Below are 72,089 nucleotides of genomic sequence, written 5' to 3'. Positions count from 1 at the left end.
AGTCACTACAAAAAAGCACAATTACATGCAAATATTTTTGATGAATATAGATGTAAAAATCCTCAACAAAATATTATCAAACTGAATCCAACAATATATAAAAAGTCTCATACAACATGATGAAGTTGGATTCATTCTACAGTTACAGGGATGTTTCAACAAATGCAAAATCAATGTGATACACCGCAATAACAAAAGGAAAGACAAAACAATGTGATAATTTCAATAGATGCAGAAAAAGCATTTAAGAAAATTCAACATCCATTCATGACAAAAATTCTTATCAAAGTGGGTTTGGAGGGAACATATCTCCACAGAATAAAAGCAATGTATGACAAACCCACAGCCAAAATAATACTCAATAATACTCAAGAGTGAAAAGCTTAAAGCCTTCCCACTAAATTATGGAACAATCTCATCACATCTATTCAGCATAGTATTGGAAGTCCTAGCCACTGTAATCAGACAAGAAATATAAATAAAAGGCATCCAAATTGGAAAGGAAGAGGTAAAACTGCCACTCTATGCAGATGACAATACTCTATAGAAAACCCTGAAGACTTCACACAAAAACTATTCGAACTTATAAATGAATTCAACGAGATATCAGGATAAAAGATCAATATACAAAAAAATCTATTGAATTTCTTTATACTAAAATGAATTATCAGAAAGTGAAAAGAAAAAATTATGTTAAAATTACAACAAAAAATACCTAGGAATAAATCTTACCAAGGAGGTGAAAGACCAATATATACTGAAAACTGTAAATATTCATAAAGAAAGTTTAGATGATTCAAAGAAATGAGAGATATCCCAATGTTCTTGGATTGGAATAATTAATATTGTTAAAATGGCCATACTAGGAGTTCTCATCATGGCTCAGTGGTTAACAAATCTGACTAGGAACTATGAGGTTGCAGGTTCGATCCCTGGCCTCACTCAGTGGGTTAAGGATCCAGCATTGCCATGAGCTGTGGTGTAGGTTGCAGATGTGGCTTGGATCCCAAGTTGCTGTGGCTCTGGTGTAGGCTGGTGGCTTCAGTTCCAATTGGAACCCTAGCCTGGGAAGCTCCATGTGCCACGGGTGCTGCCCTAAAAATACAAAAAAAAAAAAAAATGGCCATACTACTCAAAACAATCTATAGATTTAATATAATCCCAATCAAATAACCCATGACATTTTTCAGAGAACTAGAACAAATAATATGAAAATTGGGTCCACAAAAGACCCAAATTGCCAAAGTAATTCTGATGAAAAAGAACAAAGCAGGATATATAATTTCAGACAACACTACAAAGCTATAGTAATCTAAACAGCATGGTATTGGCACAAAAACAGACATGTAAATCAATGGAACAGAATAGAGAGCTCAGAAATACAGTCACACAGCTCTGGCCAATTAATCTTTGACAAAGTAGGCAAAAATATAAAATGGAAAAAAGACAGTTTCTTCAATAAGTAATTCCAGGAAATCTGGACAGCTGAACATAATAAATCAGCAAAGTTAGAACACTCTGTCACACCATATGCATAAATAAATTCAAAATGGTTTAAATATCTCAATATGAGACATAAAACCATAAAACTCTGAGAAGAGGACCTAAGCAAAACATTCTCTGATATAAATCATAGCAATATTTTCTTAGATCAGCCTAATACAAAAGAAATAAAAGCAAAAATAGCCAAAAGTGACCTAATCAAAATTAAAAGCTTTTTCACATCAAAGAAAACCATCAACAAAACAAACATGAAATAAGAAATGGGAGAAGATATTTGCAACTGACAAGGGGTTAATTTCCAAAATATATAAATAGTTCATACAACTCAATATCAAAAAAAAAATCAAAAAGTGGGCAGAAGACCTAAATAGACATTTCTCCAAAGAAGAACATACAGATGGCCAATAGGCACATGAAAATATGCTCAACATTGCTAATTATCAGAGGAATGCAAATCAAAACTACAATGGGGTATCAGCTCATACTGGTCAGAATAGCCATCATTAAGAAGTCTACAAATAATAAACGCTGAAGAGGATGTGGTGAAAAGGGGACATTCTTACACTGTTGGTACACTGTTGGTAGGAATGTAAATTGGTTTAATCACTATGGAAAATAGCATAGAGATTCCTTAAAAAACTAAAAATAGAGCTACCACTCTTGGGTATACAGAAAAAACAAAAACTCTAATTTGAAAAGACACATTCACCCCAGTGTTCACAGTAGCACTGTTTACAGTAGCTAAGACTTGGAAACAATCATAGTGTTCATCAAAAGACAACTGACTTAAGAAACTGTGGTATGTGTATAAAATGGAATATTAATCATAAAAAAAGAATGAAATAATGTCATTCCATGGATGGGCCTACAGAATATTACACTCTGTGAAGTAAGTCAGACAAAGTCAAATTCTATCTGATATGACTTATGTATGGAATCAAAAATTAATACAAATGAATATATATACAAAACAGAAACAGGCTAACAGACAAAGAAATCAAACTTATGGTTACCAAAGGAAAGAGGAAGGGAAGGAGAAACTAGGCATATGGGATTAACATTTATAAAACACTACACATTAAGTAGGTAAGCAACAAGATTTTACTCTATAGCTCAGGTAATTACATTCATTGTCTTGTACTAACTTAGAATATAATATGAAAAAAATAATTGAATCGTTTTACTGTATACCTGAAATTAAAGCAATGTTAAAGATTATACATAAATTTTAAAAAGAAAAAACTATTGCTTTATCTTTTGCACTATTAAATTACTTAACCTGTCTTCCTATCTACTATTTATTTTTCTACTTTTGAATTCAGTTATTCACTTTCATTTTGTTAACATCTTCCTTCACCGAAGATTAGATTTACTTTTTTATTGTCTTTCAACTTTCTTGAATTACAAATTATTTTTAATCCCCTCATATGTTTAGACATTTTAATTTGATTTCAATACAGGTTTTTGCCTATAGCAAATGTTTTAGCATGTAACATTCTCATTCCCCATGAACCTCCCTCCATCAACATTCTTAAATATTTTTAGATTTTAGCTTTTCTCTTAGAACAACTTTATGTAAGGATAGAATTTTATATGTTATTATCAATGTTTTCAAGCAACTGGGTGTTCTGCACCTTCATTTAAATTTATTTCTAGTTTTATTGCTTTGTGGTGCAAAATCTGATTCATGATGTTTGTACTCTGGGGAATTCACTGAGATTTGTTTTGTGATCTATTTGTTAAAATAATGTGGTGTCATATTAGTTTTCTTTTGCTGTGTAACAAATTATCACAAATTCAGCAGCTTAAAACATCGATTTGTTATCTCACAGTACCCATGTCTCACGATCTAAGCAGAGTGTGGCTTAGCTAATTCTCTAGTCTCACATGGCTGAAATCAAGGTGTTAGGCTAGGCTCTTAGAGACCCCTAGAAGAGTCTGCTTCCAGGTTTATTTAGATTGTTGGCAGGATTTCAGTTTCATGTTGTTGTAGAACAGAGGTCCTCATTTCCTTGTTGACTGTCAGCCTTGTCATATGGCCCTCTCCATCTCTAAACCTGGAAATAATGCTATTACTTCCTTCTAATACTTCAAATCTTTATAAATTCTGCATTTTCCTGGATCTTCTACCACATTTATCTGACTCCAGCCAGAGAATGCTCTGTACTTTTAAGAGCTCATATGACTAGACTGGGCCCACATGAAGAACCCAAGATAATCTTCCTATCTCGAGATACATCTCTTAGTTTCATCTACAGTCTTTTTCGCCAAGTAATATACCATACAACCAGGTTCCAAGAATTATAGTCATCTTTGGGGGTCATTCTTTCCACCTCAGGTGCTTACATTAAAAAACCAAAGAACCTCTTGGTTGTAGAATACAAAACTGTATATACATATATATAATTATATCAAATTTATTGTCAGAACATATATCCTTATTTGTTATCTACTTGCTCTCTTATGGGCTGAGATTAATTGGCAGAAGTGGTTTTACTTCCATTTTGCTTCACATTTCCAGCAGCTTATAATTGTAATCAGCTTAGAGCCTTTGCAAGATTTCAGGCACCATTCTAAGTGCTTTGCATGTAAGTACCCACCCAATCTTTATACCACCTCACTTTACAGATGAGAAATCAATGAACACAGAGGTTAAATAAATTGTTTAAGGTCATAAAGCTAATTGGTAGCAGAACTAGGATTTAAATCCAGTATCTCTAATTTCATAGTCCATGCTCTTATAAGCACAGCCTTATGCTCTAACGATTCTGCCTGTGTTTTATATATTTCATATTATATTATCTTTTGATTAAAGTTTCATGAAGATATTAATCATCACTGTGGAATATAATTCTTCATTTTGAAGGATGATTTTTCCCATGCTTAATGTTTGAAATCAACTTGGCTTGACATAAGAGTATAACCATTGTTTTTGCACTAAGAACCAATGTAGTCCATTCATACAATTAACATTAATTTAGTTACTACTATGAGTTCTGTTTGAATGGTTAAATAAATGAACTGAAATAGATCCTGACCTTAAAGAAGTGACAAGATGATAAAATCATACACATACTTTTGTCATAAGGTAGAAAATAATATGCAAAATAAGGAAATGTCATGGCAATAAGAGAAAGATTGCTTCTGGCTGTGAAAATCAAGGATGACTCCATGAAGGAGGCAGCATTTTAGTTGGTCTTTATAAAGAGGGAGGACTCATATATCATGAGAATAAATAAGGGCATTTAAAGTGGAGAGAAGAGCAAATGAATAAAGGAAGAGCAGCACAGGGAATTTCTGAAAAAAAATGTGAATAGTTCAGTTCTGCTGAAGCACAGAATTTGTCAAGGGGGATACTCATAAGCTGAAAACCTAGATTCAAGCCTCCTTGTGGTGAGCCATAAATAAAAGTCCATATCAAGAGTATGGACTTCACTCTACAAGCCACTGAGAGACGACGTCAATATCTAAGCAATGAAGTAGCATGATCAGATGATTAATCAGATGATTAATTATATATAGTACAGACTAGATATAAGGAGATCTTTTATTTAGGAGAAAATTGATATCCTTAAGGGAATGAGAGTCATAACTGGTGTAGCAGTAGTACAGTTGGAAATAAAGATAAGTAAGAAATATTCCAGAAAGGCAACCATAGGATTTGGCCACTGATAATGTGTTAGAACCCAAATGCAGGGAAGATTGAGTATGACTGAGGCTTTAATCCTGAATGACTGGGAAGACACTGGTACCATTAAACAATAACAGAAATTTTCTGGGAGGGAAAAATATGGGCTCCATCATTATCTGATCTTGTTCCCTAGTTTTTTATCATTGTTTGAGCAATATTCATATTAATTGTTACTCTTTACTGAGTGCTTATTTACAAACATCATTCACAACCTTATTTGGTCTTCACAACAACTCTGTGAGGAAGGAAAGTTTGTCACCAGTGTGGGGCTACTGACGTGAGCCTCTTCCCACCAAGAACTAAGAAATGGGGAAAATAAAATTGACCTCTGATAGATAAACTCCTAATGGATGAGAGAGAATTTACACAGTCTCCTAAAGGGACAGAAGACTCCCAAGACATCAAGAGTTTATAAATTGTTGGGATATGTTAATATATCTAATGGATGACTGTCAAAAGAATTTAGTTGGTGGGAAGCATAAAAAACACTTAGTAATAGAGGGAAATATTACCTTTCTAGGGAAGAAGGAATTTTAGTCATTGAAATATGAAAATTCTCATCCAATTGAAAAGGATATTCCTGTGTTAAAATGATTTTTTTTTTTGTCTTTTGTCTTTAGGGCCACACCTGAGGCATATGGAGGTTCCCAGGCTAAGGGTCTAATCAGAGCTATAGCTGCTGGCCTATGCCACAGCCACAGCAATGCCAGATCCAAACCTTGTCTGTGACCTACACCACAGCTCACGGCAACACTGGATCCTTAACCCACTGAGGCGAGGGATTGAACCTGCATCCTCATGGATACCAGTCAGATTCATTTCCGCTGTGCCATGACAGGAACTCCTAAAATGATTTTTTTTTTGGCTGCACTCATGGCATGTGGGAGTTCCTGTGGAATGAACCCATGCCATAGCAGCAACCCAAGCTGTTGATGTGACAACGCTGTATCCTTAATCTGCTGCCACAAGGAACTCTCAAAATGAATATTTTAATCTATTCCATCTTGATACATTGAACATTCTGATTTCAGTTCAATTTTCTTATCATTCCATGCTAAACTAACCAAGCAACTTTATGAATATGACTTGATTTTAATTAATATCTAATGGTTACTTTTTCTGTCCTATAGCTCTAGCTTTTGGTAAAGCACATTCTCTACGTTACCTCAGGGATGAGCATGTAATACAGGTTTGACCAACAAAAGCCATGTTCAGAACTTCGGCTAGACTCTTGGAAAAGAGGTTATCTTTTTCTGGAATCATTGACTGCATGGAAAATATGTGGCCACCTGTGCTTGAGAATGAAACCAACTGAGATGGAGAGAGAAAGACTGAGTGCTGAGGATATTATTTGAGGCCTTAGATTCACCTCCTAAACTTTTAATTCATGTTGTCATATATTCTCCATCTTAGACAATAATATTACAAAATATAGATCTGTACTTACATCTATTGATCCCTAGGTAATTATTCTGACCTTGTAGGTGAGAAAACTAAAATGAAGACTTATCTATATATTTTACAAAACTTCTTAAAAGAGGTTATCCATTGTGTATTATTACCAATAATCCTTTATGTAAGGATCCAGGCAGTGAATTCTTTGTAAAATTTTAATTTTAGAGAGAAAAAGTTTCCTTCTCAAGATAAACTTTAGTTTCATTTCATACAATAAATTTTTTTTAATAATGGAATATAACCCAATTAATTTCAATTTCCCCCTTGACTCTCAAGATACTCAGAACCAAATTCAAATTGTGGTAGTAACTCATTCAGGAGTTCTGAAACATATCTGTCAATGTCATTTCTTCTGATAGTTTCTGTGCTTTCTTTTTTAAATTTTTTTTTTGTCGCCATTTCTTGGGCCACTCCCGTGGCACATGGAGGTTCCCAGGCTGGGGGTCTAATCGGAGCTGTAGCCGCAAGCCTACGCCAGAGCCACAGCAACGCGGGATTCGAGCCGCGTCTGCAACCTACACCACAGCTCATGGCAACACCGGCTCCTTAACCGACTGAGCAAGGCCAGGGATCAAACCTGCAACCTCATGGGTTCCTAGTCGGATTCACTAACCACTGCAACACGACGGGAACTCCTCTTTTTTAAAAATTTAATTGCCCTATTTTAAAGATATTGTAATATTGCAAACCTCCCAAAGTCAGTGAAACGAGATATATTTATCAAAAAAGAACTCCAAGTTCTTTTTATCTCTGAGATTTTCAATAATGGATTGTAGGAGTTCCTGCTGTGACACAATGGGATCATCAGCATCTCTGAAGCTCTGGAACACAGGTTTGATCCCCAGCCCTGCACAGTGGGTTAAGGATCCAGCATTGCTGCTGCTGCTACTGTGTAGGTTGCAACTGTGACTCGGATATGATCCCTGGCCTGGGAACTTCATATGCCATGGGGCAACCAAAAAAGAAAAAAAAAAAGAGTTTTGCAAATGCATAGAGAATCTCATTTTGACCCATACTTCCTTTGGCTAAGAAAGAACCACAGAATACTACATGTTAGAAGTCATCTGCTCTATATAAATCCTTTATTTTGCCTATAAAGATTAAAATGCTTGCTCAAAGCTAGATAGCCAGTTACTGAGTAGATCAGAGAGTAGCACCTGGATTATCTGAATCCCAATCTCCAATCCACTATTTTGTTTACCTACTCTATCATGTCCAAAATCAAAAGAAGTTTATACTCAATACCATTCAGGAAACCTATTTTTCTTATCTTGGGTTCCTATCAGTAAATACCACTCCCCCTAGCAATGAAGTTCTATTCTATGTCCTTTCCAAATTCCTATGGCTTGCTTCATGTCTTATATAAATATATTCTAAACAAAAATTCAATAGTTTAGGCCATCATATTGTATAGTCTCTTTAAATAATTGGGTTCTTTCTTTTGGTTTATGTATATCCTTTCAAACCTATGGAGAAAATTTAGTCATGTTTTTTCAGCTGCCCTTCTTTTTCTATTGCAAACCCACAGTGAATTACGCAGAGAATCTTGTCAGTTATATTAGTATGTCCCTCCCTCAGAGAACTCTGACTACTGCTCAGCATAATGAGGAGTGGGGTGTCTGGTTCTTGAGAGTTAATTGGAGCTGGCTGGCCTAAATTTTGAAGCTTTATTTCTTGACCTTTTCTTAAATGAACACACATCTCAAGCCTAGAGAGGATAGGCAGGGGGTGGGGGAGGGGAGTGCAATAATCTGCCGCTGAGCAGGTGGCTGCTCTTGGAGAGTAATTCCACTATTCCTTCAGCAGATACAGGACTTCTAAGGCTTAGCTTCATATTTTATCCTTGCTGCATTTCATAATCTTAAGTCAAAATAATAGGCCTTACATTTTTTTTCATCAATTTTTATTTCCATTATAACTAACTGATACTGCTCAATTACTCTTTGACAGCAAAATGAAGCAGATATACATGTATATACATACTTTTTAAATTTATTTTTTACCCCAATAATTTTTTTCTACTGAACAGCATGGTGACCCAGATATACATACATGTATACATTCTTTTTCTCCTATTATCATGGTCCATCATAAGAGACTAGACATAGTTCCCAGTGCTACACAGCAGCATCTCATTCCTAATACATTCCAAAGGCAATAGTCTGCATGTATTAACCCCAGCTCCCAATCCATCCCGCTCCTTTGCCCTCCCTCTTGGCAACCACAAGTCTATTCTCCAAGTCATGATTTTCTTTTCTGTGGAAAGTTTCATTTGTGCCATATATTAGATTCCATATATGTGATAGCATATGGTATTTGTCTTTCTCTTTCTTACTTCACTCAGTATGAGAGTCTCTAGTTCCATCCATCTTGCTGTAAATGGCACTATTTTGTTCTTTTTTATGGCTGAGTAGTATTCCACTGTGTATATATACCACATCTTCCTAATCCAGTCATCTCTCAATGGACATTTGGGTTGTTTCCATGTCTAGAAATGGAAAGCTATTCCATGCTCCTGGGTTGGAAAAATTAATACGGTAAAAATGGCCATACTACCCAAAACAATCTACAGAGTCAATGCAATCTCTATCAAGCTACCCATGACATTTTTCACAGAACTAGAACAAACCATCCAAAAATTTATATGGAACCACAAAAGACCCAGAATTGCCAAAGCAATCCTGAGGAACAAAAACCAAGCAGGAGGCAGAACTCTCCCAGACTTCAGGCAATACTACAGAGCCGCATTAAACAAGACAGTGTTGTACTGGTACCAAAACAGACAGACAGACCAATGGAACAGAGTAGAGAACCCAGAAATAAACTCAGTCACCTAGGGTCAATTAATCTTCAACAAAGGAGGCAAGAATATAAAATGGGAGAAAGAGTCTATTCAGCAAGCATTGCTGGGAAACCTGGACAGCTGCATGTAAATCAATGAAACTAGGACACACCCTCACACCATGCACAAAAATAAACTCAAAATGGCCTAAAGACATAAATATAAGACAAGACACCTTCAAACTCCTGGAAGAAAACATAGGCAAAACATTCTCTGACATCAACCTTACAAATGTTTTCTTAGGTCAGTCTCCTAAAGCAACAGAAATAAAAGCAAAAATAAAGCAATGGGACCTCATCAAACTGACAAGTTTTTGCACAGCAAAGGAAAACAAAAAGACAACTTACAGAATGGGAGAAAATAGTTTCAAATGATACAACGGACAAGGGCTTGATCTCTAGAATATACAAACAACGTATACAACTCAACAGCAAAAAAGCCAACAACTCAATGGAAGAATGGGCAAAGGACCTGAATAGACATTTCTCCAAGGAAGATGTACAGGTGGCCAACAAGTACATGAAACAATGTTCAACATCCCTGATTATTAGAGAAATGCAAATAAAACTACCATGAGATACCACCTCACACCAGTCAGAATGCCATACTTAATTAATAATATTAATAAGCCCACAAATAACAAGTGCTGGAGGGGGTGTGGAGAAAAGGGAACCCTCCTGCACTGTTGGTGGGAATGTAAGCTGGTATAACCACTATGGAGAACAGTATGGAGGTAACGTCAAAAACTATACATTGAACTACCATATGACTCATCAATCCCACTCTTGGGCATATATCCGGACAAAACTTTCCTTGAAAAAGACCCATGCACCCTCATGTTCATTGCAGCACTATTCACAATAGCCAAGACATGGAAACAACCCAAATGTCTATTGAGAGGCTCTACGTTTTGATAATAAAGAAACTGAAGTCCAGAGCTCATATGGAAAAAGGCAACAGGCAGAAAAAGGCAAAAGGGTTTTGAGGCCATGTCCTTTTGTCCTCTTCTTCTAGCTATGCTAGTTTGGCCATTACCAAGAGCTGAAAGGCATGCTCAACCTTCAGTAATACAGTAAACACTTATTTCCAAGCTCTTTATTCCCCCTTTCAGCAACCCTCACTCTGATCTCAGCCTTCCTTTCATAGCAGTGTTTATTGAGCACTTATTGTAGAGGCACTTTCATATACCATTTCATTAATTCTTTCATTAACTTTAGTAAGCACGTTCAACTTCCTTCTCAAAGATAGAAACTGGTTCTTTTCAGAGAGAATAGGTAAAATGGCTTAGAATTGCATTGTAAATGGCAGTTTTAGTGTACAAATCCCCACGTAGTCTGAACTTAAGTCCTTCGTACCATTTTACCTTTCTTTGTATCATGTTACCTCTCTTAACTGCTTTAACAAATTAGCCCATGTTAGGATTTCAGTGTCACTATCCAAAAGAAAAATGGTAGAAAAAGAAGGAATGGCTAAAGTTGAATTTTAAGTTACTGCAATACTCTGTTGGAATACACTGCATACTTTGGAAGAGGGGTTATTCTTCCCCTCTTTTGATTATATATCCATTACTGTGTTTATGCATAAGAAAGGGGCATCTTGGTAAGGTTCATCAAAAGAGAGCTATGAATACATTGCTGAGATTTCTGCCCTTATTCAATCTTGAATAATAAAATATACTGTGAATGACAGTTGAGCATTTCAAGCATATCTGTCCCAGGTCTTCCTTTCATCTTTTAAAATTAAGACACACATGCATGCATGCATGCACACATACACCCCATGACCACATATACTTTGCAGGTCTATTAATTATGAAGAAATCAGACACTGGGTCTTAATGCTATGACAAAGGCAATTCAGATGCCTGGCTCTAATAGCTGTGTCAAAATGAGTTCAAGGTTGTGGAAGGGAAAGGCAAGTGTGTGCTGCATATGCTGCCAGGAAAATACCAATCTACTGACATGTTGATAGTTTCTCCCTGCTCCCAGGCCTCCAGATCCACTTTCAACTGCCTGCTTAATTGATTCTTAATATCTTCATATGCATTCCAATACATTCTGAACCTAACCAACCAGTTTCACATTTGCAATTTGAAAAAGAGACATTACAGACTTGAATACATCACACACTCACACAGAAGGTATGAGTAAGTGTTTTCATTCCATTGTCTTGTAATGGTGGTTATTTTACATTAAGTCATAAATACTTGTCAGATAATCACGGAAATGGACATTTCCTTGAGAGTAAGACTTTCACTTTTTAAATCTGTAGGTCTTCAGAACAGAGCAAGGTATCTGGAACATAATAGGAGCTCAATTAATATTGGCAGGAAGATAATATGTTGGGATAATATCAGAAAACACGAGGAGTGAAATCTTGCCTGTGGAGTAGTTTGTCTCTCAATATAAAATCATGGTTTATAACATGAGATTTAGAATTCTGTAGCAGATACCTCTGATGCCCCATGCCACAACCTCTTGGACACCTCTGATTTCATCTGTTATTGCAGTGGACAGGTCCAGGGGAGTTCAGAAAACTTCCTGCTGGCAGCTGTTCCACCTCAAGCCTATATAGCTTGAGGTCTGCTTTTTACCCCAAGGCCTTCTCTCATGCCTCCTGGCCTTCCAATAAATACAACCAAGAAGTGCAACTGAATTAATAGTCTCAGGGACAACCTTCAGCCATTGGTGGATGGCAGTCAGTGAATAAATCTTTCAGTATGTTTCCAGGTGAATTATTCTGGGAGGTATATTATATACTTCCAGGAGGTCTCAGTAAAACTGAGCCCTTGCTAGCTATCCCAGTAGTGAATTTAAAAATACACTCTGGTATCAGTTTTTCCTTCTTTCCTGACTTTGTCTCCCTACTCTTTCACTTTGCTTTCTGAGATCACATCCCAAATAAACTACCTTGAGTCGAGTCTTTGTCACAGGCTCTGCTTTAAGGGGAACCTAAATTAAGACAAGTTCATACAGATTACAGCTAAAATTATGGTTCTGCCACTTATTTGCTGTATGGCTTTGGACAACTTACTAAACTTCTCTAAGTTTCCTTAATTGTTAATGGGCATAATAATAGAATCTAACTCAGACTAGTTGTTGAAAAATATTAAATACAATAATGTATGTAAAATGCCTAGCACAGGGCCTAGCCTATCACAAAGGATCAACAAAATGACTATTATAAATACCACTATACATGTGAGTAAGTTGTTCATATATAGATTGAATCTGTAACAGTCTCATAGTACTCACATGACCAACTGCTAGCTTGCCTCACCTGGTTGATACTCCCATTCCCCCACATTCCTCCAACACTGCCTCCCAGAGGGTGCCTAGCAGAAAAGATAATTTGGCACATCTTTAAGTGTTTCTCATAAATCTGACAAGGGTGCCTAATGACATAGTCAACAGCATAGCATGACATATTAAAATCTGACTGGAAGTCAGCTACCATGCTGATTACGGCAGCATGCATGAGGGGAATCAGATTGGATAAGAAGATTGGACAGTAGCAATTTCCAACAACAAACTAATCAGGAAGGCTCCCCAAGTGTTAAGACTGGTGTTTCTAGCCTAACGAGCAGTGACTCATAATGAGCAACTCTTTCATTCAGATGCATTGTCACTGAACGTGCAAGCTCCAGGCATCAAAAATCTCAAGAGTGAACCCTTGCCACATTCTCTTGTCATAGGAGATATTTTAGTCATTCTGCAATGTGAGCTTAAAATAAATAAACAAATAAATAAAAGAGGTTCTGTGTTCTCCTCATAAGCTACTTACTCAAATTTTGATCCAGGACATCAGCAATACAAGAAAAAGAAAAAAAATCAACTCATTTTAACAGAGTTCTGTGTTCTAGAAAAGAACACAAAACTTTAAAATCAGAAAGATTTGGCAAAGTGGATAACACAGCATTTGAACAATTTACAGAATACCACAGGTATTCACAGGAACAGCAGCTTTTCAGTCTGTTGTATGTAGAACCAACAACAAGTGGGACCAGATGTAGATTAAGGCAGTGCAATCCAATTATCTTCACATGATGGCGCACATAAAAATGCTCACATTTGTATGGGGGAGGGTTAATGAATGAGATTAATCTTTTTTCCTCCTCTTATCCATAAAATACCTCATTAAAAAAATCAAGCCAAAGCTAAACAATGAAATAAAAATCCACTAAATCCTCGAACATATTGCTCTTTTCTAAATATACTTGCTTCAAGTTTACAAAAGCAATCCTTCCATTTTCCCATTTATGCTTGACCAGAATACAAGCATACTTAAAACACACTCATAGGAATCCTTTTCATTGGAAATTTTTACTCCATTTTCAAATAGGCACATACAGGGGTGAAAAGGAGGTTTTCCTCCAATCTCAGAAAGAGGAGGTCAGCTTCAATGTATGTGGTAGGCAGAATAATGGCCTTCCAAAGATGGCCAGGCCCCAATCCCCAGAACCTGCGAATATGTTAAATCACATGGCAAAGAAGAATTAAGGTAACAGATGGAATTAAGGTTACTAATCAGCCACTAACCTTAAAATAAAGAGATCATCCTGGATTATGTATGTGGACCCAATCTAATTATAAGGGTCCTTAAATGTGAAGGAGGAAGGCAAAACAGTATCAGAGTTGTACAACATCAAAAAGACTTGACCAGCCATTTCTGACTTTGAAAAAGAAAGGGGCCATGGAATTAAGGAATGTAGGAAGCTTTAAGAAGCTGGTAAAGAGAAGAACAGATACTTCTAAAAAGGAGTTAGACCTGTTCACAACTTGATTTTAGCCCAGTGAAAGCCATCTCAGACTTCCAACCTTCAGAACTCTAAGATAATACATTTGTGCTGTGTTAAGCCACTCAGTTTGTGGTAATTTGTTACAGTAACAATAGAAAACTAACATAATACACTTCACCAAAAAAGGTACAGGCACAAAATAATTAACTCTTTAAGACTAAATAAAGGAGATGTATCTTGTGGTTACTTTTTAGTTATTGCTAAGCAATGATTAACATGTTTCCAAATAGAGGTCCTCCAAGGGCTTTATAATAACACTTATATAGTGCAATCAGAGAGGTTTGAAAGACCCTCTTACACAAAAATATTTAACAGCATGTCACACTTTTTAATATTACCTATATGAAGTCTTTCAAGAAGGCCTGTACTCAAACACACAAACAGGTCATCTCAGGAAACAGAGATTAAGTTTGTGCTTTTCAAATTCTAGATGTTAGGATAACCACACATTCCAAAAAAAACGCACAAATACAAACATATGCGTCTTTCTGGAGTGTCCATTTTAAGATTAGGAAGCAGGTAAGAGTATTATTCTCTACTAAAACACACTTAAAACAGATTTTAAAATAGATTTTTACACAAGTTTTACAATAAAACAAGAAATATTTCACATGTAAAATTGTTTTTTATTTTTAATCAAAGCTCCAACTGACTCTCTGGTATGTGAGTTCACTTTTCTTTTCCTGTAGACAACTTTGAGAAGTACTGCATTAAATCATCATCTGCTATTTTCAATTTTTCTCACGTGTGTATACTGAATGTTGCCAGAGAGACTGAAACTTCCTCAAGGGTAGAGATTGTGTCTTCTATTTCTTTTGTATTTCCACTAGAGTTCCTTATGTGAAAGCTGCAGGTCAAAGTTGCTTTTTGAACTATTAATTCTTCTCAATGGGTCCAGCCTTTTAAGGTGAGACCTACTCCTGGTGTATAAATGACAAGTCACAAATAGACTCAACCATGTTTACTTCATATAAATAGTGAAACAGACATACTGCAAGACTGCACAGATATTTACACACTATCACTGCATTCTGCAAACATGCTTCTAGTAGATCTTAGCTAGCCCACTGCATTGATGTAAAGTGGAACAGGAAAGCATACATCATAACAGGATGTTCCACAAGGCTGTATGACAGGTTCCCAAAGAACAGGAAATATTTTTCTTTGCCTCTCCTTTTGCCTCATGTCTCTCCTCATCTCAGACTGGTCTCAAAATTCAAAGGGAAAGCAAAAATAACCAGGAAGTGTTTGAAAGAGTACTGGAGCCCTCTAATTTGTTGAGGATGGAAGGTTTTCTATTTATTATCACATTGCAATTTTCATATCCTATACCTTACCCCTGCATTTTTACTGAATGCTGCTGACACGGCCTCTCAGCAGAATGAAACTTAATTATTTTCCCTGCTACCTAGTCAGAAAAGCTTCCCTCTTCCAAGGTTTACAACATGAAGCCATAACAAACACCTGGTAGAAAAGTAATACATCAGTCAATCAATCTGCTGTTCTGCCAACATGGTGCATAAACAATTATGCATATGTATAGGGATGTATATATATGTATGTAGATATAGAGACACATACATCTATATATAAACTATATAATTATTATATACTAAATGTTTGATTCGATAGGCATCATCTAAGTATAGCTTTAAACCCTATTTTGGTAGGCCACAGTTGTTAGCTCTCAAAAAATTTGTGAAATACGCAATTTGTCCTACTTCCCATCAATTTTTTGGTGCTTCGCTGACTAGTTGTGCCCTGTGTATCTAGCTCCTGATCTTCCCTACTGTCTTTCTTCTTATCCCCTATGTCTTCTCATTCCTTCTCATCTCCTAGCCTGTTCTTTCATTTGGAAATAGGGTTCTCTAACAAGCAAACTCTGAGATTAGCATGCAGGAAATATAGACTACTTTGAATTAATGCCCTTCTGTGGGTGGAAGGGAATGGAAGGAAGCAGGATTAGACAGAGAAAAGTTGAGTTGTCCTACAGTGCCAGCAAAGATCTCAGCAAATCCCACCAAGATGGGCTTTCGGAGTCAGCCCAGAGTGGTGGGGCACAAGGCTTTATACCCTTAGTAAGATCAGTCCTTAAGAGCTGCCCTTTGAGTGAGGCATTTTTTTCCCCTCCTCCTAGCAGCTAAGAAAATAAGTCCTTCATCACTGAGTGGGTTCTAAGAGGCATAGCACATTGTCCACCACATTCTCCAAGGGACCGACCACATCACTGAAAAATTTAATTAAAATAGATTCCTGCTAAATAGATAAAAATATAAGTTTCCTTGAGATAACCCTTAAGGAAGGGTCATTTTTGATCCCATAGCAAACCAGCAGAAGAAATGATTTTCAAGTCCTTTAAAATTATTACATAAAAGCAAATGATCACTTTTTTAACACTGATAGGCCAACACTCAAGGTGAGTGAGTTGCTGGATGGAAGGAGCATGAACTCTGGAACCAGATGAATTTGGATGAGAATTTTTACACTAATTTCTTTAACTTAAGCAAGTAATTTCTCTGAGATTTAGCTTTCTCAGGTTTAAAATCTGGCAAATAATAAGCACCTACTTTTTAATGTTCTTAGGATAACTAAATGAGATGATCCAGGTAGAATACTTAGTACAGGGCTTGGCTGATAAGAAGTATGGCAATGTAGTGAAGAGGTTACCAGATCTAGCTTTGGAGTTATAACAACTAAGGGGTACCTTCTAGCTTTTCTTCTTACTATCTGTGTAACTGTGGGCAAGTTACTGAACCTATGTAAGCCTGAGCCTAACTCAATTTATTATGGTAGGTATTATTATTATTTCCATTTTACCTCAATAAACCTAGGAGGGGAGATGAAAAAGGGTAAAAACAGTTATTTCCAAAGTCATTTGTCATTAACATTTCTTTATACTGCACCTATCAGCCCTATGTCTAGCTCTTGAAATTAGTAGAGAGTGATTTAATCCTTCTACTCTTTGACCACCGTCTTATCAGTACTTGGCCAGCCATATCACACTAATCTTTCTTATTGAACTTACTTTCAATTAAAACCCTTTAACCACTCATCCACTCAGCTATTCATCCATCCACATTTCCCCTCCTTCCTTCCTTCTTTCCATCAATCAACTAATTCCTTTATTTACAAAACTTCTTCATATGTACCAGCCATGAACTAGGTAGGTGTTCTCAATAATGCAGGGGGAAAAAAAGAGCAGGTCTGTGACTATGCAGTTAATATTCTAATCAGGGGAAGAAAGACAATAAACAAATAAACGGTCAATAAATTTTGCAAAAATTTTTATAGAGCAGAAGAGCTAGCTGCTAATGAGAATAAAGGGAGAAAGCTCATTAGGTAAAGTTTTCAGGGAAGAATTACTGAAGAGTTGACATTTAGCTAAATCTTTTTTTCATATATGTTCGAACGAAGGATAAATTATTTGAAAACCCAGAAAATCACCAATTAGCAACATTTTTTCATGAAAACCATAAGGTAAATGGGAGAAAAAATTGATTATAAAAAACAAAGATTTACAGAAAGAAGGCATTATTCAAAAAAAAATTTCCCACTGGAAAGTCAAGAATTCCTCCTGCTGTTCTAAGGAAATTAGAATCACTAAGTATAGTTAAGCTCTTAAGGAAAAGAGTAAGCCAGAACGGCAATCAAGTTCTGGAGACAGTGGACACAGGGAAAGAGATTTATATTGTATGATGGTGGAATTTACATTTGATTTTTATTAGCTACAAATGTTCTACAGATCCTATCACAACAAGATACTAACCATAAGTAGCCTAGTGAAGATCAGGCTGTCACATTTCCTAGGTCTCTAGCATATCAATCAACCAAGGGGTTTTCTCTTAAATCAGTGATAATAGGTATATTTATTTGTGGACTTATTAGTGATGGCCATTCTGACTGGTGTCAGGTGGTATCTCATGGTAGTTTTATTTGCATTTCTCTAATAATCAGGGATGTTGAACATTTTTTCCTGTGTTTGCTGGCCATCTGTACATCTTCCTTGGAGAAATGTCTATTCAGGTCTTTTGCCCATTTTTCAATTGGGTTGTTGGCTTTTTTGCTGTCGAGTTGTATACGTTGTTTGTATATTCTAGAGATCAAGCCCTTGTCCGTTGCATCATTGGAGACTATTTTCTCCCATTCTGTAAGTTGTCTTTCTGGTTTCTTTTTGGTTTCCTTTGCTGTGCAAAAGTTTGTCAGTTTGATGAGGTCCCATTGCTTTATTTTTGCTTTTATTTCTGTTGCTTTAGGAGACTGACCTAAGAAAACATTTGTAAGGTTGATGTCAGAGAATGTTTTGCCTATGTTTTCTTCCAGGAGTTTGAAGGTGTCTTGTCTTATATTTATGTCTTTAGGCCATTTTGAGTTTATTTTTGTGCATGGTGTGAGGGTGTGTCCTAGTTTCATTGATTTACATGCAGCTGTCCAGGTTTCCCAGCAATGCTTGCTGAATAGACTCTTTCTCCCATTTTATATTCTTGCCTCCTTTGTTGAAGATTAATTGACCCTAGGTGACTGAGTTTATTTCTGGGTTCTCTACTCTGTTCCATTGGTCTGTCTGTCTGTTTTGGTACCAGTACAACACTGTCTTGTTTAATGCGGCTCTGTAGTATTGCCTGAAGTCTGGGAGAGTTCTGCCTCCTGCTTGGTTTTTGTTCCTCAGGATTGCTTTGGCAATTCTGGGTCTTTTGTGGTTCCATATAAATTTTTGGATGGTTTGTTCTAGTTCTGTGAAAAATTTCATGGGTAACTTGATAGGGATTGCATCAGATCTGTAGATTACTTTGGGTAGTATGGCTGTTATGACAATAGTAATTCTTCCAACACAGGAGCATGGAATATCTTTCCATTTCTTTGAATCCTCTTTAATTTCCTTGATTAATGTTTTATAGTTCTCAGTCATGAAATAAGTTAATATGTATTCTTTATCATTCTTAACAATGTTGCAAAAATTACTTAAGGGAAATTTTATCATCTCCATTTCACAGATAAGAAAACAAATTCATAAAGATTAGAATTGCTTTAAATATATGGGTGGATGGAGGATAGAAGGAAGGAAGGGAGGGAGGAAGGAAAGGAAGAAGACAGATTCATTCCTCAAGACCATATAGTGAAAAGTTGAAGAGCTTCAACACAGCTCTAAAATTATAAATGTCAGTGCTTAAATCCCAGGAAAAGAGGTCCATTAGATCTCTTTCAGTGGTTCCATATTGTGTAAGGGAGTGAACTACAGTAGATCCCATGATGTAATGCCCATATTCCCCCACCACCACTACAAAAACTAATACATTTATGATCCCAGTTGTTGAAAGTTGTATCACCTATGCCTTCTTGAGGACTGCCCTTACCTGAAGAGAATCATTTCACCCAAGGTTGCATCCCTTTCCCAGGGCAACTTGTATCTAGTGCATACGTATTGTTGGTATAAAAGTCTGGCCCTTTCCCCAATAGGAGACAACTAAGAAGGGCATTTCAACCTCCAGAGATCCCTATATAATTAGCTTAAGGCTTTGCTGCAAAATGGATGCATTTATCAGAAATTCTGGATTACAGGTACTAAAATTAAAAAAAAAACATACTTCTGTGTGCTTGATTGGTTAACTAAGTTTTGGTCTACACTAAATAAAGATGCCATAAATTTCTTGCTTTAATAAAAAAGAAATACAAATTCTTAAGGAATTAAGAGCATTGGAATGGAATTGTCATGTGTAACATACTAAACTGCCCTTTAACTTGGTCCTACAAAAAGGTCCAGAAGACTGTTTCTTCATATGACATTAAGAAATCCACTGATGAAGGTACAACCAGTGTCTTTGAAAAGTGTGATGACAGGTATCCTACCTTGGTTGAGATAAAGGAGGAAGATTCTGTCACTAGCATGGTTTCTAATTTCAGTGGAATAGTGGTATCTCAAAGTGGCAGATGCCAAATAGCAAAAGTCAGAGACAATACAGACAGGGTTAATGTAATAGACAAGGCTACCCCTCAATCATATTGAAATGACCCTTAAGGATCTTTGATAGATAGGAGAAAACTGATTATTGAGTACCTTGGACTGAAACAAGTACGAGGTCAACTAATGTCTTTTTTAACTTATAAAACTGAAAACAACCTAAATCTGGTTAAAAGATTCTAACTTGAACTATTAAAGTAATGAATCACTGTCACTCAACTAGGCTGCAAACCTAAAGCTGGTCAACACATTCACTATCTCTGAATGAAAGGGAGGCAGGAAATCCTTGAGGAAAGATCCTGTAATAAAATCACAAGGACTTAAGTCATTATCAATGAGCCTGTGACTTGAAGAAAAGAGATTACTCATATATTTCAGGTATTAGTGGATACCAGACAAAATATAAAGCTAATATCTCAGTACATCTTATAGTTCTCTGGTCAAAGAGGGATTTACATGGTCAATTGACATATGGAGCTTTGGAGCTCAGCAGATCTCGAAATTGTCTCCTGGATACTACTGTAGTTACCAATACGCAGTTAGAATAGACAGTGAGTAAATACCAACACTGGCCCCCTGACTCAGAGGGAGATGGGTAGGTCATAAGAAATTCCTAGACTCACCCCTCCTACTAAAATTTAAAAAAAAAAAACTGCTTAGGGGAATAAAAGTAACTGAAGGCACCATCAAATGTTTGAAATATGTACATCCTTTCCTATCTTTGTTTAAATTAGCTGTTTGGCCTGCACATAAGACAAAGTTGTCTTGGAGCAGAGCAACAAATTATTTTAAGCCTAATCAGGTGGTGACTCCAACTGCAGCTGCAGTTTAGATGAGTCAATTTTCTGGAACAAATCGATATAATCTCTAGCACCTAGTATAACAACCATGGCTCTGGAAAATACATCCCAATAAATAGAGAACAAAAAAATAGGTTAGCTTTTACCTGGTAGGTATAGTACTAAACATTCACCATCTTACCTCAGGGGTACATTAACTTTCCAGATTTGTGCTATAATTGAGTCCACAGGGACCTCGATCATTTCATCATGCCACAGGACATCATGCTTGTGATACTAATGATAACAGTATAATAAAAGGATAGGTGAGCAGGAAGTAACAGCACTTATCTTAGATACCTTAGTCATACAGATGCTTATCAGAGTGTAGGATAAATCCCATGAAAATCCAGGAGCCCAAACATTGATAAAGTTTACCAGGGGTAGTGGCCTGGGGAATGATATGATACTCCTTCCAAAATTAAAGACAAGTCCCTTCACCTTAATCCTCTAAACTTTAAGACACACAGTACTTGATGAGACTCTTTATATAAATCACATTGGGGTATACTCCAACCCACATATCAAGTAGGCAAAAGGCTTTATTTAAAGATCAAAAAAATATCCAAGGCTCTTCAGATAGTCCAGACTACAATGTTATGCAAGAAACCTTGCCACTTGGTTACTATGCCCCAGCCCATACCATTTTTGAAGTGTATTGGACTGTATGAAATTTTGTACAAAACTCACACAGATCCCTGATAAGAGGCCCACAGCAGACACTCCTAGAGTTTTAAAGCAAAACTACTGACTCCTGTGATAAATATATATTCCCCTTAATGAAAACCATTTTTGACTTATTGGTGGGCTCTCCTAGAGACTGAATGCCCGCTGACGAAAAACATTCTGGACTCCTCAGTCATCACAAATTACATGTGCCAAGGAGAATACCATTATCAAGTGAAAGTGGTAATGAGGGACTATGCTTGGAGATACATGCAAGTTGCATGAGCAGAAGTATGATTCTTAAAATACCAGTGTGCCTACTTCCATCGCACTGTCATCACTTCTACCTACACCTGCAGACTCAATGGAGAATTCCTTATGAGAAGGAACAAAAAACAAGCCTCAATTAAAGGTGACTCTGTAAAATATGCTGGCACCTTCCTAGAGTGCCAACAATTCAGTCCCATTCAATGGTGGACCTGAAGAACAGTAAAGAAAGGAATTCTTTCCCATGGTCAGAACTTTAGTAGTAATACAATTTTCAACTCTTCTCATAAGGAGAGATGATCTCAGAGATGGATCTGCACTAATTAATGGACAGTAGATAAGCATGTGGTTATATTGTCTGGGACTTGGCCATATTGTCAGGGATTATAGAATTAGGGACAGAAATCTGGAGATGTAAGCTGGCATTTTATAACTGGCCAATAGTGTGACTGTATCTATGTCCTTTTTGAATAATCACTAAAAGTCATATCTTTACTGAAAAAGTTGTCAGTAATCCAGTGGACAAGATGTCAAGTCACGCAGATGACAGTCTGTTTTCCTAGTCTCCACAATGTTTATTCAATGATCTCAGGGATGAAATGTTCATATTAGCAAAAATGATGATTCTCTATAGTCTCACCTTGCCAAGCTGAGTTACCAACTAATCTTATTCAGTTATTATTTATCTCTTGCTGCTTAACAATCCACAGCAAAACCCAGTGGCTAAAAATAAAGTTAGTTACCTCACAAATTTTCCATTTGGGTAGAGGCTTCCTCTCTGTTTTAAGTAGTATCAGCTGAGGCAGCTCAAAATGGGCCTTGGTAGATCCAATTCCAATATGCCATCTTCATGGCTGGCAACTGAAGCTGATTATTGCATGGGAGCTCTGCCATGGCTGAAGTTTGGGAGCTTCAGTTTCTATGTGGGCCTCTCCATGCCCTGTTTGGCTTCCTCATAGCATGGTTACTGGATTTCAAAAGTGAGCACCCGAGGAAAAAGCCCTCTTTGTGACCCAGCCCTGAAATATGCATAGTTTCATTTCTGCCTACTCTATTGGTGATCAGCCAAAAAAGTCCACCCAGGATCAGAGGAAGGGTACAGAGACTCAATTTCTTGATGGCGAAGACGCAAGTCATTTTCTATTCTGAACTGGATTGTTTCTTCATTTTCTTTGTTCTCATTTCCTGAAACTATTAGACATTGGGACTTTTGGATGAACTTCTATATGCTTCTAAAATGTTTCTCTTTTCTATTTCTTTGCCTTAGAATAAAATGAAACATAAGACATGCATGATGCCTGTCCTCATGGAGTTTATGTGTGGTTGCCATAAAGAAAAAAGATACCATACAGTGATATTTACACCATAACTTTATCACCTCTTCTGTTTATACTATGTGTGTTTGGAGAAACTATAGTAAAAATAAACACCTCCAAATGCCCAGGGGAGGGGGGTGGCGTGGAGAAAGCAGAAAAAGAGAATAAATTAAACAGCATGATATATAATTCAAAAAAGTGGTGTTAGAGAAAGCCTGAGGATCTGATAATTAAGGGGAGACCTGAAGAATAGGAGTCAGCCAGGCAAGAAGGATGGGGACATGTGCCAAAAGCATTTGGTGTGCTCCAGGCACTGTGCAGGCAATCTGGCTGGACTGTAGACAACAAAGAGAGTAGACCAAGTTGAGGTTGAAAACTTTCAGCAGGAGCTAGATTATTCTGGGCCTTGAACACTGTGGTAAAGAGTTTGAATTTTATTCTAAGTGTAATTGGAGGCCTTAGATTTTTCAAAACTTACTCAGGCTTCTGTCACAGAATAGTTTGGAAAAGCAAGATTTCAGAGAAAAAATAAAGGTGGCTTGGATGATAAAATACAAAAAAAAAAAAAAAAAAGAAGAAGAAGAATCTAAACTTCGGGGATATGGCCATAGATACACTCAGAGAAAAAGTCAGATCATTAACATTTTAAAATTTATTATTATGCAAGAAAAGAGAAAAGAAACAAGTGTTAACCAAAAAAAAAAAAAATCAAAATAAACCTAAGTAGAGAAGATAGAAAAATATAGTCTAATTAGAAAATATCCTGGAGTTCCCGTCATGGTGCAGTGGTTAACGAATCCGACTAGGAACCATGAGGTTGCGGGTTCGGTCCCTGCCCTTGCTCAGTGGGTTAACCATCCAGCGTTGCCTTGAGCTGTGGTGTAAGTTGCAGACGCGGCTCGGATCCCGCATTGCTGTGGCTCTGGCGTAGGCCGGTGGCTACAGCTCCGATTCAACCCCTAGCCTGGGAACCTCCATATGCCGCGAGAGCGGCCCAAGAAAATGGCAAAAAGACAAAAAAAAAAAAAAAAAAGAAAGAAAACATCCTGAAAAAATGTCTAAGAATTGGTCTTTCTGGAAAACAACAAATGACAAATAAGTATAAGCAATATTTTCATTTTAATTTTCATATCAATTGCTCGATTGGCCATGAGAATAGTTTTGTCAATTTATACTCTTTATCAAAGTTCATCAGCTTTGTTTTCTCCATAGTTTATCAGCCTTGTTAGTGCCAATATAATTTTTTTTGCTATAACGATGAATGGAAAATTACATCTTGGTTCTTTTGATATGCATTTATATAATAGAAATAGTAAACATCTTTTTCTAATTTTATTGGCCCTTTGATTTTCTTCTTTCATTAGACGACTATCTGTACACTTTGTTTTGGGGTATGTTTGACTTTGTCTTATTATTTTACAATATCTCTTTTTCAAAAGCTTTTCTTTTTTTACCTTTTTTTTTGGGGGGGGGTACAGGGCATGCAACAGCAGGTGGAAGTTCCTGGGCCAGGGATCAATTCCATGTCAGAGCAGTAACCAGAGCCACAGCATTGACAATGCTGGATCCTCAACCCTCTGAACACCAAGAGAACTCCTAAAGTACTTTTAGTATATTAAGGATATTTCTACCTTATCTGCCATACATTTAACAAATATTTCCAAATTATTTTAAAAACTTTGTTTATGGTAGCTGTTGAAATTTGTTGTTGTTATTCTAATTGTTCCTTCTTGAACCTTCTTTGAACGTGGACAATTCAATTTTTTCCTCTATAGTTTCCAGTTTGGAAATAATACTCACAAATTCTCATCATAAAATTATTAAAATAGTCACCTAAGGGTTCACGCCTAGGTCATTTCTGGGTTTGTTTACATTTATCTAGAATTTATTTTGTGGTAAAGAGCAAGGTAGAAGTACACATTATTGCTCACAAAATATCCAGTTATTTGTTAACACCATTTATTGTGTACTTCATATACTCTCCTGACAATAGAAATGCTTCTACAGCAGCATTTTCTAGTACATTCTGAGAAATATAATAGGTGGAGACATCAATGTTTAAGAAATATTTTCACAGTTAAATAAATTTGAAAAACTTAGAATAACTAAGCTAAATAAATTAAATATTGGACTTCCCAGAGGGTTTTTGTTGCTGTTCTTTTCTTCACCAAAGGAAAATACATAGTACTAAAACGGAACTCTATTTTCACCGAGCCTCTTAGGACAAATAATCCATAGAAAATATTCTAAGGAACATTGCTTTACTTTGATTTATGTTGAAATTCATACATTTTTATTGTTGAAATAGTCATGATTTTACAGAAAAATATTTTTATTTATATTTCATTGACTTTTAAACAAAAATTGATATTTTATTTTTAACTTTCATTGAAACAGTTTTCTTCCTTTTAACCTGTTAATACCATGAAATAGGTAAATAGATTTGCTAACAGTACACCATCCTTGCTTTTCTAGAATAAATCCCATTGGATCCTGGTGCATTACTTTTTCAAAATAGGTCAGATAAATTAAGTGAAATTTAAGTGTATGTGTGTTAGAGAGAGAAAGTGACAAGAAGAGAATTTCCTAGTTAGGTTTTGGTGTCAGGAATAAGATAAAAAAGTTGGGAGGTTTCCCTTCTTTAGGTCTTAGAACTGTTAAAATAATGCAGGAATTGTCTATTTGTTGAGATATATATATATATTATATATATTAATTAACCAAATATTACATTTATTTTTATTTTAATTATAAATTAGGAGAGAATAAAAGATAAGGTTAAATCATTGATCATTCAGACACTTTTCTGAAGTTCATGAAGAGGCAAAAGCTTCCCCCTGTTTTAACCCTCTGCTTTTCTATTCTCCCCACCCCAAGAAGTAAACACTGCTAAAAGATAGGATAAATACTTCCAAATTTTTATCTACCCATATGCAGTAGACTTCTCTCCAAAGATGCCTCCTTCAATAAACCACACATCGAGTATTCACACTGTGTGTAATTCCCATTGCTTGACTCAGAGCTAGCTCTATGTCTTGCTTTTGACCTACAAAATATAATAAAAGTGAAGCTGTATGATTTTTGAGGTCAGGTTAGAAGACTTAAGAGCTTCCACCTGGATTTCTTAAGATGTTTGCTTTTGTGAAACTCCATCACAGAACTCAGCCCCATGGTATGGAAAAGCTCAAGCCACATAGAGTGGCCATATGTAGGTGCTATATTTAATACTCCCAACTGAGTCAGCATCAACTTCCAGACATGTAATTGAGCCATACTAGATTTCCAAGACCAAGTAATTACTTCAAATGTCTCCAACTCTAGGCACATGTGAGAAGGTCAAGGGAGTGCCACCCTACTAAACACAGTTGATGCATAAAAAAAGTGAAATAAACAGTTTTAAGCCACTAAATATAAGTTGTTTTGTTACATAGGAGCAGTTAACCATATTAGCACATAAACTGTGTATGGAAATCTATTTACATGCGGGTACACACTTTCTCTGCATGTATGTAGGATACAAAAATTGGTTGTGCTATATACCCAATTCTGTAACTTACTTTTTACATTGATGATATGTCATAAGTATAGTTCCAATACCGTCTATCTATATATTTTACTTTTTAATAGAGCCATATTAATATTAATAATCAAATAGAAATAGCATTCACATATATTTTAAGTATTTACTATGATCCAGTCAGTTTTAAACCTTTTACATATACACACCACTTTATTACAAATAACAGCACTGTGAAGTGTTAACTACCATCATCCTCATTTTGTAGATGAAGAAACTGAGGGGCCAAAAGATTAAGTAACTAGCTTGAGATCACAAAGCCACCAAACTAACAGTCAGGAGGTAAACCAGCAGTCTGGCTCCACAGTCTCTGCTCCTAATTGCTATATTCCCCCACTTGGGCCACAGTGTCTTTAGTTGTTTAACTGTTCCACTATAAAAGATATTTAGGATGTTTCCAGTGTTTTACTACTATGATGCTGCAACATTCTTATAGATACAGGCTTTTGCATCATTGCTATTTTTGTGGGAATAGACTCCCAGAAGTGAAGTTTCGGGATTGTAGGGTATATACATTTTAAATATTGACAGGTACTGTTAAACTGTCTTCCAATAAACGATTACGAATTCATTTGCCCACTAAATGTGTATGAGAGAACCTACCTCACCAACATTGTATTATAAGTTGACTTAATATTTGTCAATTAAAATATATCCATTGTTTAAATTTTTTCAAGTATTAGTGACTGAGCATATTTTACATAATTATTAGCTACTTATGTTTTCTGTGAATTGCCTGTTTATAAGATGTTCACATTTTTCTACTGAGTTGTTGATAATCTCATTTTTTTATTTGTAGAAACTCTTTATATAATACTGTATTGGTTTTCTGGGGCAATGGTAACAAATTACCATAAAATTAAGGGCTTAATAATTTTTTTTCTCTCACAGTTCTGTAGGGCAGAAGTCTGAAACCATGGTATCAACAGGGCTATGCTCCCTCTGAAGGCTCTATGGGAGAATCCTTCCTTGCCTCTCCCACCTTCTGATGGCACTAGGCTGACTATGGTTTGTGGCAACATAATTCTCTTCCTTTGACTTCACATGTTTTTTTTTTTCCCCCATGTCCCTGTGTATTCTTTTCAGTATCATATATCAATGCTCACCATTGGACTTGGGGGCTCACCCTCATTCAAGATGATCACATCTCTAGATCCTCACCTTGGTTATACCTCTGCAAAGACTCGTTTTCCATGTAAGGTTACTTTCTGAGGTTCTACTATTCTACCCACTACAAATAGTGATTCTTTAAAATATGTGTCTCCATATAGTCTTTAACATTTGTAAAAAAGTCATTCACTTCATAGTTTTTTTTTTTAATTCGATTTAGCTGTGAGTGAGAAAACAAATCCCACATCGCTGACACTTTCAAACTGATACCCCACCTACTCAGCTTTAGGAGGCTGGGAAGGCATATGGTTCACTTGAATCTCGCTGAGGTCATAAATGAAAGACTATTTATTTTGAAGAAGGAAATATACTTACCTTTATTGGTCCAAGATGCTCTCACATCGACATGGCAGTTATGTCCTCACATTTTTTCAGAAATACTGGAGCTGATTGCCATTCCGTGTATCAACACTGAGCTCTGATACCTTGTAAATGCTGTACGTATGTCTACTGGTGGCTAAGACAGACTACAATTGCATTCTATATTTTGCATTTATCATAAAGATCTTTAGTTTCTCCTACCCCAAGCCTCTTGGAATCAGTGGCACAAAAAGGGCACTCTAAAGCACAGCTAATTTTTCTGCTTTAAATTCCCACATTTAATCTCACTCAGGCTGGTAGTAGTAGGTGAAATTAAAAAAAAAAAAAGCCAAAAAGTCAATTTATCACACTAGACTCCCATTTCTAGCACCAATATTTTCTGAAGAGCTTAAAACATTTATAATTGGTTTTTGTTTGCTTGTAATTCCCCTCCTCTGCCTTAATCACCAAAAATTGAAAACAACTTTTCTGTTGTATATTGTATCAAATTCACTAGATGCACTAATGTTGAAGTCTGAAATCAAGAGTCATAGAGAAGGAATTTTGATATAATTAAATATGAAGCATCTCATCTCAAGAAAATGGCTGTACTCTAACATACAGAAATTTAATAGCACAGGATATTTTGAATTGCAAAAAGCAATCATTGAAAGCATATGCAAAATTAGATTTTGTCAACATACAGTAACTTTTTTCTATTCAAGAGATTTTTTTCCATTTATTTCTTGGTTTATGTGAAATAACTTACATTCAAGAAAGCTTATTCCAAACCACAGTCGACAACTTAATGACCTTGGCTATGTAACAGCCACCATCTACCAAATGAAAGTGCAGCATTCAGAAAAGTGGTAAAAGGAAGTTATAAGAAAAAAGGCAAACCACATAAAGAAATATAAAACTGCTCACCTATTTTGGGAAGGAGGATAGATTTAAAAAATACACACCAAAAAAAATGAAATCAAAACTATTAACCAATATCACATTTCCTCCCCAAAGCAAACTGACTTAATATCTAGGAATCTGCAATAATACCTACAGGATTGAATTTCCACGGCTCACTTACTTTACCATATTTTGGAATCACACATTAGATCCCCTGACAAGTGTCTAATTTAGTTCAAGGTAAGTCCAATTATAGCAGGCCTTTTACCCTACATAACTCTTTAAATGTTAGAGTTCAATCACCAATGACAACTCTTTCAAAAATAAGTACTTTTACACTATTATACAATGCTGATCACAAGTGATACAAAAGAATTTCAAATCCAAAGCCTGAAACATATCTATGACCTGTATTTATCCTTGACTCCTAGACTGAGTCCAAAACAGAACTCTTGTGTGAAAGATCAAGAACTATTCTCAAAGTTAGCATTCCTAGATGTTAGTAAAATAAACAAATTTTTCCTTAATATTCCAAATTTGTCTCAAAATAGGTTAAAGAAATCTGGATTCCAAAATCACATAGCTCTGATTACCAGCATATATTGCCCTTACTTCTAACTCCATTTCAAGCTGAACTTATGAGGTGTAACATCTCAAACCACACATGCCAAATACCACTCCAGTGTCTGTTCACTTGAAGTTAGACATGATAAGGACAAATGCACATGGTGACTACCCAAGAAAAAGTCATAGCACATGGGGTTTTTTTAGCTTTTTTTGTTTAGTTTTATTTATGGTATCTCCTTGCCTATATAAATAAATACACAAAAGAAAAAGAAAATATACAGTCCACTGTATGCAGGGGAGGCAGGAACTCTAAAAATAGGCCAAGGCAGAAAGAAATATTTCAAAACATTTATTTTGTCCAAATACCTGTTAGTGATTGGCATTGTCCCAAGGGAATATCACTTTGCATGTGCATAATTTTCAAAGTGTAATTACCTACATTGTATAATGGACCCTTCCAAGAGATACTGTGATAGCTAGGAGACACCAGGTCATATTCCACTGTTCCCATTACACTTTAGTCACATCCATTTTTGTTATGTCTACAGAGACTTAATTAAGGATTGTTCTTAAATAATCTAATAGAAGCTGTAGCTCTCTAGCTTTCCCATTCATGCCACAAGACATATGTGAGCCAGGCCTCAAATATAATTCCCCTGGACTGTTAAGACCAGAGCTGGTAAAATAATCTTAAAACGTTTTTCCCCTTTCAGGTTTGTTACTGTAGAGCTCAATATGAAACACAAGGGGAAGATATTGATTAGGCTCCTGGGAGAATTACACTGATTGTACACACTCTAGGTATACAAATGAGAGAATTCATTTTACCACATCCCAAACTCCAAAGGCAATTTCATCATTATTATTCTCCAAACAATTTATGTTTCTCTGTCAAGGCAGTCCCAGGGAACATTTGGGCTGTTACAACTGATCCTCATAACACAGCCTGACTATGAAACTCCTAAGAAATCATCAGAAATAAAGACTGCATTCAAATGCTGAGAAGCACTGACACTTTACTGAGGAAGGGCATTGGCAAACACAATATCCTTTTTCTTGTCTCTGGAACATGGGTTTCAGTTCAGATGCCACTTTTTCCCCTGGGGGTCCTTTCCAGACTTTCTCATCCCTCTCTATGTGATAGAGGCCTCTCCACTGACCTCTCAGGCCAGCCTGGGTTTTTCTCTGTAGTAGCAATTATTTTTATTCATGGAAATAGTTCTAAAGACACCAGAAATTCTGCATAAATGTGGCTGTATCTGTCTTATTCATCATGGTACCAGTATTTATGAAAGGAATGGACAAATAAATGACTGAACGACTGTGTCTGATGTCCAATACATTTAAGAAAGTAGCTTCATTTTTTTTCTATCTGGGAGACTTGTTGAAACCAATATTATGTGCTAGACATGAAGCATTATATAGGGGTGACTGAAGAATGGAACTGGCATTTACTGAGTAGGATATATGTGCCAAGAACAGTGTAAGTCCCTTTAGGTGAAATTTAATTTATCCAAACCCTTATATCACCACTACTAAGTAAATATTATTATTTTACAGATGGAAAATAAAAGATACAAGAAGTTTTGTGTATTTTTATCTAGTTCTTCAATTCACTTATTATTTTTCTACCTGTACAATGAGAATGGAAATAACTGGGTTCCATTACCTTCAAAAAATGAGAAGAGGCACATTAGGAAAAGAATACATCAATATAATAATGGTGCCAAGTATCCTATTAAGCATCTTAGCTATATCACTTCCATGCAGTCCTCAAAGTGGCCATATGAAAATATTAGCCTTATTTTACAGATGAGGAAAGTAGGGCTCAGAGAATTTAAGTACCTTGCCTAGGATCATGAAGCTACTAAGTGGTAAATCTAAAATTCAAACCCAGATCAGTCTGACTCTAAAGCATGGATTCAAGTTTACATTAAAACATATAGCCTCTTAAAGTAATCATTAATATTCCTGCTATCTAGATACAATACATCTTTTTAAAATTGCTTTACTGAGATTTACTTCATGGATCATACAATTCACCCAGTTAAAGTGTATAAATCAACGGTGTTTAGTATATTCACAGGCGTATGCAACCATCACCACAACTGATTGCAGAACATTTCTGTTACCCCCAAAAGAAACCCCGTATCTATTAGCAATTCCAAACATCTTTTAATCTTATTCTGTGACAAATCACTGGGCCATAACTGACTCTGAAAACAAATGACTTTGTAATACTTATAGTATAGATTAAGAAGAATACCTGGATTAATATTTTCTATATTCTACCACTTTACTGTCACCTGCCCTGGGTATGCTTCATAGGTCTCTCATTACTCTTCCAGAGAAAGAATAATTGTAGAACAATAAGTCCATATTCTAACACATACTTAAACAACTCCTAGTATGGCACGTACTGCTGGACCAACAATTCTGATGTAGCCTAATATCTTAGAGCAAGAGTAAGAAATACTTTTATCCCTTTTCAAACCATGGTTCATGTTTTCTCAGTACACAAGGGATATAACCTGCTCTCTTACTTTACTGACAGGCAATAGACTATCAGAGAAGAAAGTTTTGATGATGAAACTTCAGGGCAGGGACAGTACAGGGGGATAGATTGAAGAACCCACCCAAAACATTGTGCAAAAAAGGAGAAGACCTTGAGCAACTGAGGAGCAAGTCATGGGCATATGAAAAAGTGAAAAGAAGTAAAGCAGTGAGAGAGTACCAAAAGGAAGCTTTGGTGACTTAACAATTGTCCTAGAGCTAGCACTAGACAGAACTACCAATTAGGAAAATGAACTTCCCTTCACTCTACTGATAAATGTGCTCCACAAACTACAGTTTAAGAAACACTGATCTAGAGGGTCTCATCTAGGGAAAGTCATGTTATTTTCTCCCTCTCACCTCCACTTAATTGGGGTAAACAAGATTGATATTGTGTTGTAATTAAGAAAGTACTACTTATTGCTTATCACACACTTGTAAACTACAAAAGGACACAAAGAGTAGAACAGGATCTGTCAGGGAACTGCTTATTCATCAAATGGAGTCTGTTTTCTCAACATTATTACTGCCAGCCCTGCTTAGTTTATAAGCACAGTCCTTGGGACAATGTTGATAAATTTGCTTCAATATTTCCACTGTAACATTATATGCTTCCCCAACCTCTCAAAGTATAGAGAATCTTCATAAAGAAAAATGGACCTCCAGTTATAAAATTCTGGCAACAGCCCATTAAAAGAAAAGAGAGTAACAAGTTTTTCATTAACTAAAATCAATAACATATGCCACTGCAATTTGCCATCATCGCAAAAACATATTGCATTCTAATCAGAGAGAGTATAAAAGGCTGTAAGTCCTACAAAGTCACAGAGGTAACCAAAATTAGAGCAGTAAACTAGTCAGTGTTATGAAATCAATAGAATCCTTAAGCTCCAAATCCTATGTAGAAGTCCTTAAAGTAAAAGTATGATATACAAGGAGAATGTGTAACACAAATCAATAATGGCCACTCTTAACCTGACAAGAGAAGTTGTGAAATGGATTCTGTTTGCTGTTTGATAGCCATCAAAGTTAATGAATCATGTTTATTTCATAGAAAACAATTACAAAAGTTTGTGCTTTTCTACACAGACGTCTCCCTATAACAGACCATCTTGAGACATGAAAAGAGCTCTCACTGGAATCTGCTTTTATTATAAAACCCCTTTCCAGTCTTCTTCTCTCTCTGAAAAATAAGTGCTGAAAGTCATCCTGAAAAAAAAAAAACTCAATTTGCATAGGGGCTTTTGAAAATTATGCAAAAGCAGGAGTCCCTATTGTGGCTCAGCGGTAACAACCTGACTAGTATACATGAGGACACAGGTTCAATCTCTGGCCTCACTCAGTGGGTTAAGTATCAGGTGCTGCCATAAGCTGTGGTGTAGGTCACAGACCTGGCTGAGATCCTGAGTTGCTGTGGCTGTGGCTGTGGCTGGCAGCTGTAGCTCCAATTCAACCCCTAGCCCAGGAACTTCCATATGCCATACATATGGCCCTAAAAAATAATTTTAAAAGGAAAGAAAATTATGTAAAAGTAATCTTGGATACATGTAAGAAAATTGCTACTGCTTATTTTCCATTGTCCCATTCCCCTGCAGTGCTTTCTTAAAGTAAAATATCTGGTTTCAGGAGTCTCACCTCTTAGTGACATCTGCTGTTACCACATCTCACAAATGATTAGCATCATTTATTACACTGGTTACAATATTTTGAGGAATCACCATGTATGAGACACCAGGCTAGTTGCTTTAGATTTGTTATTTCATTAGTTCAGCAATATTCCTATATTGTAGACATCATTCACTTTTCAGATGAGGAAACTAAGATTTAAAGAGGCTAACTAAATTCCCCAAGGTTATACTGTTATAGAGTTATTTTATTTATACATTTTTTTTTCAAAACTACAAAGCCAAGGACAGCTCCCAGCACTCACCTCTTAGATACTAGGGTACAGAATGAATGAGTCTTACATAGTGGAATCTATTGATTCCAAGTAAAGCCATACATACAACTGCATGTGTATAGCTATGTATAGAACAGATAAACAGTCAAAAAGAAATTAGGGACTCAATTCAAAATGTGAGTACAATTTAGTCACCTTTTGGTTAAATAATATTTTCATTCTCTGATATTCCTTAAATCCAATACTTTTCAAAAACATGCAAGTCTGGCTACAGTCAAAACTGGTCCAATTGGTTTTCTTTATTGTTTGCTTTGCTTTTTAAAAGGCTTTAAAATTTTATATAACTATTAATTCATGTAGCATTATAAAACAGTTTAGTGGCCCATAAATGAACCAGGTTCTTTGTTTAGTTTGCTTTCAATCCAAATCCATATTGTCAGATTTATAGATACAGGGCTATTGGGCAGGACCAGGACTAGGTTGGTGTGAGTGAGGTGTCCACGGTACAAATTTACAGAAGCACTCACTGAAGAAGGCGCAGCCCTAAGCATAAGTACCCCCTTAAATTCTGTGCCCCAGGCACCTACTCACCTTGCCCTAGTCCTGGCCCTGCAAGTAAATGATTACACTTTAAGATTCCTGATGACTCTTGGTGACTAACAAAGGGATGTGATCTCATCTGTTTCTTTTTTTAGACAATCCAATAAGCATCACTGGATTTTTTTTTTTAACAATCCATAGGTGTGAGGTAGGAGGGGTGATTTCGTGATATAAACAAACCCATACCTCCCGTGTGGGAAGCTCCACAGACTGAAAACTAACTGGCTCACAGAGACTCAGCTACAGGAGTGAGAGTTCTGAGCCACACATCCAACCCTCACATGCTGGGATCTGTCACTGGGAGAAAGAGCCCCTGGAGCATCTGGCATTGAAGGCCAGTGGGGCTTGTGCACAGGAGCTCCATAGGACTGGGGGAAATGGAGACCCCATTCTTAAAAGCCACACACAGACTTTCACATGCACTGAGTCCGAGGGCAAAGCAAAGTCTCCAAGGGAATCTGGGTCAAGCCTGACTGCAGTTCTTGGAGGACATCCTGGGAAAACAGGGGTGAAAGTGGCTGGTTGTGAGGGAAGGACATTGAAAGCAAAGCTCTCTGGAATATTCAGCAGTTGCCTTTATCTGGAGGTGGCCATTTTGGGAAAATCTGGCCCCACCCATCAGTCAGTGCTGAGAAGCCCCAGGGCAAACAACCCTCCAGGTGGGATCACAGCCCTGCCCCTCAGTAAACAGGCTACCTAAAGACCCCTCAGGCACACAGCTGCCTCTAATCCCATCCAGAGACTAAGCCCCACCCACCAGAGGGATTAGAATCTGCTCCACCTACCAGGGGGCAGGCATCAGCCCCTCCCATCAGGAAGCCTACACCAAGCCCCCCATACTGACTTCAGCCACAAGGGGGGCAGACACTAGAAGTAAGAGAGGCTACAGCTCTATTATCTATAAAAAGGTCACCACACCAAAAACCTATAAACATGAAAAGACAGAAAACTATAACTCAGATGAGGGAGAAAGGAAAAACCCCAGAAAAACAGCTAAGCCATGAGGAGATTCTCAGCCTTCAGGAAAAAGACTTTAGACTGTCAATGCTGAAGATGATGCAAGACATTGGAAATAAACTGGAGGCAAAGATGGATAACTCACAGGAAACACTGAGCAAAGAGATACGAGATATAAAACTTAAACAAGAAGAGATGCAAAATACATTAACCGAGATAAAAAATTCACTAGAAGCAGCTAACAGCAGAATACAGGAGGCAGAAGAATGAATAAGTGAGGTGAAGGACAGATTAGAAGAAATTACAGATGCAGAACAGAAAAGAGAAAAAAGATTGAAAACAAATGAAGAGAGTCTCAGGGAACTCTGGGACAGTGTTAAACGCACCAACATCCATATTATACGGGTGCCAGAAGGAGAAGAGAGAAGGGGACAGAAAAAATATTCCAAGAGATAATAGCTGGAAATTTCCCTAACATGGGAAAGGAACCACTCACTCAAATCCAGGAGGCACAACAAGTACCATATAAAATAAACCCAAGGAGGAACACACCGAGACACATAATAATCAAACTGACCAAAATTAAAGACAAAGAGAAAATCTTGAAAGCAGCTAGGGAAAAGAAACAAATAACATACAAGGGAACCCCGATAAGGTTATCGGCAGATTTTTCAGCAGAAACTCTGCAGGCCAGAAGGGAGTGGCATGGTATACTTAATGTGATGAAAGGAAAAAACCTCCAACCAAGAATACTCTACCCAGCAAGGCTCTCATTCAGATTTGAAGGAGAAATAAAAACCTTCACAGACAAGCAAAAGCTGAGAGAATTCAGCAACACTAAACCAGCCTTACAACAAATACTAAAGGAACTTCTCTAGGCAGGAAAGTAAAGATCAGCAACAGGAAACAAAAATTCCACAAATGACAAGGCTCACCAGTAAAGGTATATATACAGTAAAGATATGAAATCATCCATACATAATTATACCATCAAAATCAGAAATCATGAGAAGAGGTGGGTACAAATGCGGGACACTGGAGATGAACTTGCAATTATGAGAACAACAACTTAAAACAATCTCATATACATATAGACTCTTACATCAAAACTTCAGAATAACTGCAAACCAAAAATCTACAATTGATACACAAACAAGGAATCTCTGGAGAAGAAATATATCTCATAGTAAATAAGTGCATAATCCACCATGAAGGGGGTCATTTGACATCATCCTTGGAATGCTGAAGTCTTCTTACATCTGATTCTGATTTCCTCTCCATCAAAGAATTTATGATAATTATAATTAAATAATGCCACTGTACAATTAAATAATACAGTTCTACAATTGTATTATTAATAACCATTTCTCTCCATGGTGCAATGTAAAGTCTATAATGTCTTGTTTATCACATCACCTAGAATGGTGTAATGCCTTTATTGAAGAATCAATGAGATGGAACAAAATGTGAGGACATATTTATATAGTTGTAGTTTTTTAACCAACTTACGCATTTTATATTTTACTTATTTTCAGAGGGTGTATTATTTTTGTTATGTTTACCAGTTAAGTTATTCTTTTTACTATGCTATATAAAATATTTAACAGTATATAAGGCTTTCTTCTTTATAAATTTTAGTTGCATAATATAACAATTTAATATAATGCTAATTTTTAAAGAAAAATTGAAACGTAATAGATAAAACTAAGTAGTAAAGATGAAAGCCATAAAATTGGGATAAAGTATAGAATAAATTTCCTGTTTGTCTCAGCATATTTTTCACTCCACTTCTCCAGTGGGAGTCACTTAATCTGTTTCTTAAGATCCATGTTATAATAATCTGTGTGACTGTAATTGTGTGTAAATGTATGTATTTTATTCTGTAAAAAAATTTTAAAAATAAATAAATAAATAAATAAATAAACAATCCATAGGTGTTCATCTGTCTTTGGAACAGAGATTTTTTTCCCCCCACACAATAAAAAAAAATGTTTGTTGAAAAAAAGCCACAACCTTAACTTAATGAACAATTAATACCATGTTTCTAACAACTGAGGTAGGTAACCAGCTCAAACTAGTTTCAGGTCTATTCCAGGAGATAAACAGTCTTCAACATACTAACATCGGCAGACCTTGATAGTGTTTAGCAATTTCTGCTTATCAGAGCAGAAGTAAATCACAAGGTAACTGAAATATAGTTTTTTACTCTATCAGAAAAGGTTCCCACATGATCATAGTCGAGGTCAGCAGTGGTGTGCTAAAGGTGCCTACATCTCATTAGTTGGTGAATCTAGTTTCCACTTCAATTTCTTACTTTCATGAATACAAGTATCAAAACTACTTGAAAAATCAATTTTAGAACATGAAATTAGGAGACAGCATTATAAGCATCCTTGACATTTCTAGGATACCATTTATGAATTTATCTGTAAAAGGCTGAGTATAGGGAGTAAAACATTCCTTGAAATGTATATAACCAGCTCAAAGAAATGATGCTAGTAGTTACAAAATATATGTCATTCAAATAAGTTCAAATATGCATCTCTTTCCACTTGGGCATGTACCAGCACATGACACAGAAATTATGTACCTGAGAGTGTCTAATGTGTTTTAATTTCAAACTGGAATAAAAGGACTCAAAATTCATGCCAAGAAGAGCTCTATAGGGGTCTCCGAAGCCATTCAAATGGTGGGATAAATTTTATGATAGAAAATGTCAGATAACTTCAGGCTGTAGGGAATACCATTTTAAATTTTAAAAATCTGTTCTTTTAACTTTATATGCTAAAAATCTGCTTAATATATCCTTCTAATTTATTAAGTGGGGTCAAGTGAACATGATTAAATCTTTCTTTAAATTTCAAAGACTTTCCTGAATTTCAGGATCACTTGAAAATCATTTTTTAATATTACTCAGGATTATAAGTAAAAATGGAGGTAACGTGATGTTTTGAAATGAATAGGTACCTGGCTGAAAAATACAATATATTTGTTTTTATTTTGAGCATGGCTCTCTTATTTTTCCTGTCATTTTATTTCTCCTAAAACTAAAGGCAATGTCAAAATAAAAGTAGATCCAATGCCGTAGTTAGATGGGTTCCCATGAAAGTTTCTATGTAAACAACAATTCAGTGGTCATGTTAAAATGGAATAAGTAAATAACTTTAATCACAATTATGTAATTGTTCCTCTTATGTTTTCTATATACTTCTCTCAGAAAGAGACACTTTTCTTTACAGACAGTAAAGTACTGGGTTATAACTATCAATTTTAGAATACTAGATATTAGGGTCAGAAAGGCTCCTAAAGAAGTTCCCACTATGGTGCAGTGGGTTAAGAGTCCAACTGCAACAGCTCAAGTCGTTCAGAGGTGCAGGTTTGAACCCTAGCTGGGCGCAAATGATTCAGGATTGCTGGGATTCGATGCCTAGCCTGGGAACTTCATATGCCTCGGGGGAAAGAAGAGAAAAGAGAAGAAAAGAGAAAAGAAAAGAAAGGAAAGGCTCCTAAGGATTAAAGACTGTATAGCCCAACTGCCTCATTTTACAGAAGAAACTCAGGGCCATAAAAAAAAAATACACAAATAAGTGGGACTAATTCCAATGGAAGTAAAACTGACAATATATCATGTCACTATCGTGATCATGCACTATCACATCCCACACTCAGAAAAAGCAAAACACTTAGAACACTGAAATATACACAAAAAAATAAGATGGCTAAGCTATCTAGATGTGCTATTGTTAAGCAATCTGGTGCAAAATATATAGAAAACTTTGAACACTCCAAGTTATTGACTCCCTCCCAAAACAGCTCCCCGCCACCACATTTCAATGCTAATACCTGAAGTTTTGTCTTGATTTTGTGCTCACGACAGTCATACGAGAAAGCTTCTCTTTCTCTATCACAAGGAGAAAAACTCTAAGTTTGGTAACTTTGGTAATCTTGTATTCTCACTTTAAATATCTGTTTAGGATTTTTAAATGTATTTATCGTCAAATAAATGAGCAGAAAATACAGAGTTCCCATACACCACCCCATAAAGTATTCCCTCTATTTAATGTATTGTATTAGTGTGGTACATTTGTTATAATTAATAAACCAAGACTTATAGATTATTATGAACTAAAAACATTTGTATTTACATTAAGTTTTACTCTGTGTTGTACTGTTTTTGGTTTTGACAAATGCACAAATCAACTGTCTACATTATAATACATCTATCATACAGAATAGTTTCACCTTTGTAAAAATTCTTTGTGCTTCACTTAATCAAACCTCTTCTGTCCTTTTAAAATTTTTTATTAATGTTCATTTACAATGTTCTGTCAATTTCTGCTATACAAATGCTATATATATATATACACACACACATATTTCTTTTCACATAATCCTCCATCATGTTCCATCACAAGTGATTAGATATAGTTCCCTGTGCTATACAGCAGGATCTCATTGTTTACCCACTCCAAATGCAATAGTTTGCATCTACTAACCCCAAACTCCCAGTCCATCCCCCTCCCTCCCCCTCCCCCTCGGCAACCATAAATCTGCTCTCCATGTCCATGAGTTTGTTTCTCTTCTGTAGATAGGTTCATTTTGTGCTATATATTAGATTCCAGAAATGTGATATTATATGGTATTTGTCTTTCTCTTTCTGATTTATTTCACTTAGTATGAGAGTCTCTAGTTCCATCCATTGCTGCAAATCGCATTATTTCATTCTTTCTTATGGCTCAGTAGTATTCCATTGTGTTTATGCACATCTTCTTAATCAATTCAAATCTCTCCTGTCCTCTTGATCTCTGACAACCACTGATTTTTTTTATCGTCTCTGTAGTTTTGTCTCTTCCAGAATATTATATAGTTGGAATCATACAATATGTCACTTTTTCAGAATTACTTTTTTCACTCAGCATTATGCATTTAAGATCAATCTCTGTCTTCTTGTGGCATAATTGCTCATTCCTTTTTACCACCAAATATTATTCCACTATATAGATATACCACTGTTTGTTCACCCATTCACCTGGTGAAGGACATCTTGATTGCATTTATATTTGCCAATATTGAATAAAGTTACAACAAAAATACATGCACAAGTTTTTGTATGGATGTAATACCACTCTTCCCTTTCCATACTCTATTCTTTGGGATAGCATGACTAAGTCTAGCCCACATTTAAGCAGGGTTTAGTTCCATCTCCTGGATTGGCGAGTATCTACATATATTTGTAATTCTTCTGTAAGATTTATCTCCCTTTTCCTCATTCATTTATTTATTGAACATTTTACTCATGTCGGTATACACTCATACATATTTATTTTTTAAATTATAACCCAATAACACACTATATATTTTGTTGTTCTAATTTTTCCAGCTTTGACCATTGGGGGAGCTCCCTCAGGATGGCTCCTATGCTCCTTTGACATATCCGTACTTTTTGTCTGTGAGGCTCTCTGCCTCAGCCCTAGAATCAATCGTCCATTTCACCAAGGAGCTCTGGTTCCTTTAAATGCATGATGGTATATAGAAGCCAAGATCTTGGCTCTGTTTGTCCTAAGTTTTAAGCAGAAAAATTATAGGATCATATTTCTGATGTTTAGAACATGCTAATTCTGCAGTATGGATAAAATATTGAAGGGGGACAAAAGAGAACATGGGATGACTCACTGAGAAGAAAAATGAAGTATTCCATTTGAGGTGACTCTTTTACCCTAAATTATATTCATATAAAAATTATATTTCTGGAGTTTATGTTCTACTTCACTGATCTCCCTGTTCATTCTTAAGACAGTATCACAATATTTTGATCAACTCATCTTTACTACATATTTCAATGTCTGACATATCAAGTCTCTGCTCATGGTTCTTTTTTCAAAATTTTCTTGATCATTCCTGCCTGTGTTTTCTTCCAGATGAAATTTAAAATGTTTTTAATTCCACCAAATTCCCAAAGGTATGGTTATTTTAACTGTATTATTTTGAGAGACAACTGATAAGTCTACACTATTTAGAATGGGTACACAGTGACTATGCAGGCCCATTGTTTTAAGGAACCTATGAGAAATAGTGTTCATTAAGGAAATACACAGGCAAACCATCATAGGAAGATGTAATTTTTCTACCACAACGTATGTTAAGGAGATTCTTAGAATTATGAATAGCTTTACAAGCAGGTAACCCCTGTAGAGAAATAAAATGTAAAAAAAATTCTCTCTCAAATGTGTCATGAGGAACTTAACTATGAAACAGAAGCTTCTTCTTGCCCCGAAAACCAACCTTGACCATTCTCCATACAAATTACTTTCAAATAACTGTGAAAAAATTCCCTTGTTTAAAGTCAAGTAATAATAAAAAGGAACCAGAACAAGATTCTGTATGTAATAGTAAATGAAGAAAGGAAGACAGTTATCAGGAAAGGCAAATAGTAGACAACATACTAAAGAAAAATACTGCTATAAAAATGAGGACATAAAAAAGAACTTAATGAAAAAATTGACAATTTCTCCAGGCATTGATTCATCTTTTACTAAGTCAATTTTTATTATAGAATTTTATATACAGAAAAAGTGCAAATATATTACAGATTTCCATATACCTCACACCCAGTTTCTCCTGTTTTTAACATTTCACAGTAGCATAAAATATGTCATATTAATGAAAAAATAGATTATTAACCAATATCCACATTTTTTTCAAATATCATTAGTTTCCACGTGCTGTCCTTTTCCCATTCCACTATTCCATTCAGGAAACCAAATTATATTTAGTAATCATGTCTCTTTTGCCTCATCTTGGCTGTGAATTTCTTAGGCTTTCCTTGCTTTTTGATGATCTTCATAGTTCAGAGTAAAAACACTCAGATATTTTTGTATAATGTCCCCCAATTGAGAATTGTCTGGCGTTGTTCTCATAGTTAGCCTAGGGTTATAGGTTTTTGAGAAGAAGAATAAAGTACCATTCCCATCGCATCATATCAAGGGAACATACTATTAACACGAAAATCACTGTTGATGTTAACCATGATCACTTGATTGAAGCAGTGTTTATAAGAATCGTTCACTCCATTTCCCATAAGGCACTTTGGAAGAAAGTCATCATGTACAGCCCACAGTTCAGGAATAAGGAGTAATGTTCCATCTCCTTCAGCAAGGAGAATCTACACAAATTTTCTACATGGGAGATTTGTCAGTTCTACCCAGATTATTTGTAATTCAATCATTTATATCAGCGTGGGTTCATGAATATTTTATATTTGAGGTTAAAATCCAACACTCATATTTAATTTTTATCCATCTTTATTTTGTTGTTCAGATTGTTCCAGTTTTCACCATGGGGAAGTCTTTCAGTAGGCTCCTGCATCCCCTTGACATACAATATTGACCACTGTTGGTTAGCTGATTGTTAGAAGATGCTGTGTCAATGTGAGATGCTTCAGGGCCCATTTACTATTCATTGCTCCAGCCCTATAATTGGCTATTTATTCAAAGATTTTTCTTTCTTTACTAAAGAATGATATTCGGAAATAAATCTAGGCATTGGATGGGCTTTGCTAGGAAGTTATCTTTGCTTCTTTTTTTAAATTTTTTAATGATTTTTATTTTTTCCATTATAGTTGGTTTACCATGTTCTGTCAATTTCTACTGTACAGCAAAGTGATCCAGTCACACACATGTATATACATTCTTTTTCTCACATTATCTTCCATCATGTTCCATCATAAGTGACTAGATATAGTTCCCTGTACTTCTGGGCTTTCAGTGGGCAAAGTTAGAAAATATGTATGTGTATTCTACTCTCAGTATACTATAGCTATTTCTATATATATCCATCTGTATCTCTATTAAACATAACCCAAGTTCATACTGATATCTCCAACCCTAATCCAGTAACACATAGATCATTCTAGCCTTCTCTCCACCTTGCTTATCAACAGCCACTTCAACTGCAAGAAACCTGGATCCTACCCTGTGTCATTCCGTTACCTAACTGTTCAAATCTAGTTTACATGTACAGCAGTTTTAGAATTGTTAATCCATAACTCCTTGGGAAACAACATTATCAACTAGAATATAGTACTTATGCATAGTTCCTTTTGCCTTTAGTTGTACAGTTGCAATTTATTTCCAAAGTTAGATTAGCATCTTTTTCATCTACTCTAAGATTTTGATTTAAAGTGAGAGACATGTGACCCCTCATTTAATTGCATTTCACAGATAGAGCATTTTTTTTTTTTTTTTTTTTTTTTTTTTGCAAACTGAAGGTTTTCGGCAACTCTGTGTTAAGTCTATTGGCACCATTTGTCTAACAGCATTTGCTCACTTCATGTCTCTGTTACATTTTGGTAATTCTCACATTTCAAACTATTATTATTATATTTGTTATGATCTTAATCAATAATTTTTGATGTTCTTATAATTAATTGTTTTGGGGCACCATAAGCCATGACCATAAAAGACAGCAAACTTAATTGATAAATGATGTGTGTGGTCTGACTACTCTACAGTCCAGCCTTTCCCTGTCTCTCCCTTTTCTCAGACTTCCTTATTCTCTGAGACTCAACAATAAATGAAAGGAAGAGTCACATGTCTCTCACTTTAAATCAAAAACTTAGTGAGGAAGGCCTGTGAAAACAGCCAGGTTGTAAATGCAAAGGAAAAGTTCTAAAAGGAAATTAAAAGTGCTATTCCAGAGAACACACGAATGATGAGAAAGTAAAATAGCCTTACCGATGACACAGAGAAAGTTTTAGTGGTCTGAATAGAAGATCAAAGCAGTCACAACATTCCCTTAGGCCAAAGCCTAATCCAGTGCAAGGTCCTAACTCTTTTCAGTCCTATGAAGGCTGAGAGAAGTAAAGAAGCTGCAGAAGAAAAGTCTGAAGCCAGTAGAGATTGGTTCATGAGATTTAAGGAAAGAAGCTCACCTCATAACATAAAAGTATAAGGTGAAACAGGAAGCGCTAATGTACAAGCAGTAGCAAGTTATCCAGAAGATAAAGTTAGGATAATTAATGAAGGTAGGTACATTAAAAAACAGATTTTCAGGGTAGATAAAACAGTCTTCTGTTGGAAGAAGACACCATCTAGGACTTTCATAGAAAGAGAGGAGAAGTCAATGCCTGGCTTCAAATCTTCAAAGGACAGGTTGACTCTCTTATGAAGGCTAAAACAGCTGGTGACAAGTTGAAGCCAATGCTCATTTACTACTCTGAAAATCCTAGAGCCCTTAAAAATTATGCTAAACCTATTCTGCCTGTGCTTTATAAATAGAACAACAAAGCCTGGATGACAGCACATCTGTTTACAACATGGTTGAATGAATATGCTAAGCCCACCACTAAGAACTACAACTCGGGGAAAAAAAAAAAAGATTCCTTTCAAAATATTTCTGCTCATGGACAACAGATCTGGTTATCCAAGAGCTCTGATGGAGATGTATATAGTAAGACTAATATTGTGTTGATGCCTGCTAACACAACATCTGTTCAGGAGCCCATAGATCAAGGAATCATTTCAAATTTTAAGACTTATGATTTAAGAAATACATTTCATAAGGCTATAGCTACCACCAATAGGGATTCTTCTGATGGATCTGGGCAAAGTCAAAAGAACACCTTCCAGAAAGGAGTTGCCATTCAAGATGCCATTAAGAACATTTGTAATTTGTGGGAAAAAGTCAAAATATTAGCATTAACAGGAGTTTGGAAAAAGTTGAATCCAAACCTCATGGATGACTTCAAGGTTTAAGGACTTCAGTGAAGGAAAACACTGCAGATGTAGTGGAAATAGCAAGAGAAACTAGAATTAAAATGGTGCCTGAAAATATGACTGAGTTGCTGCAATCTCAGTATATTTCAAAAGAAAAAGACCTGCTTCTTTTAGATGAGAAAGATATGTAGTTTCTTGAGATACAATCTACTTTTGGTGTAGACATTATGGAGATTATTGAAATGACAAAAAAAGATTTAGAATATTATAGAATCTTAGTTAACAAAATAGCAATAGGGTTTGAGAGGACTTTAATTTTGAAAGAAATACTGCTGCTATCAAGCAGCATTGCATGCTACAGATAAATCATAAAAGAAGAGTCAACTGATGCAGCAAACCTCATTGTTAGCTTATTTTAAGGAATTGTCACAGCCACCCCAACCTTCAGCAACCACCACCCTGATCAAATAGCAGCCATTAACATCAAGTAAAGAACCTCCATTAGTAAAGAGATTACAGCTCACTGAAGGCTCAGGAGATGATTAGTGGGGTTTTTTAGCAATAAAGCATTTTAAATTAAGTATGTACATTTTTTAGACATAAAGCTATTGCACACTTAATAGACTATAGTTTAGTGTAAACATAACTTTTCTATGCACTGGGAGGCCAAAAAATTCGTGTGGCTTGCTTTATTGAAATGTTCACTTTATTGTGGTGGTCTGGAACTGAGACTGCAATATTTCCATTATATGCCTGTAGAAAATACATTTAGATTATTTTGTCACAGTCTCCATTCCAATAAGGAATCAACTGACTTCTTAAATGATTTTTTAACCTTGTATACATTAAGGTTCGATTATTGTGCTATGAAGTTCTGAATTTTGACGAAAGCTTATTATCTTGCAGCCACCAACCCAATATCACACAAAATAGTTTAACTGCCCTAAACATTTCCCTGTACTTCAACTATTCAAATTTCTTCTACCTTGAACTCATGGCAACTACTAATCTGTTTATTGTCTCTAAAATTTTGCCTTTTTACAAACTGTCACATAAATGGAATCATATCATATATAGCCTTTTCAGACTGATTTCATTCCCTTAGCAATATTCATTTAAGATTTATCCATATCTTTGCACTGCTGATTAGCATTCCATTGCATACCTATTCCATAGCTCATTTATCCATTCACCCATTGAAGGACATCGTCTTCTAGTTACTTCTCGTGTTTCGTGTTTGTGAATAAATGTACTACAAACATTCATGTGCAGGTTTTGTATGGCTCTAATTTTTCATATAAGTTGATTAAATACTAGGGAACATGACTGAAGGATCACATGGTAAGCCTATGTTTAGCTTTGTAAGAAACTGCCAAACTTTTCCAAAGTTGCTTTACTATTATCCATTACTGTCAGCAATTAATGAGAATTCTATATCTCCACATCCTTACCAGGCATAGGTATAGTCTTTTTTTTTTATTTTAGCCATTCTCATAGGTGTAAAGCTATAACACACTGCAGTTTTAATTTGCATTTCCCTGATGACAGACAATTTTAAACATCTTTTCATGTGGTTATTTGCCATCTGTATATCTACGTTGATGAGGAGCCTGTTAAAGTCTTCGGCCCATTTTAAAAATCAAGTTGTTTGCTTCCTTATTGTTGAGTTGATCATTTTGCAATACAAATATCAAATCATTATTCCACACACTTGAAACTAATATAATGTCATATGTCAATAATAGCTCAATTTTAAGAGTCCTTTGTATGTTTTTGACATAAGCCCTTTATTCTATATGTTGTTCACAAATATTTCCTCTTGGCTCATGGCTTGTCTTTAAGATTTTACTTTGCAGAGCAGATTTTTAAAAATTTTAGTGAAGCCCAATTTATCCATTTTTTCTCTTTTCTATACAGTTGGTATTGAATTGAAATCTCATCACCAAACTCAAGATCACATAGATTCTCCTCATATCTTCTAGAAATTTTATAGTTTTAGATTTTACATCTAACTCTATGATACATTTGGAGTTAATGTTTGTGAAAAGTGCATAGTCTGTATTTAGCTTTTTTTTTTTTTTGGCCTATTGATGTCAAATTGTTCCAGCACTATTTATTGAAAAATCTACTCTTGATCCAATAATTAACCTTTGTGTCTTGGTCAAATATCAGTTGACTGTATTTGTTTGAGTCTATTTCAGGGATCTCAATTCTATTATATTGATTAGTGTTCATTTTTTCCACCAATACCACACTGTCTTGGTTACTTTATCTTTATTATTCTTCCAACTTTGATCCTCTTTAGTATTTTGCTAGCTATTCTTTTTCTCTCTGTATAACTTGGAGTGTCAGTTTTTCAATGAAGAAATAGTTTGTAGGGATTTTGTTTATTAAATCTATAAAGTTGGAAAGCACTGACATTAACAGTAGTGGGTTTTCCAATTCATGAACATGAATTTATTTAAATCTTTGATTTATTTCATCTGTGTTAAGTAGTTTTCTACAGATTATTTACACTTTTGTTATATTTATACTCAAGTATTTATTTTTGCTGCCATTTTGAATGCTACTGTTTCATTAAAATTCTAATTCCAAATGTTAATTTCTGGTATATAAATAAGCAATTGGCTTCTGTATGTTTACTCTATATCCTGAAAATTGTTATATTTGCTTATTAATTCCAGGAGGGTTATTTATTTATTTTTTTTTTTGGTAGGTTTTGTGTGGGTGGGTGGGTGAGAGCTTCTACTTAGACAATATAATATGAAAATAAAGGCCATTTCTTCCATTCAATCCACACAACTTTAAATAATCTGATTGTAATAGCTAGGATTTCCATTATGATGTCAAGTAAAAGCGATGGATAACATCCTTGACCTTTTACCAGTTTTAAAAGGAAAATGTCCAGTATCTCACCACTGAACATGTTAGCTGTATGTATTAGGTGTTATTTATCAAGATGAAAATGTTCTCTTATTCCTAGTTCGCAGAGAGTTTTTTCATTAATGGGCAAAATGTTTTTCTTATATCAATCGATATGACTTTTCCCCTTTAGTCTGTTGATATGGTAGATTACACTCATTAATTTTTTTTAATTACTCAAATGAATTGATCACATCTGTAGTTGTATAATGATCATAACAATCTGATTTCACAGGATTTCCATCCCACAGCCCAGGCACATCCCCCCACCCCCCAAACTATCTCCTCCAGAGACCATAAGTTTTTCAATGTCTGTGAGTCAGTATCTGTTCTGCAAAGAAGTTCATTCTATCCTTTTTGCAGATTCCACGTGTCAGTGAAAGCATTTGATGTTGGTGTCTCATTGTATGGCTGAATTCACTCAGCATGATAATCTCTAGGTCCATCCATGTTGCAAAAAATGCTGGTATTTCATTCTTTTTAACGGCTGAGTAATATTCCATTGTGTATATGCACCACTTCTTCTTGATCCATTCCTCTGTTGATGGACATTTAGGTTGTTTCCATGTCTTGGCTATTGCAAATAGTGCTGCAATGAACATCAGAGTACATGTGTCTTTGTGAGCCATGGTTTTCTCTGGGTAGATGCCCAGGAGTGGGATTGCTGGATCAAATGGTAGTTCTATTTTTAGTTTCCAGAGGAATCTCCATACTGCTTTCTACAGAGGTTGCACCAATTTACATCCCCACCAACAGTGTACTAGTGTTCCTTTTTCTCCACCCCCTCTCCAGCACTTCTTGTTTGTAGACTTTTGGATGATGGCCATTCTGGCTGGTGTAAGGTGGTACCTCATCGTGATTTTGATTTGCATTTCTCTAAATAATGAGTGATGTTGAACATCCTTTCATGTGTTTCTCAGCCATCTGTATGTCTTCTTTGGAGAACTGTCTGTTGAGATCTTCTCCCCATTTTTTGATGGGGTTGTTTTTTTGGTATGGAGCTACAGAAGGTGTTTGTAAATTTTGGCAATTAATCCCTTGTCAGTTGATTCACTTGCAAAGATTTTCTCCCATTCTGTGGGTTGTCTTTTCCTTTTGTTGAGGGTTTCCTTTGCTGTGCAGAAACTTTTAAGTTTCATTAGGTCCCATTTGTTTATTTTTGTTTTTATTGTCAATACTCTGAGAGGTGGATCTGAGAAGATGTTGCTATTGTTTATGTCAGAGAGTGTTTGGCCTATGTTTTCCTCTAAGAGTTTTATAGTGTCTGGTCTTATATTTAGGTCTTTAATCCATTTGGAGTTTATTTTTGTGTATGGTGTTAGGGAGTGTTCTAATTTCGTTCTTTTCCATGTGGCAGTCCAGTTTTCCCAGCACCACTTACTGAACAAGCTGTCCTTTCTCCATTGTATATCCTTGCCTCCTTTGTCATAGATGAGTTGGCTGTAGGTGCGTGGGTTGAATTCTGGGCTTTCTATCCTGTTCCACTGATCTTTCTGTCTTTGTGCCAGTACCATATGGTTTTGATGACTGTTGCTTTGTAGTATAGTCTTAGGTCAGGGAGCCTGATTCCTCCAGCTCCATTTTTCTTTTTCAGGATACACTCATTAATTTTTAAATGTTGAATCAGCCTTGTATATCTGGAATATGCCTGCTAATGCATAATTATATATTTGTAGAAATTTTTAACTTCAAATTGCTAATACTGTGTTGAGAATTTTTGCATCTGCGTTTATGGTAAATATTGGTCTGTGATTTTCTTGTTGTTCAATATTTTTATTTGGATTTGGTAATCCTGACTTCATAGAATGTGTTAAGAAAGGTTCTCTCTACTTCCTTTCCTAGAATAGACTGTCAAAGCTTAATAATATAACTTTGGAGCCAGGTGAGAGGCTAGAGGACATGTGGGAAGACACTACCAGTGATGAGATTCAGGGTAAAGGAAACTGAAGCCCGTGTTCCATGTGCCTCAGCCAGATTAGCCATGCACTGGCTGTAACCTCCCATCCAGTGCCTGATTTTGCTACAGATCACCTTTTCTGTTTGGTGCTTGGCAACCTGCTAGACTGGGGCTAGCCACTAGTTGCCTGGGTCATGGCCTTCCAGGGATCAAAAAAATAAAGGAAAAACATAGTATCACTTCTTCCTTAAACTGGTAGAATTCATCAATGAATCTATCTGGTCCTGGTTCTCTATTCTTAGAAGGTTATTAATTACTGGTTCAAGTTCTTATATATCTTTCATATATAGAGAACTATTCAGATTATTAATTTCTCCTAGTGTGAATTTTATTAGTTTGTCTTTCAGAAAATTGGTCAAGTAAGCCATCAAATTTTTCTTCAGTCTGACAATCTCTGTCTTCAAGAAGTATATTTAGACCATTCACATTTAAAGTAATTACAGATAATAATTAGATTCATAGCTACTATGCTAGTAACTATTTTCTAATAACTGCATTTTTTCCTTCCTTTTTCTGCCCTTTCCATTTTAATTGAGCACTCTATATCTGCTTTTTAAAAATTGTTTTAGTAGTTGCCTAGGGTTTACAATACATATTTTTACCTAATCAAAGTCTACTTTCAAATAATACCATAACACCTTATATGTAGTACAGGTGCCTTAGAGTATTGTCATTCCTTCCTTCTAACTATTATGACATTGTTGTCATCCATTTCATTTATCCAAGTTATAATGACTCAACACATAGGTACAGTAATTGCATTAAGCAGTTATCTTTTAGGTCAATGAAGAACAATAAAATGAGAGTTTATTTTACTTTCATTTATTCCTTTTCTGATGCTCTTTATTTATGCATATTCAAATCTATGTATTTAACCAATATGATTTTCCTTCTGAATGAAGAGTCTCTTTTTAACATTTCCAACAGGAGCAATCTGTTATTAATGAATTATCTGTTTTTATTTTTCTGATAATTTAATTATTTCTTTCAGTTTTGAATGGTAATTTTGCTGAATCTACAACTCCACATTTTCTTCCACCAACACTGTATTTCACTCCATTTCCTTCTTATTTCCATAATTTCTGACAGGTTTCCTGAATTTCTCTGACTTGTTCTTCTAAAGGTAATATGTTTTTCTGTACCTTTCTTAAAGATTTTTCTCTGTTTTTTGCAGTTTGAATATTCCTAGATCATTTTTTTTAATCTTAATTGTTTTTTCTGAGTATGCTGGATCTGTAGATTCAGTGTCTGTCATTAAATCTGAGTTCTCAGCTACTATTTCCTCAAATATTTATTTTATCAATAATTCTTCTGATATTCCAGTTATTTGTAAATTACAATATTTTATATTTTCTTTCATTCTTTGAATGTTCTGTTCTATTAATTTGTTCTTTACTGTCTTTGTATTTCATTTGGGGAAGTTTCTATTAATCCATCTTCAAACTCATGGATTCTTTCATTGGCCATGTCCAGTCTACTGATGAGCCAATTGATGGCATTCTTAATTTTTGTTATGTTTTATTTCTAGAATTTCCTTTTGATTATTTCTTAAGAGTTTCTATCCACTTTCATTGCCTATCTATTCTTATATGTTATCTACTTTTTTTCTATTGGAGCCCATAACATATTAAATAACATATTATCCATATTTATTCTAAATTGCCTCTCATAATTACAACATCTGTATCATTTCTGAATCTGGTTCTGAGACTTTGTCAATTCATACTGGATTTTTTTTTCATGTCTTTAATATCCCTTGTAAATTTGTTGAAATTGAAAGCTGGAAATATATCATTGATATAGACTGAGGTAAACAGGCTTTTATTATTAGGGTTCATGTAAAACTGACTAGGGGTTGTGTTGGGTTTTACGTTTGATCTTTCTATAGGTTCGAGTCTTTAAATTTCTCTAACGTTCTTTTTCATTTCATACCTTGACTTTGTTCTTCCTTAAGCATTCCAGTAAGAAAGAATCTGTTTCTTAAAGCAATTTCAAATATAACCCCCTTTTATTATATTGGTGCACTGTTGGTATGATTATAAAGTATGAAGTTGGGGAGACTTCTACAATCTTATGATTAAATCACCGTCTTTTAGTGGGCTTAAATCTCAGGACTGTGGCATCAAAAGTGTTTCTCCATTTGTACAGTTTTTTCCTTATCTCCCTACTCATTGCCTAGAACCAACATTTCCAATATATTTCCTTGAATCCTTGAAATCTGTTGACTATGCTTTAATCCCACAGTGATACAGGAAGGCTAAACAGAGACAGAATCAAAGGAATTCCCTTCATCCAACTGAGAAAAAGCTCTGATAAAATCCTTCACCTTGGAGAGTAAGATTTTTGTTAAGGAGAAGGATCTTGATATATTTCACAATTAACATTATTCCCTTACTTTTCCAGAGCCACAAGGGTACCTTTCTTAGATACTTTACCATGAGAACCTGGTTGGATTCCTTTAGGTAAAGCCCATGAAAATATGGAGGGCTCCGCTAAGACTGAAGCCCATAGAGATTTGTCAATCTTATGAAAGTTAACACACAATCTCTAGAAATTCATCAAAACGATCGCTTTAGTATTCCTACTGATTTATGGTTCAGTGGCATACGCTCTAAATAAAACAGGCTTGACTGTGACTCCTTGGATGTACTCATCTTTCTAGATTTTGGGGTGTTTGTTTGCTCTGCAACATAGGCTCTATGATTAGTATAAGGAAAATCATAGATTTTCATTCTGTGTAACCTTTTCTTAATTTGGGAATGTTGGTTTTTAAACTCAACATGTTGGAACTTAAAGTAGAAGTTGAAATTGACTTTAAAACAAAACTCTTAAGCAGAGATACAGCAGAAAAATAAGGCAGTAGAAAGATGTGAAAAATTACTTAGGAAAACCGAGGTCAAAAATTATGCAGCAAAGTTCAAAACATCCCAGAATACATGCCATATTGAAGCAGAATAAAAGCAGGAAAGACGTTGTTGAAAAAATAGCCAAAGATATAGTGACGAGATTGATTAAAGTAAGCAAAATCAATTGGAAATGAAAAGTGATAAAGGGTACGCAATATAAGCAAAATGAGTGCTCCTGAAGAAGAGAACCAAAGTAGGAGAGAAATGCCAAGATACCAAGATTTAATTCAGGAAACCATTCAGAATAAAATATTTAACCTTAAGATTAAAAGTTTCCATTCACTGTCACAGAATAAATTGGCACAAAAAAGCTTAACTAAATTTAAGATAGCTTAACTAAATTTCAGAGATAAAGAATACTGTTCAATGTAGCTAAAGTTTAAGCTTAGGCTTATAAGGGGAAGTATCAGCCCTGCCTCATTTCTTCACTGCAGCAGTCACTGTTCAAAGACAGTGGAACAATGCTTACAAGGGTAAATGACTTAATCATTTTATACCCAGTCACAGTGTCATTTAGGTAAAAAGGAATAAAAGTTTCAAATATGCAAGAACTCAGTACATATAATTCTAGTGAGCCCTTATTGCACAATGGATACACTGTTACATTAGACTTGTTAATGAATACTTTTAAGATAGCAGAATGCTTTTAACTATAACTACATGGAAATGATACTAAAAAGTCAGACAATAAAGAAGATGAAAAGCTAGAAGGCAGTGTAAGCAAATTATTTTTCTAAATTTCTTAACCATGGGTCAAAAGGTACCTTTAAAGTTACCAAGTAACTAAATGAGAATATATACATATAAATCTATAATTATGAACACCAGTCATTCTAAAAACAGTAGCATACTCACAGACATTGAAAAACTTATGGTCTCTGGAGGAGACAGTTTGGGGGTTGGGGGGATGTGCTTGGACTGTGGGATGGAAATCCTGTGAAATCAGATTGTTATGATCATTATACAACTACAGATATGATCAATTCTTTTGAGTAATAAAAATTTTTTTTAAAAAATTAAAAAATAAAAACATTAGCATAATTAACTAAAACTGGACAATGTAGGGTAGATGGAAAGATGGATCAAAGCACATATGAAGTAATTTCATAATTTCTCATAGTGCGGTATCAGCAGATAAAAATTCCCATTGCTCTCTCCTTGGTAGACTGTAGCTCCACTACAAATTTCTTAGCGGAAACTGCCCTAGTCAGTGTTGGTTATGTCATTTCCAAACACAATTATTTTATTCCATGAAGGTACTATTTGTAACTTTTAGCTGGGTAGGATCATCTGACCTTGCCACCCCCTCTGGACTCAAAATTAAAGGTCTTCTTCTTCTGTTTGGTGCTCAGGGTTCATGGTCTCCTAAGTACATGAAGCTTCTTGATTTCCTGGTCACCTTAGCCATGTTAAAACCTCCCTAGCTTTTGCCCTATGGGTACTGCCCTCCCTGTGGATACCACTCCCTAAGTCACTGAGGACCTATGCCCTGTCAGCACTGTTTGGTCATCAAGATATTCTCTCCAGCCAATGGTAGCTATAGAAGGCTAATACCTCACAAACTGCCATTCTGGCACCTCCCTAGAGGGTGGGGATGCTAGTGCGGATAATGTCTTATGGCTTGAAATTGGGAATATTCCCCTTAATACCCTAAAGAGCCTTCCCAAATGACCATCCACTCCTCTTCTCCTTATGTTCAATTCTGGTGGCTTGCATGGCACGGAGAGGATATTTCCTCTAAGCCATTCCTCATGGCCACCACTAATACCCCTAGTTCATTCTTTTTCCCATTTGTCACCATCAACTACAAAGTTTGGATGCCTTACCTGTTATCTCTCCAACATACCACAGCTGTATTTAAACCTTGGTGGAGGTATGAATCACCTCACTTCTCTCCAACAAATTTCCCTCATATATTGTGAAGATCATTCACTTCCTGCCTGCTACCAAACAACTTTCCATCCTACCTCCTTTTGCCAATGTCTTCATAGATCATGTAAGTTTTCTGTTTTCCAGTCTGAACTCACTTCCTAAAACAATTAAGAATTTGGTAGAAAATCTTGCTATATTGGCTATCCTGGTCTCATTTCAGATCTGGCGATTCATGTTCATTTCAATAAGGTATAGCATACAAACTCGGTTTTTACTAGTATAGGACTAATGGCAAATATTTATATGCTATAAGTTGTGATGGGTTTTGGTATGCAAGAAACTACAACCTAGGACTGATGAATGCTCTCAGGGATTGGCTTAACTAGAGGTTTGTCTTCCATGAAAAACTTTTGACAATATATATTAGCACTCAACAGGCACTTTTATAAACTTATTTTACTACTGATGCTATTAGCTTCCTATCTCCCTTCCCTCTCCTGAGGCTTTCTGGAGAAAGGAAGCTTACCTCACAGGAGGAACAATGGTGAAATTCATTTTTCTGAACAGTGATAAACATCCAGCTTCTTAGAAGAGACAAACCCTTAAGATCAAGTTATCTCCATTTAGACCCCTGGGTAGAGGGTCCCTAATTCAGGTTTTTGGCTTTGGGGGAAAGATATAGTAAGGTTTATCCATAGGTCTATGAGTCTAAGTTGACTAATAGATTCATCTAGCCTGTGGCCTTTACAACCTTTTGGCCAAGGAGGTGACTTTGAGATTTCCCATTGAGCATTCCCATCCTGGTTACACACAAAGATGTTCATGGCCTAATCTCTGGAACCTTTGAATATGTTAGGTTACATGACAATAGGGAATTAAGACTACAAATGAAGTTAGGGCTGCTAATGAGCTGAACCTGAAATAGGGAGATTATCCTGAATTACCACAGTCAGTCCATAAAAGTGGAAAATGGCAGCAGAAGAAAGAAGTCAGAGGGAGATGTGACAACGGAAGTGATGCAGTTTGAGACTCGACTTACCTTTGCTAGCTTTGAATATGGAAGAGGGGGTCTGTAAGGAATGAATATGTCCTCTAGAAGCTAAGAAAGAGCAAAAAATGGATTATTTCCTACAGCCTCCAAAAAAGAGTATAGCCCTACTGAGACCTAGCTTTTATCCCAGTGAGAACCATGTTGGACTTCTATTCCAAAAATCTATAAGATAATAAATTTTTTAATCTTCTAAGTTGTGATAACTTGTTAAATCGTCAGTAGAAAATAAACCATGCAAGGTACAATAATTCATAATTTACTGAGAACTTACTTTGAGTAAAGTACTGTTTAGAGGCCTAAGATGACACATTATTAAAAAAAAAAAAAATGACCCCTAATCCTACAAAGGTTCTAGGCCAATACAGGAAAGAAATCTTGAGGGCACATCTCAGGATCACAAGTCAGTCTGGGGGGATCCTATCCTTCAGACTTCTATTCCTGTTATTGTTTCCTGGACTCTATTTTCAGGCCCTCTTCCTTCTTAATTCTTAGAACTCTTTCAGGTCACCTTCGTTTCTACTGAGAGCCACATATCCCTCTGTCCAACTGCTTTTCTCGTTACTTCAGGCTCTCCCAAGTTGGTACAGCCCTTCATTAAGACAAACCTCTAGGAGTTCCTATTGTGGCTCAGTGGATTAAGGACCCAACATTGTCCCCATGAGGATATAAGTTTGAATCCTGACCTCGCTCAGTGAGTTAAGGATCTGGTGTTGCCACAAGTTAAGTGTAGGTCACAGATGTGGCTTGGATCATGTGTTGCTGTGGCTGTGGCATAGGCCTCAGCTGCAGTTCCAATTCAACCCCTACCCAAGGAACTCCCATATGCCACAGATGCGGCCATAAAAAGAAAAAGAAAAAAAAAAGACAAACCTCTAATAGTAGTGTCTTGATTTCTAAGATTTTCTCTAACCAGGAAGTAACGCAGTCATTGGTAAAATTGTGTTTTTTTCTTTGTGTTCTTTGCCATGAAAGAATACCGCTTAAGTGCAAATGCTCAAGGTATTTTTATTCAATTAAGGCCTGGCACCAAGTATCATTAGCACAGAGACAGAACATAGTTTCAAAGGAGACAATGGTCACACTGGCTTTGGGTTTAGAGAAACCTCAGCAGAATATAAGAAATTTAAGCCAAAGTCTGATGATGGCTTAAAAATTATGGAATTTGAGGTCTGATACAATTCTTGACAGAGATAGGAAGGCTAGCAGGCCTCACAGCTTATGTGGAAGGGCAGTGGAATGATTCATAAGGAAACAGATTTAACCGTAAGTGTGGATCAGCAGCCAGTTTTGTGTATCTAGGTCACAGATTAGTAACTGTGGCGTGGTCAAATATATGAAATAACCACTCTGGTAGCTCCTCTGAAATCTGGTGAGTCATATCTAATTCCTGTCCTCAGCAAAGGTTGAGAAGTCAAGACATATGTCCAAATAAATGTGATAAATGATGTGGGTCACAGAAGAGGAATAAAACAGGAGCCTCTGAAGTAAAGAGGTGAAAGGTTTTCTGCAAAGCAGCTTCTAGTAGTTAATGCCACTCGTGCAGAGAACAGTTTTATAAAAAATATAAACTTTATTATCTCTTCCAGTAAAGTGTATATACTTACTTCTGAGTATGTATTCCAGAAAACGCTTCGTATAGAATCCAAGAGCAAAGTACAAGGCTGGTCTTCATAACAATGTGGAAGTGGATAGCTGGAGACTAGGTGTTTACATCTGTCGGCACAGATAAGTAAACGATGGTACTTACCCACTCTGAAATACTAGCCAGTAGTTCAAAGCAATGGATTAAACTATTGGACGTATACACAGCAGTATAGAAACAAATTATCACATTGATAAACACAATGACTATAAAATTTACAGCTGAAATTCTATGGTGACAGGATTTGCTTTACAAATACTCTAACAGAAATAGAGAAATAAGTAGGGAACTGGATAAAATAAAGATACTAAAATGTTGCTATCTATTGAATCTGGGTAATGCACACACCACCACTAGTCTATATTCTTTGAAAAAATACCTATTAAATGTCTTTGCTCATTTTTTATTATACTTTTAAAATACATGTAACATAAAATTCATCAGTGAAACCATTTTTAGAATTAACAATTCAGTGGCATTAAGTATAAATATTCATCATCACTATCTAGTTCTAAAACATTTTCATCACTCAGATAAGAAAACCATACGTACCAAGTAGTGTGAATGGAAGCCAGAAAATGGAGGGGAAATATTCTTAAAGCACTTAAAGGGAAAAAAGAAATGGCGACCAATAATTCTATACCCAGTGACAACATATTTTCAAAATAAAGACAAAATAAAAACTTAAGCTTTTAAAAGCAAAAGAATTCATCACCAATAGACCTTCATTGCCAGACATGTTAAAGGAAGTCCTTAAGATAGAAAGAGATAGATTCCTCATGAGAATATGGATGTACACAATTCAGGGATGAACACTGGAAAACTAAATATTTTGAAAAATGTAAAAAAATGGTTCTTCCCTTACTTTAAAACATCTTTGAAAATATTATTTTAAAGCAAAAGTCACAACGTTTATAGGATTTAAAACATATATGAAAGTAAAATTAATGACAACAATAGAACAAAGGTCAGTAGGGAGTAAAATGGGTGTATATTGTTATAAGGATAATATTCATGAAGTATTATCACATGAAGGTAGACTCTAAATTATAGCTGTATACTCTCAATACTAAAAGAATCACTAAAATATAAAATAAATAATGATAGCTAAGAGGACAAAAAAGAGAAAAAGTTAGAATAATGAAAAATAATTTATTCCAGAGGATTTAGGGAAAGAGGAAAAAGGAAATAATATAGAGAGAGAACAAATAGAAAATAAATATAAAATGTATTTTAAAACCTAATTTTAATAATGATTACATTTCTTATAAATGGTCTAAATAATCCAATTAAGGGAGGGATTATAATAGTGAATTAAAAGGAAAAAAACAAGACCTAACTATATAATACCTATAAGAAACACACTTCAAATATAAAAACAAAAATGACAAAAGTAATAAGATGGACATATACCATGACAATACCAAAAGGAATTTGGAATGGGTCTATTAGTAGAATACAAAGTAGATTTCAGTACACAGATTACTTTATATATTTTATTAAAACAAATGTATATTATAGTATATAGATATAAATATGTTAGTAATACTATAAAATATTACTAAGGATAAAAATGTCATTTTATAATAATAAAAGAGTCAATTTATCAAGAGGACATAACAATCATAATAGTTTATGCAATTAATACAGAGCTGTAAAATACATGAAACAAAAATTGAGAGAGCTACAAGGAGAAATGGAATAATACTCAATTATGATTGGAGACAAATATAATTCTCTCAATAATGTATTGAACAAGTAGACAGAAAAATCAATAAAAATATAGAAGACTTGAAACACCATATGAATCAAATTGACCTAATTGATATTTATAGAACACTCCACCCAACAAGAACAGAATAAATAGTCTTTCCAAGTATATGCAAAACATTTACCAACATAGATCATACTCTGGGCCAAGGAAACAAGTATCAATAAATTTTAAAAGATTCAAATCATATAAATTATCTTGTATATCCACAATAATATTAAATTATAAATCAATGACAAAGATGTTTTATCATTCATATTTTTCATTAAGCATAAAATATTAAACCTTCCCCTATTTAGATTATATGATTGTCTATGCATAAAGTCACTAAGAACCTCAAACCACTCCTAGAAGTAATAAGTTCTTGCTAGGTCATAAGAAACAAGGTCAATGTACAAAAATCAATTTTTATTTCTATATACTAGCAATGAATAGTTGGAAAACAAAATTTCTTTAAGTACGTTTTACAATAGCCTCAAAAAGTAAAATATTATGAATAAATCTAAGTAAATATGTGTTGGAACAGTCCATAGGTAACTATAAAACACTAATGAAGGAAATTAGAGAGAGCCTAAATAGAAATATATATTATGTTCCTATGATATGGAGACTCATATAAATAACCTTAAATGCTTATTTTGGAAAAGAAAAATGAAAAGCAATTACTTAAACTTCCAACTAAAAAGAACAGCAAGCTAATTCTAAGTAATACAGAAGGAGGGAAATAATAAAGAGTAGAATAGAAATCAATTACATAGAAAATAAAAATACTCTAGAGAGAATAAGCAATGCAAAATTAATTCATTGGAAAGACTAATATTAATAGAGCCCTGAAAAGAATGACCAAAAAATGTCAATATATACTTTCTGTACTTTACACATCAACTGAAAACCAGAATATAAAAATAAAAGTGATACCATTTGCAATAACATCACAGATATTATACAGTCAAAAGATTATTTAGAAATCCACAATACTAGTAAAGAAAGATATGCAAGAACTTTACCCAGAAAATGCGAAACATTACATTTCATATCATCTAACCAGATATAGAAAAAAAATCACTGAAAAACCCCAAACCTATTTCATTGATAACTTTAAAAAGAACGTTTTAAAGTAAATTTCAAAAAACTTTAAGAACTGTACAATGTAAACTAAAAACATTTTTTGAGAACAAATTTGAAATATTCCAAGTTTGTCGATAGAAAATATTAATACTGGGCAGTTCTCCTCAAATGTGCCCCTATATTCATCTCAATTCCAATAATAATCCCAGAAGTTTGTTCATAAGTATTGAGAAGATAATACTAAAAATTATATATAATAACTATCAATAATCAAAACAATTAAAAAAGAGGAAAAAAATTAGGAAACACATACTGCCTTCTATAAAGCTAGAGTAATTAAGAAAGTATAGTACTCACATAATACAGATCAATGGTACAAATTAGACAAGTCTGGAAATAGGCCTTTATGCATGCAGTCAATGATTTCTGACAAAGATGCCAAGGTAGTTCAATGAGAAAAGAACAGTCTTTTCAACAAGTTAGTGGTAAAACAATCAAATACTCCTTTTCAAAAAAACACAAAGAAAAAGAAAAAAATCTCAAACCTTACCTCACACTATATATAAAAATTAACTGTAAATGTATCAAATACATAAATGTTTGGTTTAAAACTAAAAAACTAAAAACACAGAAGAAAGTTCCCTTGTGGTGCAGTGGGTTAAGGATCAGGTGTTTCTGCAGCTGTGGCGCAGGGAGCAACTGTGGCACGGGTTTGATCCCTGGCCCAGCAACTTCCATGTGCCACAGGTGTGGAAAAAAAAAAAAAAAAAAAAAAAAAAAAAAGAAGAAGAAAATCTTTACAACCTTAGGTTAGACAAATATTTCTGAAATATGATACAAAAATGCATGAAAATTAAAAAAAAATAAGTAAAAGGAAAATACTCATCAGACTTCATCAAAATTAAACTTTTGTTCTTCAAAATACACCAGGAATGAAATGAAAAGGAAAAAAAAAGTTCAGAATAGGAGATAGTTTTTGCAAAACATGTATCTAGTAAAGTACTTATATCCAGATTAATTTTTTCTTAATTCTTCCAACTTAAGAAAATAAACCAATTACACAATGAGCTAAAGAACTGAAGAGCCACTTCACTATACAAGATAATAAAATGGCAAATATGCACATGAAAACTTACTTATAATCATCAGTTACTTGGGAAATGAAAATTAAAAATCACAATGAACTGCCAGTATATACCCACTAAAAAGTCTAAAATAAAAAGAGAGTTAAGGGTTGGTAAGAATTTAGAAAAACTGTAATCCTCATACACTGTTGGTGAAACTGTAAGAAGCAACTGACACTTTAAGAAACAATTGTGTACTTTCTTAAAAAGTTAAACATAAGCTTGCTATATGAGCCATTAATTCTCCTTGGAATCTACCCTAGAGAAATGAAAACTTATATAGAAAAACACTTGTATGTGAATATCTATAGTTGTATAGCTCATAATAGCTCAAAATGGAAACAACCTATGTGTCAATCACTAGGTGGATGAATAAACACAGTAAAACATTCAAGAGAATACTTAGCATCTAAATTAAAAGGAACAAACTATTGTTTCATGCAGCAATGTGTAGTCATATAAAAGACATCCTGATTAAGTAAAAGAAGCCAGAAAGAAAAGACTACATACTATACAATTCCACTATATTAAATCTCTAGAAAAGATAAAATTATATACAGGAAAAGTATATCAAGGATTGCCTAGGTCTGGTGATTGAAGCAGGGATTTGCTGCAGAGGCATAAGGAAACTTTTTGAAGTGCCAGAAATATTCTAAACCCGGATTTCCATGATAATTGTACAAATTAAACAAAACATCAAATCACACAGTTAAAATGAGTGACTTTATGGTACATGAATTATACTTCAACAAAACTATTTAAAAAATTTATGGTACATAAAATATACTTCCATGAAGCTCCCATTTTGGTTTAGCAAATTACGAACTCAGCTAGTATCCATAAAGGCAGCAGCAGCTCCAATGCTACCACTAGCCTGTGAACTTCCATATGCTGCAGGTGAGGCCCTTAAAAAAAAAAAAAAAAAAAAAAAAAAAAAAAAAAAAAAAACTTTGCTTATCTGAAGGAAATGACATTTTCCTGTTATTTTCTAGACAATTATTTTAATTATTTTAACTTCCTTATTTATATCTATGATCCAACTGAAATTGTTTTTATATGTGCAAGTTTCATTTTTTTTTTCTATATAGATATCCAATTGGTCTGGAATCATTGAAAAGAAAATAACTGTCCTGCTGCATTGCAATGCCACATTTGTGGAAAATCATGAGATTATGTGTGAATCTGTGTGACAGGCAGAATTTTAAAATGGCTCTCCAAGATGCCACACCCTAATCATGGGAATCTGTGAATACAATAATATAGCCCCCCCATAATTATGTTCTATTATATGGCGCAGCTGACCAAACAGTGGACCGATAAGGAGATTATCTGGGGGGGCCTGATTTAATCAATGCACTCTTAAATGCAGAGCACTTTCTCCTACTAGTGACAGAAGGAAAGGCCACAGAGAACTGAAATATAAGGACTCCACACACCATTGCTGGTTAAATGATAGAAGGGGCCATGTGAGATGGTATGCAGGCAGCCTTGAGATGAAGGGGACAGTTATTAGATGACAACCAGTATGAAACTAGGGAGTTCATACCTACACTTTAAGGAACTGAATTCTGCCAACGACCTGAATGAGCTTGAAAACAGATTCTTGCCCTTTAGATGAAATCCCAGCCCAGCCAATTTGTTAGTTTCAGCCCTGTGAGTCCCTGAGCAGAGAACCCAGTTGAGCCCATCTGGACTTCTGATCTACAGAGTTGTGAGATACTAAATGAGTGTTGTTTTATGCTGTTTAATTTGTGATAATCTGTTAGACAGCAATAGAAAACTACTATAGTCTGGTTCTTAATTTTGTATTTTGTCCCATAGTTTATTTTTGCATTTTTAACACAACAGCAATACTATGATGCTTAAATTATTATGGCTTTATAGTAACATTTGATTTCTGATAGTATATGTCATCCCTCCTTATTCAAGATTATCTTGATTCTTCCTGACCTTGAATTTCCACAAAAATTTTAGAGTCGTTTTATCTATTTTTAAGAAGCAAAAACAAAAACAAAACACAGCCATTATTTTACTTGCTGTTACATTGAGGAGAATTGTACTTAAATTTTTTTTTTCTTGTCTTTTTGTCTTTTCTAGGGCTGCACCCACGGCATATAGAGGTTCCCAGGCTGGGGGTCTAATCAGAGCTGTAGCCACAAGCCTACACCACAGCCACAGCCACGCCAGATCCAAGCCACATCTGTGACCTACACCACAGCTCATGGCAACGCTGGATCGTTAACCCACTGAGCAAGGCCAGGGACCAAACCCGCATCCTCGTGGTTCCTAGTCAGATTCGTTTTTTGTTTTTTGTTTTGGTCTTTTTGCCTTTTCTTGGGCCTCTCCCATGGCATGTGAAGGTTCCCAGGCTAGGGGTCGAATAGGAGCTGTAGCCGCCGGCCTACGCCACAGCCACAGCAACAGCAACGTGGGATCCGAGCTGCGTCTACGACCTACACCACAGCTCACGGCAACGTCAGATCCTTGACCCACTGAGCAAGGCCAGGGATTGAACCCGCAACCTCATGGTTCCTAGTCAGATTTGTTAACCATTGTGCCATGACAGGAATTCCGTCCTTAAATTTTGAGTCTAAGAACAGTATATGTTCCCATTAAATGAGGTCTTCTTTAAGTTATCTCAGTATTTTTTCTTTCAGCACTGCACCCACAGCATATGGACGTTCCCAGGCTAGGGGTCGAATCAGAGCTGCAGCTGCTGGCCTACACCACAGACACAGCTACTCAGGATCTGTGTTGTGTCTGTGACCTATACCACAGCTCACGGCAATGCCAGATTCTTAACCTACTGAGTGAGGCCAGGGATCGAACCCACATCCTCATGGATACTAGTCGGGTTCGCTTCTGCTGAGCCATGATGGGAACTCCAAAGATTTCTTAAATAGGATATTAACACACTAAACATAAACAAAAGGTTGATAAATTATACTTCATTAAAATTTAAGAACTTTGGTTTATCCAAAAATGGTATTAAAACAGTGAGAAAGTAAGCCACAGTATGGGAAAGAGATATTGGCAATAAATATATCAGATGAAGGATATCTATCCAGAATATATTTTTATTAAAAATCCTGTATACCAGTAAGAAAAATACAATTCAAGTTTTTAAATAGGCAAAGATATGGAAAAGCCCCTTACGAACGAAGATACACAAACTGTATTAAATTTTCAACTTCATTTGCTCTCAGAGAAATACAAATTAAAAGCAAAATATGTTATCACAATACCGCAACCAGAATAATCAAAAATGGAAAAAAGGGAAAAAAAAACTGTTGTGATAGGCTGCATTAATAGCTTCCATTCCTTTTTTTTTTTTTTTTTTTTTAATGGCTGCACCCATGGCACATGGAAGTTTCTGGGCCATGAACTTAATCCGATCCACAGCTGTGACAAACTGGATCCTTTAACCCACTGCTCCTGGATGGGGGACTGAACCCAAACCTCCACAGGGATGTGAGCTGCTGCAGTTGGATCCTCAATCCATTGTGCCACAGTGGGAACTCCAATAGCTTCAATTCTTCATTTCTCACTATATCCACAACCTTTGCCATGGGACTTTTCAATTCCTCCCACTAAATCTGAAGTTAATATGACTATCTAATCTCAAATGAGCAAGGAATATTTCCCTTGCTAACTTGAGCATGACTTTGGATTCCTTTCAAATAATAAACAAAATTAAAACAAGCCTATGCATTATTTTACTACAGATTTCCTGAGCCACATTTACATTATAAGACCCACAACACCAAGCTCTCTCTTTACATTCAAGAGATTTGGTGCAAGCTCAATTTATATTCTTTTTCATTTCAATGTCCTTCTCTCACAGAGGCATGGGGATATGAGGACAAGGATGCTGGTTTCCAGTTCATTTCATCATGTCTTTTCAACTTTTTCTAAAAAGAGAATTCATGTTCTCTTCAATTTCATTGAAAACACAACAGACAGTCTATAAATTTTCCTTTGGTTTACTCTAGTAAATCTTTTTCAATCTCAATAGAAGGAGCTGCCAGACCAACCTTAGTGCCTGTTTTCAATTTAGTCTCTTCTGCAGTATTTCTAGTATATATTTTAGTTTTTAGTTCAATGAAAGTTTTCCTTCATTTTCTTAGGTATGGTGTTATTTCTGGTACTATAATCTACTGTTCATTTAAATGATTATATGAGAAATGCATGTGTCAGATAGGGGCTAGGCTCATATCATCATCCATTAGTGGTTTAAAGAAGTACTTCTGGGGAGTTCTCTGGTGGCTGAGAGGGTTAAGGATTCAGCATTGTCACTGCTGTGGCTCTGATTCAATCCCTGGCCCAGGAACTTCAGCCAAAAGAAAAGAAAAGAAGACTTCTGAAATTTTAACGTACATAGGATCTTAATAAAATGCACATTCTGAGTCAGTAGATCTAGGGTGGACCAGAGATTACATATTTCTAACAAGCTTCAAATAATGCCAATATTGATGGTCCATGTACCACAAATTGAGTAGCAAATATTTAAAGAGACTCAGAAGATAAACTGCTTGGTTAAAATTTCACCTCTTCCATGTACTTTAACTATGTTAAAAGAAAATTTTCCAAAGACAATTTACTGGTCTAGTAGGCTTTTATTCGGTGATTTATGAACCAGGCAGCATCCAATCTAGCAGACAGAAAGGAGCTCTGAGGAGCTGTACAAAGCATGAGATTTTTATAGACCAAAGTGACCAGGCACACGGAACTTATCCTATGCATTTGCTGATGAGTTAAACTAAACTCACTTTCCTTTTGTGGAGCAAAGGGAAGTCTCAGAGCCAGTTTAGGTAACTTGGACTGAGTAGGCAAGCACTGATTGGTTGACCCAGGACTTCCCTTTCAGGAAGAGCCAAGCATAGAAACTTAGTTAAGCTTTGGTTTCCTGACATGGGGCTTATCATGAGCTACTCAATCTTGGACCTAATATGATTTATTTAACAGCTATATGACTTGCGCAAGTGACTTTTTTTCCTCATCTATAAAATGGGGATCATAATTGCACCTACCATTTGGAACATTAAGACTGAAAGAGATAATACATGTAAAATATTTTAGAAAAGTAATGAGTTAAGTGTACAATAAATGATATGTTTCTGAGGCAATCTGACCTCCATATAAAAGTAGTAATTGCTCCTACAGAGGAAAAGAACCTGAAAAGGAATGGATATACCTATAGGTATAACTGATTTGCTTTGCTGTACCCTTGAAACTAACACGACTTTGTAAGTCACTATACTCAAATAAAATTTATTTTTTAAAAATGCAAAAAAGTAGTAATTGTGGAAATCATCACAATAAAGTCTCTGCTGTCTCTGTCAGCAGTCAAATTATCCTGATCACTTAGAAGAAACAACTTGTTTCAACCATAGAAAGAAAAAATGTTATTTAAAAAAAGTAATGTCCTAGGCAACTGACAAGTGATAACTAGCAGTTAAAGAGAAAGGAATATACATGGTGCTAGATACAGATGACTATATGTACATATAGCCTTCATTTCAATCTTATAATTACCCTGCAAGGCAAAGGAAGGTTTCCATAATACAGTACATTATTATGCATTATACTATTTCCAATAAGTAGTTGAGGCAACTGAGGTTCAAAGAACTTAAGAAATTTGGCCAAAGTCACATGGTTGGTAAATGGCAAAACTAGGATTTGAATAGATTTGCAAATTTATATTTCATTATCATCCTAAAAAAATTAACTTTTTCTGAAAGAAGTTCCAAATAGAAAGTGAACTCTCTGTGCATGAATCTCTAATGAAGCGATTCTAAATCATTCCTTCAGCTTCAAACATTTCATCAACTTTTTTGTGAACTACAGTCCTGACAGTCCTACTAGCCTAGCTCTCCTAAAGGCACACATGGTCAGCATTTCCATTTTGAATGCTGTAGGGGCCCTTTGTAACTCAGCTATAATCAATCTATGTTGGGCTGAGGTTTGTCATTAAAGGTCATGACTCAAAAGCAACTTTAAAATAAAAACTCCTTTTAGCCAACTTAAGTAGAAGCAAGGCGCATGAACAGAGGCTGATTTTGCACCTGATTGTAATTCACAGCCAAGTGCTTTGTGTTTTCCAGAGGACGGCTGCTATATACTTGCATCTGCAAAAAAAATAAGCAAACTGCAGGAGAAAATAATTATAGGTATAACTAGCTCATCCAATGCTCTTACCCAAAGATGCTCCGAACACTCACTTCCATTTTCAAAAGGTTTATCATGCTAAAATTTCATCACCACAAACATTATAGATACTAATGGAAGAAAATGAAGATGAAAATACATAGGTCCAAAATAAGTGAAGTAAATATTCTGACCCTAAAATTGAAGATAACAACTTGCTTGTGATTTGAAGAATTTAGTGACTCCAGAAATGTCTAAGAACAAATTGTAAAAATGAAAATCTCTGACACAAAGCATTAAAAAAATTCTAAAATCACAATGAAATCTAGAAGGGTAGTCCTACTGCCATCTAATAAAGCCAGTAGTATAACTATGTAGGTTCAAGCAAGTCGGCCATGATTAGTGGTATGCTAGTAAAATAGCTCTCCAAAAAAGAAAAGACAAGGAAATGTTATGCATGACTGTTTGACAAAAATTAAATAACCCAGAGGAAATGCACAAATCCCTAGAAAGACACTAAGTATTGAAACTGACTCAAAAAGAAGTAGAAAATCAGATCATATCTATAAAAAGTAGAGATTAAATCAGTTATTTTTAAAATTTTTCATAATACAGAAAAATTCAGGACCAGATGGCTTCACTGGTGAGTTCCACCAGACATTTAAAGAAGAATAAACAGTATCTTTCATAAACTCTTGCAAAAATAAAAACAAAAATAAAAAGGAGAGGGAACCTTCTAAACATATTCTATAAGGCTATCCTGCCCTTATATAAAAACCAGACAAAAATAGTAGAGAAAAAAACCTACATGTTAATAGTATGAACGTTGACACAAAAATTCTCAACAAAACACTAGCAAAGTCAAATCCAACAACATATAAAAAGGATTCTTTTTTTTTCATTTTTAAAGTTATATTGAAGTACAGTTGATTTATAATTTTGTGGTAATTTCTGCTGTACAACAAGATGATTCAGTTATACATACACACATCCATTCTTTTTTTTTTTTCACTCTCTCCTTTTAGGGCTGCACCAGTAGCATATGGAAGTTCCCAGGCTTGGGGCTGAGCTGGAGCTACAGCTATCGGCCTATACCACAGCCACAGCAAAACGGGATCTGAGCCATGTCTGCCACCTACACCATGGCACATGGGAATGCCGAATCCTCAACCCACTGAGCAAGGCCAGGGATCAAGCATGCGTCCTTGTGGATGTTAGTCAGATTCATTACTGCTAAGCGACGACAAGAACTCCCGCACATCTATTCTTTTTCCATATAGATCATAACAGAATATTGGGTAGAGTTCCCTGTGCTATACAGTAGGTCCTCATTGGCCAGTCAAAAGGATTCTAAATCATTGATAAGTGGGATTTATTCCAGGATTGCAAGGTTGGTTCAACACTAAAAAGTCAATGTAATATACCATATTATAACCTACATTATCATATCAATAGATGCATAAAAAGAATTTGACAAGATCTAGTACCCTTAGATAATAAAAACAATCAAAATTAAGGAATAGGACTGAACTTCTTCGGCGTAATTAAGGGCATTTATGAAAACACATAGATTATATCACATTTAATGGTATAAGACTGAAATCCTTTCCTAAATTCAGGAACAATACAAAGACATCACATCACTTCTATTCAAAATAGTACTGGAAATTCTAGGTAGGACAAGTGGGCATGAAAAAATGAAAGCATCTTGATTAGAGAGAAAGAACTGAAACTGTCTGCAGATGACATGATCTTGTATCACAGAAAATCCTGAGAAAACCATTTAAAAAACTATTAAAATAAATGAGTTCAGCAAGGCTACAGGATATAAAATCAGTTTACAAAAATTAACTGTTCTACGTACCAGAAATGAAAAATCAAAAACGAGAGCACAAAATTATGGAAATTCCATGCACAATAGCAAAAAACCCAAAATACTTAGTTATATATTTACCAAAACAAGTGCAAAATTTATATACTGAAAACTTAAAAACATCCTGGATAAATGGAATGAAGATGATGGTACATTTATGATACATTTACAAAGTTTTCAAGGCAATTCAGTGAGAAAGACTAATCTTTTCAATAAATAATACTGGGACAAATGGATGTACACTTAGAAAAGCATGAAGTTGGACCCCCTACATTACACCATAAACAAAAAGTAACTCAAAATAGATCATACATATAAATGTAAGAGTTAAGCTATAAAATTCTTGGAAGGAAATAAAGGAGTAAATACTCATGATCATGGATTGAGAAATGATTTCTTAGATATGCCACCAAAAGCATAAGTGACAAAAGAAAAAAACATAAATTGAACTACATGAAAATTAAAAATGTTTCTGCTTCATGGGAGTTCTCATTGTGGCTCAGCGGTAACAAACCTGGCTAGTATCCATGAAGATGCAGGTTCTGGCCTCACTTAGTGGGGTAAGGATCTGGCATTGCTATGAGCTCTGTTGTAGGTTGCAGACGAGGCTGGGATCCTGCATTGCTGTGGCTGTGGTGCAGGTCAGCAGCTGCAGCTTCGATTCAACCCCTAGCCTGTGAACTTCCATATGGTAGCTGTGGCCCTAAAAATAAATAAATAAATAAATAAAAATTAAAATGTTTCTGCTTCAAAATATCAGCAAGAAAGTGAAAAGACCGCCCAAGAATGGAGGGAAATTTTTACAAATCATATGTCTGATAAGAGAGTTGTGTTGAGAATATATAGAAACCACATTAAATTCAATAATAAAAAGACAACCCACTTAAAATAGGTAATAAATTTGAAGGAAAACTGTTTCTCTACTTACAACACTTCTGGTACCAAATGGGTTTTATTGTTTTATGTTGGGTTTTATTCCCACACAAACCAGAAAGTTTCAAGTTTCTAATCATGGCTTGGTCTTTGCGATAACTAGCCCCCATCCCCAAGCTATCCAGAAGCCAACAAAAAAGATGCCTGATTTGAACAAAAGACCTATCACAGAGAAAATTTCTATGCATTTAAGAGATCTGTAAGATGTTGCAATCACCATCACTCAGGAGATTACAAGGGTTTTAGGAGTTCTGAGTCAGGAACCAGGAACCAAACATATATATTTCTTACTATATCACAAGATTAAAAAAAAAAAAAACAGACAATAACGAATGTCATCAAGGATGTAGGCAACTGAAGCCTTCACACATTGCTGGTGGGAATATAAAATATTGAAGCTACTTTGGTTAACAGTTTGGCATTTCCTCAACATCTTAAACGTTAAGTTACTATATGAACCAGTAGTTGTATATATACTCCTAAGTATATACCCCAAGGGAACTAAAGGTCCTCCCAAATACTTATACACAAATATTCATAGCAGCATAATTCATAATAGCTACAAACTGAAAACTACTGAATATCTATCAGATGATAAGTGGATAAATTAACATGTGGTACATTGATAACAATGAAACATTCAAAGATAAAAAGAATTGCTAATACAAACTAAAACATTGATGATCCGTGAAAATATTATTCTATGTTGCATGACTCCATTTACATAAAATCTACAAAAAAGTAAAATCTATAAATAGAAAAAGGATATTAGTGGCTTCCTAGAGCTGGTGGGTGGAGGATATGGAGAATGAGTACCAGTGGCTACTGGTTTCTAGGAGGATAAAGTATGTTGTAAAATTAGATGGTGGTGATAAGTTTTACAACCCTGTGAATTTACCAAAAAAAAACCCCACTGAATTAACATTAGAAAAGGAATACAATACCTCTTAAAATTACACCCCAAAAAATCAAATGCATGGGAATACACCTAACCAAAGAGATAAAGGACCTATATGCCGAGAACTATAAAATCTTAATCAAAGAAATCAAAGAAGATGTAAAGGAAAGATATTCCATGATCCTGGGTTGGAAAAATTAATATTATAAAAATGGTCATACTACCCAAAGCAATCTACAGATTCAATGCAATCCCTATCCAATTACCCATGACATTTTTCACAGAACTAGAACAAACCATCCAAAAATTTATACGGAACCACAAAAGACCCAGAATTGCCAAAGCAATCCTG

General features: G+C 35.4%; 1 long non-coding RNA gene across 1 annotated transcript; it reads right to left on the bottom strand.

Annotated features, from left to right (window-relative positions):
* Positions 26,188-58,906, bottom strand: LOC106507020. Its single transcript, XR_001302679.2, has 3 exons — positions 57,886-58,906; positions 56,270-56,329; positions 26,188-33,612 (listed from the first exon to the last, which is right to left on the bottom strand). It is a non-coding gene; the product is annotated as an uncharacterized LOC106507020 (long non-coding RNA).

This window comes from Sus scrofa, chromosome X, assembly GCF_000003025.6.
Source record: "Sus scrofa isolate TJ Tabasco breed Duroc chromosome X, Sscrofa11.1, whole genome shotgun sequence".
Classification (NCBI taxonomy): domain Eukaryota; kingdom Metazoa; phylum Chordata; class Mammalia; order Artiodactyla; family Suidae; genus Sus; species Sus scrofa.
This window is presented reverse-complemented; position numbering and strand designations above follow the sequence as displayed.